Raw genomic sequence first — 72,089 nt, forward strand, 5'->3', positions numbered from 1 at the left:
GGGTAACAGCTTCCTGGCTAATCAGAAGAGTACCACCTTCTAGGCTGCGAGAAAGTGCGTGTCTGTCAAGGTTGTGTCAGGAGTTCTTGGGCAGTCTTGAATCTTTCACTGGACACAATCCTGCTCGTCCAGTCTCTCCAGGATTTGTGACGAGTGGGCCACTGCATTCACCCATTTGTCCACAGTGTTATGTCAAGGAAATGTGAAGTTCTGGGAAGACTGAGTTTGGGAGTCATGTAGACCTTGGTTTAAACCCTAAAGTCACCTCTGACTAGCTATGTATGTGATCTGGGGCAAAGTGTTTTCCAAGCCTGTCTCCTCACTGACAGCATGGGAACAACATCTTTCCTGTAAGGTTGTTGTGAAAATTAAATCTAATCATGTGCTTGTATAGCTCCAGCCATACATAGTAGGGGAGGTGGGTGGGCAGCTCCTATTGGACTGATCACGTGTTCAGTGATATCATGTCGGAAGCTTGAAACTGACCACTATAGTATTTCCTTCATGGAAATCAACAGATGCTACAACGAAGGGCTTTTTCCCTCATTAAAGACTATTTATCAATACATCCCTACTTAGTAGGCACTCAATAAATGTAGCTATTATTAGTAAACTCAGGTAAAACTCACGTTGATTCAAGATGTAGAAATAGAATTACTGGGAACATAAAATCACTACTTGTTTTACAAGAAAAGTGATATTGCATCTGCCCTGAATTGATCCCACAGAAAGATGAATGTGTGGTTCTTTAGATACATGGAGCTTGTCATTTAGATCTATTGCTTTTGCTTATTGAACTTGGGAGCATATTTTGTGTTGCTTCTAGTAACTCAAGTCCTTGTTTGGCTTATAAGAATGCACTGGCTGAAACCCAAAGTGACAGAAAAAAAAAAAAAGAATTTGGGAAATAGTTTTCACTGTTTCAAAGCTGGAGAAACAGCTTGTCAATCAACAAACATCTAACACTGTGACTGATACTACAACTGCAACATGATTCTTGACATCATGAAGCCCACAGTCTGCATGGGTGTTGAGAAAGACAGTGCCTGCATTTGAAGTAATATTAAACATGAAAACCTTTTGAAAACACATTGTATGCATAGGGGAAATTCAGGCACAGGGAAATAAAGTCCAGTTTTTCAGGTTACAGAACTAGTAGGAAACAAAGCTGGAGTTTGAACTCAGATGTAGAGCCAAGCATCTTTCTAGAAGCAGGTTGGGAACAAGTGATAGCATTCTATGCCGAAATAAAAATGGGCCACTTTTGTATGTAGATAATTAGAGAATTTGTTGTTCAGTTGCTAAGTCGTGTCTGACTCTTTGCAACCCGATGGTCACCAGGCTTCCTTGTCCTTCACTATCTCCCAGAGTTTGCTCAAACTCATGTCCGTGGGTCAGTGATGCTATCTAACCATCTCAGCCTCTGCCGCCCCTTTCCTTCTGCCTTCAATATTTCCCAGCATCAGGGTCTTTTCCAATGAGTCAGCTCTTAATAAGAAGCTACTTATGTGGTCATGAACAACAAGCACAAGAAGATCTGAACAATTTAAAGGCAGCAGGAATCACCTGGGCAAATCACTGATGGGGAAAGTCTATGGAAAAATGCAGTTTGCACAGGTTGACATAGTCACACACTTTTGTGATATTTTGCTAAACAATGAACACAACCAAACCTACATATGTTTGCCCTAAAGGCAATAAACCATCTGATGAGACCACCATGACTAAGATGGAAGGGGTGAACCCCACAGGAAAGGGTGCAGAATGGTGATGAAGACCTTTCCTCTCCTTAAAAGAGTCCTAAAATATTAGGGAGAAGTCAGTCCAACTGATACTTTGATATTACAGACCAGACCAAGTCTATTTTTCTTATTGTACAAACCTTTCTTCCTTTTCTCCTTCTTCCTCCCCTTCCTTCTTGGTCTTTAGACAACAACAGCAAACATTGATGGACTTTTCTGACCAGCCCAAACATAACTCCAAATAATAAATATTGAAGCAATGGTGGCAAAGCCATTGCTTGGCTGGAAAAGAGCCATACTTCATCTCATACATCATTTACTAGTGTGCCAGGCAGCAATGCCACAAAGCCAGGAAAGATTTAGAAAGAGAAGAAGAGAGGGGAAAAACTCCAACACCATCACTCCTCCGTTATCTTGCAAAGTTTATTGATGCACAACAAAGAGGCCATTACTAATGCGCCCGTGACTGTTCTGATTTACACAAGTGAGCCAAATGGCGCTCAACAGTGTTTCAGTGGTGCTTTTTTTTTTTCTGCACAGAGTGAAAAGGTTTTTTGTCTTATGTGTGACATAGGCAAAATTATTTCAGTCCATAAATTTTTAAGAATTTCACATGTTTTGATTCTTTCCATGGTCAATCACCTTAGTTCCTCCAAAGTCCTAATCTTCAAGACGAGATGGCTCTTTCAAAGACACGTGTTGCTCAGTCTACGGCTGTCATGTCAGTCAGTCCAGAATTCTTTTAGTAGGACTTCTTTGATCTCCAGTGGAATATGGACACACTTTAAAATTTCTACCCATAATCTCTGGGATCCGATTTCCTCAAGCAATTTACTTTAGGACCATGTTTTGGGTCAGGAGATGGATCTGCCTAGTTTTGAATTTGACACCCTCCAAAAAGGTATTAAGTTCATATCATGCTCACTTCTAAAGCTGTCACACCCTGGAACAGTACAGATCATTGGGGTGTACCAGTACCTTTATTTATTTATTTTTCATCTGGCCTCATGGGGTCTTGGCTGTGGCATGTGGGATCTTTCGTTGTGGCACATGGACCCTCTAGTTGTGGCCTGCAGGCTTAGTTGCTCAGAGGCTCGTGGGATCTTAGTTCCCTGACCAGGGATTGAACCTGTGTCCCCTGCATTGCAAGCTGAACTCTTAACCACCAGGGAAGTCCTGCCAATACCTTTTTAAAATCCAGACACTGTGTTCTTAAGATAAAAGCCTAAAAAAAAGAAGTCATCTTTGTTTTGTGTCAACATTAAAATTAGATTACTAAAACAAATGTTGGTGTTGTTGTTTAGTCCCCAGGTCATGTGCGACTCTTTTGTGACCCCATGGATTGTAGCCCCCAGATTCCCCTGTCTGTGCGATTTTCTAGGCAAGAATAATGCGGCGGCAAGAGTACTGGAGTGGGTTGCCATTTCCCTCTCCAGGGGATCTTCCCGACCCAGTGGTCAAATCCACATCTCCTGCTCGCTTCTCTTGCATTACAAGTGAATTCTTTACTGCTGAGCCACTGGGGAAGCCTAAAACAATACAGCTGATAATTTAAATGCTTAAGATATGGAGGAAATGATCAGCTCTATAGTCCTGGAAGCAATCTTTATGTTTATCAATACACCCTCTCTAATGAGTCTGTTTTAGGTAAATTGTTCCTTTTTATCTGTATCAAAACTCATACTGAACAATGAATTCTGGGCTGCAAAAAATGATTTATTTTTGCACTTATCTGTAAGTCTTTGTCCACAAATTAAAAACAAACACAACTGCTGTCAATGGCATTTAGTATTGGTCGCGGGCTTCTTTGGAAATGTGATGATTTCTTTCTGTGACCCAAATCTGGGTTTTCTAGAGCCCACTTTGGAGTGGAAAGCAAATATCACACACATGGGCTGTGGATATCCGAGGTGGCCCCTGAGACCTGGGGCCTCCTTGGCAGAAAAATCATGGAAACTTACCAGCCAGCCTTGGCAGCCGCTGTCCATCCGAGAGTGATGACCAAGCTAGAGGAGGGAGACGCTGGAGATGCAGATGTGGGCTCATGGCTCCTCCTTCTCACCTGACCAGCAAAGCTCAAGAATTCCCATACATCTTTTTCCTGTGTGTTTCCATCCCTGTGTCTGTCTAAGGACGCTTAGGTTGATTCCACGTCCTGGCTATTGTAAATAGTGCTGGTATGAACACTGGGGTGCATGCATCTTTTCAAATTATGATTTTCTCCAGATACATGCCCAGGAGTGGGGATTGTGGGATCATATGGTAGCTCTGTTTTGAGTTTTTTTTAAAGAATCTCCACACTATTCTCCAGAGGGGCTGCACCACTCCATCACGGCCAGCTTCAGGCTAGTGCCATGACATTGCTGAACGTGGGGAAGGGACGCACACACTGGGCCTTGCTAGCTGACTCCTGTGCAGCCCAGAGCCTGTCCTGTGAGGTCGTTGGATGCTTTAACACAGGGATGCACAGACAGTGTTTAGCGTTGTTTGGTACATGACCTGGCACACAGTAGGTGCACTTAGAGAGCTGTGGCTCACACCAGCCAGAACTCTGGGCTTCCGGCCTCCTGGCCCTGCAGAAGACAGCTAATAGGTCCCATCTTCTGAGGGAAGCAAATTGCTAATGATCTTTCAATAAAATGAGACTCTTTTCCTGGCTTCTGATAAACTGCTCTGAGCAACTTCTTGGAAAGAACCCAGGACCAGTGCGTTTCCCTCAGGGAGGCCCTGGAAAGGAAATCTTTCGAGGCTGTCCCTCCCCACCCCTGGGACAGCCAAATCTCTGCCTCCATAGCCGTGCTCAGCTGCCTTGGCCCTTGTGCCAACACATAACCCACAAAACCCCCTTTTACTTTGAGCAAGTTCCTGATGTGTGTTTGTGTGTGTGTGTTTTCCTTTCCTAAGCAACGGCTCTGCTGCTGGCCACATCCAACAAAGGAACAAAGTCACATTGTTCAAAGCAAACAACTCCAGTATCACTTGGAACAAATATACAATCACACTCGCAGACCTCAATCTCCAAACCCAGCTGGACAAAGCGGAGTGAAAGACTCAAGACCTCAAGGCAGCAAAACACACCTTTATCTGTTTCCAAAAGGCCTTTATCAAGTGTAGTTTTCATGTGGGTTTCTTTCCCCCCCCAACTGCTACTAATATCCTTTTAGAAACTTGAAAATAGCATGTCTTTCCTTACTGATGGGTTCTGTTCCAGGTGACTTTGACTGATTTTTTCCCTCGCCACCCTGTGGGTTTTGAGGAGGACAGAAAGGGTTTCTTTGACTTCTCTGTTGGCTTTTGAAGGTCCTCATAGTGAGATGATCATTTCACTTTTAAGATTCAGTCTCTCCATCTGTCGGACAAGATGATCATTTTAGACACGTGTACCATTAGCTATCCTATGATTCTGGTCTCCTGCCCCTAGGCAGTGGTGCTGATTGACAGGAGAATTTACCACGTGGAAATTCACTGGGTGCAGTCTGCTATTTGCAGACATGCAGGCCAACAGACAGCTCACAGCCCGCTGGGTTCGTGATGCTGGGCACTCAAGGAAACTTCGAGAAAACCACTCCTGCAGGTTACTGGGCTCCCTATGGGCCAGGAATGTACAGGATACAGCCAGCCTGCAAAGGTGGACAGGTGGAGGGGCTGAGTACCCCACCAGGGAGCAGGAGTGGGATTGACAATGAAGCCCTTAGTCAGCCCTGAAGACATGGCGCTGCCTCTTGTGCACATTAAAAAAAAAAAAAAAGACAAGTTTTTTTCCTAACTAGGCAAGCTCCTAGTTAGGAATTATTCACAGACCCATCAGAGACTGCTAGCCAGGGTACAAGGGAAGAGGATCAGAGGAAACAAAGAACTGAATCACCATGAGAGCCTGACCCAGAGGGAGCACCCGCCTGGACCCCTCCTCACAGCAAGAGGAGCTGAGTCTTGGGAAAGGAATAGGATTTCTCTGGAGAAGAATGGGGAGGGAGGGGTGCCAGGCGGCGAGAACAGCTTGGGCAAACAGCTTGGGCACATGAAGTGCCCACAAACCCGTGTGGGCGTGACCTTGGCCTGGCATGTGCCCACATTTCAGGACAGAGGGTGAAAGAACTCATTTTTCTGAGCTCATCTCTTTAGCAAAAAGTGACTTGCTAAGTGCTTTCTGGGGTACTAGGTCTGTGATGAGGGCTGAGGTCAACACAGGAGGAGCATAAGATGCCCCCACCTGGCACACACCCTTCCTCCCCTCGGTCATCCTCAATGTGCTGCGTGAATGCCTGCTTCAAAGGCCACCAAGGGAGGTTTCCGATAGCCCGGTGGTTAAGACTCCATGCTTCCAATGCAGGGGATGTGAGTTTAATACCTAGTCAGGGAACTATTAATAAGATTCCACATGACTCAAGGCATGGCCAAAAAACCTAAAAGAGACCACAGAGAGCTCACCCCCATCTCCCCATCCCAACCCTCAATACAATTGCTGTCTGTATAATTAAGCTTTATTCTTAATCCTGACTTGCTGTATCTCTTCCATTGTTGTCTTGAACAGACTTTTTACATTTCGCTGCTGCTAAGTCGTTTCAGTCATGTCCAACTTTGTGCGACCCCATAGACGGCAGCCCACCAGGCTCCACTGTCCCTGGGATTCTCCAGGCAAGAACACTGGAGTGGGTTGCCATTTCCTTCTCCAGTGCATGAAAGTGAAAAGTGAAAGTGAGGTCTCTCAGTCATGTCCGACTCTTAGCGACCCTATGGACTGCAGCCCACCAGGCTCCTCGGTCCATGGGATTTTCCAGGCAAGAGTACTGGAGTGGGGTGCCATTGCCTTCTCCGTTTACATTTTAAAGTACTGTTTAGTGGCATATACAATGGAATACTACTCAGCCATAAAAAAGAATGAAATAATGCCCTTTGCAGCAACATGGATGGACCCAGAGATTATCACACTAAGTAAAGTAAGTCAGATAAAGACAAATATTATATGATATCACTTATATGTAGAATCTAAAATATGATACAAATGAACTTATTATCAAAACAGAAACAGACTCACAGACATAGAAAACAAACTTATAGTTACTAAAGAGGAAATTTGGGGGAGGGATTAGAAGATACAAACCACTGTATATAAAAAGACAAGGTCCTTCTGTATAGTAGAGGGAACTGTTTTCAATATCCCATGATAAATGATAGTGGAAAAGAATACGTGTATATATGAATCACTTTGTTGTGCAGCAGAAGCTAGTAAAACATTGTAAATCCACTAGACGTCAAGAAAAATAAAAATTAAAAAAAGAACAATTCCAAAAACACTATTTAGTTTTAAGTTGACTTGATTATATAATTTACATACAATGAGATGCATAGAATTGAAGTGTATGCAGTTTCATGATAATGTATACACGTCACCATCACCCCAACAAGATAAAAGGTCCCACAGCTACAGAGCGTACTCATGTGACCCTCTTCCTTCACCACCACCTATCACCCACTCAGACAGCCCCACCAACCACTGATCTGATTTCTAATATCATAGCTTAGTTTTTCTTCCTTTTCTGAATCTGTTTTGAACAGAATCAAACGGTAGATCATTTTTGGAGCTGCTTTCGCTCAACGTAACTTTTCTGATATTCATTAATACTGAGTGTACCAGTAGTTGGTTAATTTCTATGACACACAGATACAATAATTTCTCTTTTTTATCCCTTCCCTTATTGGTGGACCTTTGGGTTGCTTGTTCTGTGCATTTTTTGGTCTTGTCTTTCCAACTAGATTGTGAGTTTAAGGGCAGACATGTGTTTCATATTCTCTGTCCCTACTCTGAAAGCACCTCATCTGGGGCCACGTTAGATTGGCTCCCTCAACATGTTTGTTAATTGAATTATATTTGTGGATAAGATGTGGTCCCTGCCTGTTAAGACCTTGTAACCTAATTATGGAGGCAGCTACAAATAGAAATCAGTTATTCCAAGGCAACACATTAATCCCTTCATTCAGCAAGTATTAATATTTATTTCAGAGAAAGCAGAAGACATACTGTGAAGATCCAAGGCATAGGGCAGAATGTGAAAGGTGATATGAAAGATATTCAGCAGAGTTGTGGAGTCTCTGAGAGCAAAGCACTGCCTTTTGCTGAGAAGCTCAGGGCAACCCTCAAGGAAGAGGAGGAGATGCCCAGGCCCCAGAAGATTGAGCATGTGGAAGCCACGATAGACCAGAAATAGAGGGTCCAACAGAGGCAGATCTGGAAAGGCAGGGGGAGAAAAGGAAAGGCATTTCCAGTGACAGAAGGAACATGTCTAGGGGCTGGGAAGGTGGAACAGATTGGGACCAAAGAGGGTCTCGAATGTCGAACTTGGAAATCCATGAGCAAGTTCAAACACACAACACATGCCCATCAAACACTTTAGTGATGATGCTGATGCTCTGACAACAATTCAGCATCTATACTCTGCTTGGCAAGACCACCACCATCTCTATATGATTACATTAATGTTACAGGGGAACAACAGAAACAAACGGGGGGCAATAAATTGACTAGTTCACAAGAAAGGTGAATATTGGGGTCACAATCCAACCTCTGAAGCAGGTGGTCAACGTCTGGGAGGAGCAAACTGCCCAGAGTGTAAAGGTTTTTTTGGTGAAAGAGAAATAGATGGGCTTCACTGGTAGCTCAGTGGTAAAGACTCTGTCTGCCAAGCGGAAGACGCAGGAGAAATGGATTTGATCCCTGAGTCGGGAAGATCCCCTGGAGAAGGAAATGGCTACCCACTGCAGTATTCTTCCTGGGGAATTCCATGGTCAGGGGAGCCTGGTGGGCTACAGTCCATGGAATTGCAAAGACCCAGAAGAGTTAAGAATGTCTCCACATAGTGGAAAAGGATATGAAAAAAGATATATATATATAAAAATGCTCAGTCAGTCATGGCCGACTCTTTGCAACCCCATGGACTATAGCCTGCCAGGCTCCTCCGTCCATGGAATATCTGTGTGTGTGTGTGTGTGTGAGTTGTTTAGTTGCTAAGTCATGTCCAACTCTTTTGCGATCCCATGGACTGCAGCCCATCAGGTCCTCTGTCCATGGGATTTTCCAGGCAAGAATACTGGAGTAGGTAGCCATTTCCTTCTCCAGGGGTCTTCCTGACCCAGGGATTGAACCCGAGACTCCTGCATTGACAGGTGGATTCTTTATCACTGAGCCACCATGGAAGCCCCAGCAAAGACTGTCAGATTCCAAGGGTTCAAGGCACTTTGCCAGAGCCCAAGCTTGGAACCCACAGCAGAAGGAACCAGATATATATATATATATATATATGTATATGTATTATATATGAATCACTTTGCTGTTTATGGGAAACTAGAACAACATTGTAAATCAACTAAGAAAAAAGGAACTCTAAAAGAACTTTAGCTAAATTAGCCAGAACTCAAATCAGCATCTCTTGAATGAATTTCTACAACCAGTTATTGGACAATGAGGAGGTAGGATTCTCTTGGACAGAACGGTCTTGAAGATCAGTGTATTCAAACCAAATCAGTTGGCCTAAAACTCCCTCCCTCCCCACCCCTAACACACTGTTGGCATGGGTGGTCTGAGAGGGGACTTGGCACAAGTCAGGACAAGTCTGATTCAGACTTTCTATTGTGAACATAAGAGTGTCAGGTGTTTCTTTTGTAACAAGAGGCCGTTGAAGGTGTAGATCACTAATCTTTCTGCCAGTGTAGACATTTCTCTGATCCTTAGGGCCATAGTCAGAAAGTGAGTTGTCTACACTAGAAACTGGGAGGGACTCTAAAATAGTTTCTGCCAGGGTGTGGGGTTTGCAGGTCTGGGTTGCCCACTCACTACCCGCAGCCTAAAGCTTCTCTCTGCTGCCTGATGTTCATAACCTCGGCTAGGTCCTGCAAGGCAGGCCCCAGCAGGCTGTGGATTGTGACCCAGTCCTGGCTGAGAACAAAGAAGAATTCCAGAGGGAATGGATGAGAGGAGTGCACCTGTGTTGTCATTTTGCCTCGGGTAAATCCCAGACAACAAAGAACCGAGAGACAGAGTCAGTGATCGACCGTAAGAAACCATCACCATAAACAGAGTTTGTTGAAGAGGTAAGGGTGGTGTTGGGGATGGCTTTCCCAGACTCCACCGCCTAATTTGGAAACTCCCAAAACAGTTTGTTTGCTTTTGTGTGCCTGTGTGCATGCTCAGTTGTATTTGACTCTCTGTGACCCCATGGACTGTAGACCACCAGGCTCCTCTACCCGTGGGATTTCTCAGGCAAGAGTACTGGAGGGGGTTGCCATTTCCTTCTCCACGGTTTTTGTGCACATGATTGCTAAGGCAGTCTGCTAAGTCACATGAACAAATCATCTCCTTCTCCTTGCATATGTAACTAACTGCTTCCATATTAATCCATGACACCCATCAGGCCAATCAACCCAACCACCCAGGACATGATGCCCCCAGCAGAAACAATCATCTTCCCCACTGGGCATCATCACCCTCCTCTTGAAATGTACACACACTGCAAAGGGACTCTAGAAGTAAATCTTTCATCAGTGATGTCCTCTTCATTAATTTCCCTCCTTCTAAACAGCAGCCCGGCAGCCAGTAAATAGCGACCGCCCTTGGTCACTGCTGGGAAGACAAAGGATTATTAAAAGAAGGACCAGCTGCTTGCCAATTACACCGTTTAGGCAAGGAGGGCAAAGAGGCTGGTCTGACATTGCCCTTTGCCTTGTAGGAAGATGCTAACAACAAACTTCAGCCCTAATTACAGTCTAGTCCATTTTCCCCTGGACCAAGTTTGCATCTAAGTCTGAACGTCAAAGAGAAATGGAATCTTACACGGGTAACGTGACCTTTCAATCACATGAGAAAGGCACCTCTCTCTCTCCCTGGCTTAGAGCACTCGGGAGCTCTGAGCTGTGAAGAGTTGCCGTAGGTAGGAAGGAACGTTAGCTCTGGAATTCAATTAACTGTCAGCAGCATGGTTTGAGAGAGAATGAGTCACTTGTCTTTGGCAAGCGGGCTCGGGGGCTGGGAGCCACTGAGATGAATGGTGATTGAAAATTACTGAAGGACCAGGACTTGTAGACTCCTGGAATCCTTCTCTCACCCACACACGTTTCTACGTGAAAATATAATAAAGAACGGGAGAGGACGTGTGGGTGCATGGGAGATGCTGTCAAGAATTGGCTTATACGTTTTTCTTTTCTGTTTGTAAGCTTCACCGGATTCTAAGCTCTCACTGTGGGGACTGTGTTGCATCTCTCTTTTCTTTCATTTCATGTCCGAATTAATGCTTAAGGGAGGAAAAAAGGATGCTCTCTGGTACCCCATGCACCTCTTATAGCTGACAGGAAGTAGCTTGCTAATGAGAGAAAGGGCCCAGGTTCTGTCTCAGAAAGGCTGCCAAGAAAACCTGCTCTGTCCACTGGCCCACACTGCCTCTTGCAGGGTGGGCACACTGTTCTCTATTTAACATGTGATGTATAACGTGGGCCTGAAAAAGGGGAAGGCACATTTCCCAATCTATGCAATAGTGTGTATGCAATCTACATGCAATATACAATTCATCCAATATACAATAGTTCATATAATATATAGTAGGCAAAATGTGCCTGGCCCTTTTCCTCGGTCACTGGAAAGGCTCCGGCCACGGCAGACAGTCTGGCAGTGGTATTCTTTGTCAGTTTCCCCCAGTTCCACCATTCATCTTCCAGAATCCTCTGCCCCTTGTTTCAGTTTTGTATTTGCAGAGACAATCTACCCAACAGTTCCAAAGGAAAAGGAAGACTTCGGTGAAGGCTAGAAAAATGAATGACACACTGGTTAAACTGAAAACTCCTTTAAGACTTAGTGATGAACATTAAATCATAAGGAAAAAATCGCGGTGCGTCGTCCACCATGCTCAGAAGGAACGGGTCAGGCATGTCACTTGCTTGGGAGAACCAAGCCAGGGTGGCCACGCCAGCAGAAGGACCACATGCAAGGATGAAATAAGAGACTCTGAACATAGGAGAAACACCGGCTAGAAAACACTGGCCCATTTCATCACACATTTTATAAATTTCACATAGATAAGAGACGACAGGGAGAAAGATGACCTCAGCGTGGTACCCTCACACACGTTAGAATTTGGGTACCACTGCTCCGAGTGGCAGAGATTTTAAGCTGGATCCCATTAATATAAGAACTCCCCAGCACATCACTGGATCGCTGGGTTTTGCTTTCTTCGCCTTTGTCTTTGCTGTCTCTCCCTGTTTCCCTACAAAACCAAACATACTTGCTCGCCCAGCTTCACAAACAGAAAAACCAATTCCAAGAGGAAATCACTTCACAGCAAGCAAGCCCTGGGAAGAATTCAAGAGTGAGGAGCTCTTGTAATGAGATTAAGGGAAAAAATGCTTTTGTGCATCCAACTCAGACCCGTCCTCCGTCCACAAAAGGAGCCAAAACAAACACGGGCATTGTTTTGGGAAGGAAAAGGTTAACAAGCTATGAAAACAAAATTAGAGATATTTTCAAAGCATGACCCTCAGCAGGGGAAGTAGAACACAGTCTGCCAGTGTGGCAGCCTCTCCCCTCCTGTCGGACGTTTCTCCTGCAGCTTGGGGAGTGGGGGTGGGGGAACAGCCGTGACTGTGATGCTCTGAACAGACCGCAGGGATGCTGCACTCCCCGGGGTGGATGGACCACATCCACAGGGCAGAGGCATAAACGCCTGGCTCCAGGGGAAAAAGACACACAGCTCCTTGGCCCCTTCTTAGAAATAAGCTTAGAAAAAATTCTCTGTGGATCCTGCAGAGCTTGGAGCTCAAGCTTTCCTCCACCCTTTGGCAAAAGCACTAGTCTGCAAAGGCAAATCCTGAGCTTATATTCAGACTTGGGTCTCAAGACCTGTGCCTCAGTTTCCCCATTCATTTGATCAGTATGTATCAGGCACTCACTGTGAACCGAACTGAGGGCTTCTGACTGTGGACAGAAAGTTGAAAGGCCCCCATCCTTGTCATTAAGGGACACGCAGTCTGGTGAGGAAAGAGATGCACAAATGGATAGTTATCACTGTAGTGATAGTACACAGTACAGTTAATATTTATCACATGGAATGGTTTTGATAGGTTTCCAGATGCAGTAGTAATGCGAGGAATGCCAGTGGACATTTGATACTCAAGTAGAATGGTGTGTGTGTGTGTGTGTGTATGTGTGTGGTCAGAGGCCCATCACTCTCTGTAGATAAAGCCCCTGGTTCTTCAGGAGCCTACAAACCCACTTCCTTGTTCTAAGCAGGCTTCTGGTGATGGAGGCTGTCACCCAGAATCACAGGGAACACCAGGATGATGTGTGAGAGGGCCAGGATGACGTCAGAGAGGCACTTCCTTGCACTCTGCATCCAAGAACTCCAGCCAGTGCCCATGAGGGCCCGGACAGTCTTCGTTTACCTCAATGCACACAGATCCCAGCTCTAATCATAAACTCTGCTGGTGATGATGAAGAGAGGTTTTATGTATAGAATCCAGAGCCCCAGACGGAGAAACAGAGGCGCACCCATCTGCATTGGGTTCCATGGCAAGGCCCCCAGTCTTCGCCAGCCAGACTGAAAAATCAACCTTGTCATGTTAAAGTCTCAGCTCTGCCTCGCCAAGAAGGACTCCTCTGGGCATTTTATATGAACTTCCTGAACTTTGCTCAGACTGCAAGTGAGCAACTTCTTCTCAACGTCTCCATGGTATTTTATACCTGAAACTTCACTGCCCTGGCTGGTGATTTCCCAAGATCTGAATTGATGAGATTTATCTCCGTGCATCAAAAGTAGAAATATCAAAAGCCATACAGAGCAGTTCAGTTTCCAGGAGGAAAGGCATAGGTGCGTATGTGCTGAGTCGCTTCTGTCATGCTTGACTCTTTGTGAGCCCCTGACTGTAGCCCACCAGGCTTCTCTGTCCATGGCATTCTCCAGGCAAGAATACTGGAAAGAATCGTCATGCCCTCCTCCAGGGGATCTTCCTGACCCAGGGATCGAACCCTGCATCTTTTATGTCTCCTGCATTGGCAGATGGGTTCTTTATCATGAGTGTCACCTGGAAAGCACTAGGAGGAAAGGCAGTGACCTAAAAAGGGAGCCCCAACCATTGCCCAACAGCCCTGTCCTTTTTCTGAGACTTGTAGTAAGGAGCCAAGAAATTTGGGAACACTTGAAGGTAAATTTGGCGTGGAGGCAGACAGAAGAACAAGAAGTCTGCTGCTCCTTCCGGCTGAATTCAGGGCAAGAAGGACCATGAATTCACCTCTGGGCCCTCTGGTGAACTTCTGGTTGTTGGTTCCCAAGAGTTTTGCTAACCTGATGTGAAGTTAATCAGGCTTTTTACTTCCAGATCTGTACATAAGATTTGGATTATTCCTTCAGATAAAGAGTTAGTCTCTCAGTCATGTCCAACTCTTTGTGACCCCATGGACTGTATCCCATTAGGCTCCTCTGTCCATGGGATTCTCCAGGCAAGAATACTGGAGTGGGTTGCCATTTCCTATTCCAGGGGATCTTCCCGACCCAGGGATTGAATCCGAGTCTCCCACATTGCAGGCAGATTCTTTGCTGTCTGAGCCACGAGGAAGCCCACTCAGATAAAGTGCTTGTTTTCAGTTCACTGGGTTCCTCAGACATAAGGTTTCTTTGAATGCATTTGGCCAGCTTGCGATTCTCTAGAACAAAAATTACCCCAGACCAGCTTCCTCTCATGCTTCTGGTTTACTTCCCTCCTTTTTCCTTGCCCACCCAGGTCTGTAATTTCTATTGTACCAATTACTATGACATTTCATCCATGAGGAGCCTTCTGGGAAACAAGGAGTTTGATACCTGTTTTCATTCCCCTGATGGTCCCCTAAAATCTTAATTTTTTAAATATAAGATGGTTGGTACACAGAAGAATTTTAAATCTTTATTGAATTTCTTACATTTTTGCTCTCTGTTTTGGTTTTTTGGCTGTGAGGCATGTGGGATTTTAGCTCTTCAACCAGGGATCGAACCTTCACCCCCTTGTGTTGGAACGTGAAGTCTTAACCACTGGACTGCCAGGGAGGTCCTGCATCTAAAATCTTGAAAGTCATACTTTTTCATGGATGTCCTAAAATACTTCCCATGTTCAAAATACATCCAAAGGCCTCCTTGACATCTCTGTGGGGCTAAAAGGTGCCCCAAACTCAATATGCCTGAAGCCGGCTCCTTACCCTCACAGCCAGGCTCCCCTCTGCCCATACCCACACCACCCCACCCATAGCCTCCTTGTCTCAGCTGGGTGGGAGACAGGGGTGGTGGGGGATGAGTGGAGACTATTTCCTTCCCACTGTTCAGGCCCCAAACCTCAGAGCCATCCTTGACTTCCCTCTTTCCCTGATACCCTGCTTTTGAACTGTCAGGAGACCCTTGAAAATGTATTTCCTGAAAATACATCGAGGGTCCAGCCCCTCCCCGTTCCCTCCCCTGCTATCACCTGGCACCACCGCCCTCTTCCCCTCTACACCCACACACTGCCAGAGGGACCCTTGGAAAATAGAAGGTGAGTGGGGTGACACCTGCCCAGAATCTCGCAGAGGTTGCGGCTGATACATGGAGTAGCTGACCTTATCACATCCAGCTCTACTCTGTCCCAAACCATGTCTCTGCTTCACTTGCTCTGCTTTGGCCACCCCAGCCTCCTTGCTGTTCCCGAAACAAGTCAGAAGGGCCCCCCTGGAGGGCCTCTGCCCTCCCTGGTCTTTCTACCCAGAACTCTCGCCCACCTCGTCCCCAGGAGAGCCCTTCTCTGAGCACTGTCTCTGACCTCCCTCCTGGTGGGCCCACGCTGATCTCTACTGAACTCGCCTATATTATCCGCCCCACCCTGCCTTGTCCCAGCATCTCTGGTCCTTCTTTGCCCACTTGGGTTTTCGTTTTTGTTCTTCGAGATTTATTTCCATCGCATTCTCCCTCATCTCCCACGGAGTCCAGGATCTTGGTTTTACTTGCTGATCTCTCCTGAGCACTGGGAGCAGTGCCTGCCATGGTAGGTCCTCAATAAATATTTGTCAACTGAATTGACGACTCGGGGGCTTGGTGAACAGTGTTGAAAAGAGCGCGAGTTTGCGGCCAGGTGAACCAAGACTGACATCCTGCCACTTTCTAGCCAGTTATATAAAATCATAACTATAGAGCATCTCTGATAAGACCTGATGTATATAAACACTCCATAAATGGTAGTTATGGCATTGTTATTGCTGCTGTTCATGCCAGTACCTGCTGTAACACGGCTGTAACCTCAGGGAATAGTCTATGGAAGCTCCCCCATCCCAAGTAGGGTCATAAACTCAGGACTGGGTGAATGCTGTCGGCACCTGCCATGCCTCCCTCTTGCTCAGCCCAGCTGTCGCTCTGTTTAGTAAGAGGGAGGTGGTGAGAAGGAATGTAACTGCCATGGCAATCATTTGCTTGGCTGCATTGAACTCCAACCCCTACCAGTTAGACTGCAGCTCTGAGAGAAAACCAATACTCTGAGCATTTTTCAGAAGAAAACTGCTAAGTAATTGCAGAGGCCTTATCTGGAGGGGGTGAGGTAACTGTCCTAGAGGTGTTCAAGAAGAAGTTGGACCACCACATAATAGATTAGATGACCAGACTGTGACTTAGGCCTCTTCATATCTAAGATCTATGAGGGCAATGAATTTGCTTTCCTCAACCACCACTGCCGCAATAAACTTGACCAGGTTCTTGATATTGCAAAGACAGAGCTTGGCCTTCTCACAATGTCTCCCACCCTGGAACAGTCACCATGGGATGAAGGCGCAGAACAAAGATGATGCTCAAGGTATAATTATGATGGACCTAGTAAGTTCATCTTATAGACGCAAAGTTAAATACAGCAATCTTGTATAGGCAAGTATAATAAAGCGTGTTTGAAAGAGACATCCAACATCCTCCTGCTTTACTTAGAGAAGATAGGCCTAGAGAGACACTCTGAATGATGGAAAGGTGTAAGTGTGGAAAAGAAGACAGGAATATGCCTTCCGTTTTGGAAAGTGTGAGAGTTTTGGACATGCTTCACGACTGCTGAATATGCAGGGGTAAAAGAAAAAAAATGCGTCTATACTAAGAATGATTCCAGAAATACAGAAAGCCTAGGCCCAAACTCACACTGCAGTTTCCACAATGCTTCTCTGCAATTCTTTGCACCCACCCCTCCCCAAAGTGGTCCACAACCAGAGTATGTTGCCATAGCAACAGGCTCAGTAGGGGAGCCACTCAGCAGTACCCAGTAATTCACATCTGTGCTTCTCTCCCTCTCCTCTCTCCCTTCTCTTTTTAATCTGTAAATGGAAAGCAGCTCGTGAGTGATGCCACCTTGAAGCTGACAGTTCTTAGAAAAAGGAAAGAGGAGACTTGCTTTGACTGGAATATTCCTGCCCCCATGCAGAGTTCTTTTTCCCTCTCTGCAGGTGGCATGCCCTCACCTGGGAGTAGAAGGAGCTGCCTGAGAACTGGAAGTATGTGGGAGACCCCAGGGATGGCCGGGAACCAGCCGTTGCGTCTGACCTTTGCTGCAGGAGAGGCTCTTCTTAGAAGGCTCAGGAATTGGCCTGCAGGCTTTTACAAGCTCGCTTTGACTTCAGGTGGGGTCAGGCAGATTGAGGTGAAAGGGAACCCTCCCCACCTCCCACTGCTGTGTCCTCACCCTTTACCAATGTCCTGGATTGCCTGCTCTTGCCTCTCACCTTGATCTTTTTCTTCCCTTCCTTGTTTCTAAATTCTCTTCCTGCCTTCCATACCAAGCCCAAAGCAATGGACTACTGGTCTAAGATGGGACTCTTCAAGGGCGGACTTGGGGATGCCAACTGGGGAGAAATTGTTTGGCCCCTTGCCCCTACTTCCTCTGTTTCCTCTGAATTCTCTTAGGTCACAAGCAACAATTGGGGTCAACCCACCCACCTTTTCTTCACCACTTTTACTTCCTGTAAGATTAACCATCCATCCATTCCTGTCTGTGCCCGATGGAACACGATAAAAGCACCCAGCATGTCTTAAAGAGTTGATCCCTATAGAAAGAGTTATTCAAACATGCTCCCTGACATCTGAGTACGATGGGGTCCTCATTGTGATGGCTTGTTTTCTAGGGAAATTGTTTGTTGGTGTGGTCCAGTGCTTGGTTGATTTCATGTTTCTATCTCTTCGCTTCTCTTGTTTTGCTTTAAAAAATATTGTACCTCTGCTTCTTAAATAAGTTATGTAAGTCATTTAGCAAGATTGAAAATATTCCAGAGCTTTACTGGGAAAAGTCTCCCTCCCACTCCTGTCTCCAGACACACGTTCCTCTTCCAAGATTCAACCAATGTGACCAGTTTGTATCAGAGACACTTACTGTGCTCCTAAGCAAATGTGTTTGTGTATTTTATTTTCTCTTTCCTTTTAATATTCTCTTTCCTTTTAAACCCTGAAAAATAGGGTTTAGGGATTTGAAGTTCCTAAAACTGGACAGAAGGGGACAGGACACAACCTTTAAAAGAATGACATAACCCAAGGGCTCCACACAAACTGATTACAACCAAACAGTCCAAGATGGCAGATGAATCACTAGACCTTGAGCCTCATCCTTTGTTCAATGTAATACATTGTAATACATTAATATAAGCTAAGTGACACACCCACCAGCAACAGACAGTCCCAAGGCTGACCATCAAAGACCAAAAAATGGGTGGTGGCCCAATTACTGGAAATTTCCACCCCTTCCCCAAAATAGTTTGAATACTCCTCCCATTCATTAGCCTATGAAATTACCCATTCCATGAAAACTAACCACCACATATTTCAGGGCCTCTCGCCTTCTGAGATGGCCCATACTCTGTGGAGTATGTTTCTCTCTGAATAAATCCGCTTCTTACCCATTACTCTGTCTCTCACTGAATTCTTTCTGCAATGAGACATCAAGAACCTGAGCTTCATTAAGTCCCAAGATGAGATGTGATCCCAGCTGAAAGCAGGTGGGTTCAAGTTCCAATCTGAGTTACATGGTTTCAGTCTGACCCAGTGAACATACTTAGACCTGTTTTGTCGCCAATTTAATTTCCTGATGAAATCTGTACTTTGTTCAAGCATTCGTTAAAGGACCAAGTGGATAAATTCTTGGGTAATCACAGACTTCTTTTTTTTTTTAATTTTAAGAATCACCTTCCTCCCTGTCACTTCCCAGAAGGACAGGGAAGGGTCACAGAGAGCCAGGTTGCGTCTGTTCCTTTCTGCTGGGCAAGGAGCAGATGTTCAGGGCTATTTGTCAGGTGGAGATGGCGAGAATGGTGGGAAGATGGCCATCACAAGCCTTCAGCCAGGTCACTTCGGAGAATCAGGATCCACTGGACAGGTTCCAGCGGCAGGGAGAGTGCCAGCTGCTTTTCTGGGAGCATCTGGAGTGTTTGCAGCCTTGCCCTCCTTCACAAAGGAGGGATCCGATAGGAGGCGGACCCACATCTCCTGGCTGCACTTGGAGCAGGGGTGGGGAGGGAGGAGGGAATCGGCCAGACTGCTTATTCTGCTTTAACTGACTCTGTTCGGATTTCAGTCAAAGCTGCTCAAAATGGCTCATGTGGGCAGACAGGGCCTGAGTCAGCCTGTCAATAACATCCATTGCGTGGTCCCTGGATACAGAGCACAGAGCCCAGAGCTGGGGAACCGGAAACAAGAAATATATGGTTCAGTCCCTCCCCGGAGGAGCTGAGAATCTGAGGCAAACAGGAAAGATAGATATGCCCGAGAAAAGCCTCAAAAGCCCATGAACACAAACACAGACGCCAGGACAAAGCACCACACGGGGGCTGAAGCTGTCTGTGGTCCGGGCTGCCTGAGACCAGCTTCCTTCCGTGGGTTCTCTTTAGGAAAAGGGTGCAAAGACACTGACACAGTCCCACCTGCCCAAGTCGTTTGATTGAACTTCTGTAAGGAAGAGGACTCGGGCTTTGCAGAAACAGGCCAGGCATGGAGCTGCTCTCTGTGCACCTACACGTGTTATCTTGGTGTGTTTCTAAACCCGTCTGAGGTCAGCCTCCTCACTCGTCATTCAGGGACAATCCCACACCTTACAATTATGGTGAGATCAGAGGATACCCAGTGCCTGCCCAAGGCTAGCACAGGATGGGCACTCAGCAAGGGCAGTAGTCCTCATTATTCTATAGATCGTTCTAGACTCACAGCCTCTGGGTACCAATGTGGAAAAGCATCTCATTTTTCTCTCACCCTTCTCTTAGTGGATGGATCTCTCCCCTCCTTCCCAGTCTCACCTCAACCCTTGTCTCCTGGTTTTCGGTCGGCAGTGTTCCCCACCTGTTGGACCAGGCCTGGTGAGATCTGCCTGCATGGATGGGACCCAGGGCGGGCACCCGGGGGCCAAGTCAAGCAGGAGGCACGTTCTGTCCCTCAAGCCACTGTGCCGAGGAAGAGAGCTGGGATGAGACACCTGGAGGTGGAGCCAGGATCAGCTGGATGGTCCGCTGGTGGATGGGGCCAGGAGAGGAGCAGAGGCAGGAGGACCCTCAAGGATGTCATGTGGAGAGGCTCCGCCCACATCCGGTGATCAGGGTCCCTGGTATACCGCACCCCAAACCCGATGGGGTGTGGCTGAGGCCCTGAGCAGCTGCTACCATGACCCTGCCGGAGCCCTCTGTCTCGCTGGGACCCCAGAAGGCACCTCCCCGCTGGGCTTCCTGCCCACGAGTAGGCCAAAATGACATCTCACCTTGTAAACCACACCCTCTCCTCCCTTCCTAAATGCTGCTAACAATTGGGGTCCCAGCCTGTTTGGAGCCGTTACGGAGAGTCTTACCTGCTCCCACAATGTCCCTCATCCTGTCTCCTTCTCACACACCCTGCTCCCTGAGGCCCTAGACCAGCCACCTTCCCTCTGAAATGCTGCTTTCCAGACCTTGCAGAGCTGGCTTCTTCTCCCTGAGTCTTAAAAGTCACCTCCCCAGAGAAGCCCTCCTTGACTGCCTGGTGCCCTGTCCTCCAGCCCGCTTCTCTGCAGGGCAGTTAGCACTGGGCACTCTTCCCTGGCCCACAGGTGTGTTTCCTGGCTTCTTCTTGATTCTCCAGCCCCTGGAGCTCCTGGGAGCAGGCACTAGGCACTCAGCTGTTTCTCCAAGCCCTGGGGCAGCGGCTACTGATGAAAGGAGGCCTTCAGACTTGAGCGGCTGCAGCCCCGGGTACTCTGGGCACACGGGGAGAGCAGGGCTCCCAGGGAGGTTGTCCTTGGTGGCCTGGAGCAGCAAAAAGCATTGTGTCCACTGTGTCCTGTGAAGTATTCGAGAGCACAGGCCAGGAAACTGGGTTTCCACAAGGAGGCCTGGAAATGGGAGAGAAAGTCTGAGCCATCAGCACCCAGAAAGATGCAGGCACAGAGATGCTGGTCGGAGCCAGGCAGAATGGAGCGGAGAGCAGAGTGGGAGGACCGCCCCCAACGAGGCCCTGGGCCAGGGGGCTTCCTGTCCAGGTCAGGGTCCCTTTCTGTCCCAACACCCTCAACGCACATGTACATTCTGCTGTGTCACAGGCACATAGAGAACATTTCTCCATTGAAAATTTGCAATGACCATCGATAATGCTAATCTAACTTTGTCATGGCTGATTATAAAAATCAATAAAGTATTTAAATATTTTTGTGAGTTCTAATGTGTGTATGCTCAGTCACTTGGTCATGTCCGACTCTTTGGGACCCTTTGGACTGTAGCCTGCCAGTCTCCTCTGTCCATGATGTTTGCAGGCAAGGATACTGGGATGAGTTGCCATTCCCTCCTCCAGGGGATCTCCTTGACCCAGGGATGGAACTAGAGTCTTTTGCATCTCCTGCATTGCAGGCGGATTTCTACCACTCAGCCATCAGGGAAGCCCCAACGAATCCCATAGATGCTTATATATAAAAAAAGATTCATTCTTGCATTTATTCCAAGTGAAGATGCCAGAAAGGACAATGGTGAGATTTTCATCATTTGTTACCAGTTAAGGTCGCAGACCCGGGTCTTTATAAAAGCATGACTCAGCAACGGGGAAACACTGCTAGTCTTTCCTAATCACTCTTGTTCTTTCTATTTTCTCTCCTCCTGCTGGTCTTACTGCATTCCCCTTTGATAGTGAAAGAATCAGATCAATGCAGGCGTCAGAGGATTTGCCTGGCAGGGCCTTCGTCACCACCCATGTCAGAGCCGATGTGGGCTTATGCAAGGAGCTGGATGGTGACCAATGCCGCCTTGTTTCTGGTGATTCCTTTTATCTTCACGTTTCCAGCAGTTTGGTTTTGAACATCAGGAAAGGGTGTGTGGTAAAGATGGATCCTCCCTTGATTGAGATTGCATCTTTGAGCACATTTTGGAAATAGTGACGTGTGCATTGTAAGGAGCTTTGGAGCGGGTGGGTGGGGGGTGGGCTTCCTCCTGGCAGTTTCCTGGCCAGCTTGGCCCATTTCTCCTCCATGCTGTAAAGATCCCAGGCATAACTGACGGTCTGCTCCAGGGCCTGCAGTCTGGGGCTTCGCCTGCCATTTCTGGGAAGGAACCTCTGAGTGCCCGAGGCTTCTTGCAGGGAGGCAGGGGCTCTTGGGGGCCTGTGGTTTGGTGAGCCCTCACCTAAGCAGGGCTGCCCCCCGAGAAAGCAGACATTCCTCAGTTTACGCTGACTCGGCTTAGAAGCCACATTCTCTGGTCTGTAGGAGGCCCCAGCTCCCCACGCTGGATGATCTTCTCTCACTCTAAGATACATCCATGTGTCCTCAGTCCCCCAGTTGAGTCCAACTCTTCGACCCCATGGACTGCAGCCCTCCAGGCTCCTCTGTCCATGGAATTCTCTAGGCAAGAGTACTGGAGTGGGTTGTCATTGCCTACTCCAGGGCATCTTCCTGACCCGGGGATCGAACCTGGGTCTCCTGCATTGCAGGTGGAGTCTTTACGGTGTGAGCTACCAGGAAAGCCCCCAAGTACATCCAGCTAACCCACAGATTTCCATACATAGCCTAAAGTATGTATGGCTTAAAACAGAGCTGCAGGGACTTCCCTGGTGATCTGCTGGTTAAGGCTCTGTGCTTCTACTCTGGGGGCATGTGTTCAGTCCCTGGTGTGGGAACTAAGATCCTGCATGCCTTGCATGGCAGTCAAAAAGTAAAAAAAATAAAATAAATGCACAAAATAAAACAAACAAACATAGTAGCTGCAGTGTGTTCCCTGAGAGTCAGGCCCACTGTCTCTGGCTTTAACTGTGTCATGGACAAGCCCCTCCTCCCCACCCACTGCTGCCACAGGAGGGCGAGGTCTGCCCTGGAGCCAGGCAGGGCTATGTTGTCAGGGACTGTCGTGCAGGGTATGAAATAAACATCTCTGGGGGCACGGTTGACAAGGACCATGGCCCTGCTCTACCATACCTGGAAGATCAGGCAGGAATCACCTGCAGACTGGACACCATTCCCCTTTAACACAGGTCACACTTACAGATCAGAATTCTCCCAAAGAATCAAGGCGTGTTGCTCTAGCACTTCTCTTAAAGAAAATGAAAATGAAGGTGCTCAGTCATGTCCGACTCTTTGCAACCCCATGGACTGTAGCCTACCAAGCTTCTCCGTCCATGGAGTTTTCCAGGCAAGAATACTGGAGTGGGTGGCCATTTCCTTCTCCAGGGGATCTTCCCAATCCAGGGATCGAACCCAGGTCTTCAGCATTGTAGGCAGATGCTTTACACTCTGAGCCACCAGGGAAGCCCATCACTTTTTCTTAGCCCCTATTCAACACAGAAAGAATCTGGTAGAAAATGTTGCTTTAGACATTTTTCACGTATATGCAAGGATCTGTTTTTTGACTTGTGGTCACAGATTTTTAAAATATTTTTGTAATAGAATCGATAGGAGAGTAAAGTTAATATTTGATTGATTAAGAGAAAATAATAAATATTACTATAAATTAATAAATACCTGAATTACTATGTATATGAATGATAGAAAGTATGGATTAATGGTTAGAATGTCTCAGTCTTTTTTATCACCTTCTATGGAGAATGAAACGGCAACCCACTCCAGTATTCTTGCCTGGAGAATCCCAGGGACAGGGGAGCCTGGTGGACTGTCATCTATGGGGTCGCACAGGGTCGGATATGACTGAAGCGACTTAGCAGCAGCAGCAGTATTCAATTTCTGAGTGACGGTGGTAAAGAATCCGCTGCCAATGCAGGAGCTGCAGGAGACATGGTACTTTTCCTGAGTCGGGAAGATTCCCTGAGGAGGAAATGGTAATCCACTCCAGTATTCTTGCCTGGAAAATCCCCTGGACAGAGGAGCCTGGCAGGCTACAGTCCATGGGGTCACAAAGAGTCAGACACGACTGAGCGACTGAGCATGCACACACACACTCAATCTCGTCCTCCCTTAGGTCACATTGCCTTCCCTGTGGCCTTGCATATAGGTGATGCGTCATAAAGGCACACAAATTGGGCAAAATCCTGGTGGCCAAAGCCAGCCTGCGACTTTTGCTGTAGCCACTTCACTCGCCTGATGTAAACTAAAGTAGATCTGACACAAAGACGAAGGTGCTTTGTGACTTGGGAAACAGAACAGTGGCCCAGCATATGACAAGGTGCAGAGCTGGGTGTGTGTTTCCTTGTCTGTCCACCCTTATCAGCCAAAGGGTGTTTCTAGAACTGACAGGGGAGGACATGCCAGGGGTTGAACAGACCGCTTTTATTCTTTTCGCTTGATACTTCCGGCAGTTTTACGTTATCTCACGCAGTTAGAAGGGGATGTAGATAACGTACATGTTTGTCTTTTCCTGATTACATACAGTTTCACTTGGCTAAAAGTCTACACCAGCCACAAGGACACATTCTCACTGAAATAGTAGAGACTTTTCTCACCATCTTTAAAAACAAAAAAACCAAACTCTCCAGCCTCTCGATTACTCTTGCACAGAAAGTGATGTAAATGTGCTCACCGCTGCCATAAAAGCAACCGTGTGCAGAATTCAATGCTCTGGATTTGGGCCGTAAGCAAACAGTGTCTATCTCAGGTGGTGCTGTAGGCTTTATTCTAGCTGGAATGGGGGATGGCTGAGTAAGCCTGTGGATTGCAATTGTTCGCTGGGTAGATGTTGCCCTGAGGCCACATGCATTTGAGGCCTTCTGTAAGGCTAAGCTTGATTTTTCTGAAGAACTGGAGTTTGGAGCCCATTGCAAGGACCTCTCCGAATCCACACCATGTGGCAAAGATCTCATCCCTTCTCTCAATGTTCAATCCATCAAGAAGAGATTTCTGATGCTTCTGGCCAGGATTTGTGTCCTGCCAGGTTCCAGGGAGGACCCAGGGGAAAGGTGGAAGGCAGCTTTGGCCCCCAGGGAGCTCACACACTGACTGGAAAGCAACCCATCTTGGTTACACAGACGTTAGCAAACCAGCACTTAGATAACTAGAAAGGTGCCCTTTCCAGGTATCCGCTTAGATAACATTCCACTTCCACGGGATGGTGCGCTTCTGGAGCCTGGTCCTGTCTGCGCGTGTTGAATGTAGGGAAACCAGCCCTCGGTCCAGCAGTACAGACTTTGAGAAGTCAGCCCCATCACTGGCAGAGCTAGGAGGTGCTGTCCCTCCTTGGAATGTGGGTGGCATCTGCCATCCCTGTTAGACGGCGGGGCCACGCGTCACCATGTGCTATTGGTTATTCGTTAGGTGTCTTCACCACAGATCTCCCTGGATGATGGAAACTTCAGGGGCTTTGGAGATGTCATCTACCCCAGTGAGGAAAAAAGTCTGTGACTCACCCAAGACCCCCAGGTTCCCTGTTCACTCAGGGGCTGGAGAAGCCAGCCCTGGGCTAGAAGAAGTGCAACAAGACCCCGGCGCCACACCAGGGACCCCAGCACCCCAGGAAGGAGACTGAGAAACCCCTTCAGCTGAGCCTCCATAGCCCCATGGCCCCTTTATGCAGACAAGTGACAAAAATATTCCTTCCCCTTCAGATCCTGTCCCAGCTTTATCACAAACAGGCCAATGCAAGTGCCGTGGGTGACCTCAGCACAGATTTATGCCCCAGAACTCGCTCTGTGGCAAGAAAGAACATTCCTGGTTTTCACAGATGCCTTCTTGAGTAAATAGAAGAGGACCAGGAAACAGACTAAAAATCGGCGCCCAGCTGGCAGTCCCAGGGTAGTTCTGCCAGGCTTCTGGGTTGGGGTTTTGGGGGAAAGGAGCCAGGGCCCAGAACGGTTTTGTGTGTCCCCGTGGGGTCACTCAAGGCCCACCTTGGAGGTGGCCCCAGAGCCTGCAGAAGACCCTAGAGACTAAGGTCGCAGGCGTTGCTGCTACTCATTAGACCTTCCCTGCCCTGGCCAGTCAACCTGAACGGCCAGTCGGATGACAGCGGACATCCCTGTGGCTGCTGGGATGGTGGGAGGGTCACACACGCAGGACGAGTGGGGCTCACACACCAGGCTGGTGGGGCTCCTCCTCCCTACACCTTGTAGGAGGCCTCGCTGCGCAGGTAGGACAAGCTCTAGAGATAGAAACGATGAACCTGTTGACTAATCCTAGAGGTGTCTGTGTGGCAAGAACTTAAGCGTGACGGCCCAGATACGCACATACGCGGGCGTCTCCTGATCCATCTTCCGATGGCGGGGACCAGGAACGAGCAAGTTTTATGCACATCCAAACATGAGTGCAAACCCCCGAGTCTAAAACTCCTCAACATTGGTTTTCCAAATGGCAATTTTTCTAACTCCTCCTGCTGGAAATAGCTTCACCTGAATCAGCCTTCAAACTCTCCAAGCCCGTCTGAAAGTGTTAGCCACTCAGTCGTGTCTGACTCTTTGTGACCCCGTGAACTGTAGCCTGCCAAGCTCCTCTGTCCATGGGATTCTCCAGGCAAGTACTGGAGTGGGTTGCCTTTCTCTTCTCCAGGAGATCTTCCTGACCCAGGGATCAAACCTGGGTCTCCCGCATTTCTTTACCATATGAGCTACCAGGGAAGTCCTCCAAACCCAACTGGGTGGAGCTAAAAGGACATTTATGAAGGTGGCCCATTAAAGCAGCACTTTGGAGCCAGCATCTCAAGTTCAACCATTGTGTTCTGATGACCATCCTAGCCATCTTTCGCTTAACAAGCCAACAGGCCCTGGACTCCATATCAGAGCTTTATCTGAATTTCTGGTCCTTGACTTTCCCTAACACACAAAGGCTTCTCTCCAGCTAGAAAGCTGGTGATGAGTTTCACTTGTCTATCTACAAAGAGAAATATTTTAAATGCTTTCTATTTATAGCTGTGAAGTCTTGATACGACCAAAGGCAAAGGCGGAATCTCTCTGTACATTGATTTTTCTAGTGCAGGCTTAATGTCTGTATGTGATTATGTTTACCATGCAGGTGAAGCAAAAAATTAAATTGGGCTTCTTTAATGAGGGGGAAGACTAGCAGCAGAACTGAAAGATCACAGGAGAACTTGAGCAGGTAACCTGGTTGCAGATACTGCCCTGGCTTTAGACCTCTGCGGCTGATAAAAATGCATTCATCCCCACCTCCACACCCTCCCCACCATGCAGATCTGCTTTTGCTTTCTCCTGGTTTCTCAGGGAAAAAAAAATCCCCTAGGATTGTCTGTCTCTGTCTGCCTGACAAACCCAATAGGAAACCTGTGTTAATCTGTAAGTGAGGGTAATGGTTTTTCTGCTGTTTCATACATGCTAGGTCAAATCCATGGACCTTGAGACAAGAGAAGGCCCCCAGGGGAAATGAATTCCCTTCCCTCTGCAGGGCCTGGTACCCATCGGCCGCTGGAGGTGCTGGAGGGGTGTCCAGGAGCCCTCCGCTTTCCCCAGAAGATACTCTGTTCCTCCTAACACTTGTCCTTCTCTACTTTCAGACTGTAGGCAAGAAGGCCAGACCTCCAAAAACTAGGCCCAGGGAATCAGGTTTCTACTGTCGTCTGGCGTGGTAAGGGCAGGTTCAGACATCCCTGCTAGAGGCTGGCTTTCCAGGCAGCACCTGGGGAGGCAGGCTTGAGTCCTTGGGGTCAGAGGTCATGGGGTTTCACTCGCTCAGACATGCTGTGACACTAGGTCTGTCTTGGACCAAAATGGACACGGAGCACTGTGACTCAGGGTGGCTTCTAGAAACTCACTGGGGAGTGTTTTCCCTCCTTCACAACGTCTCAGAGCACAGGGACATGGCCCGGCCAGGCCCTGCACTGGTATCAGCTGCAAACACCATGGCCTTTCCTCCCATCAGGGCAGCGGCCCTAGTTCTGAGTCACCAGGTAAGGACAGGGGACAGCACAGAATTTGAGATTCAGCTCTCAAGTCCAAGTGGCCCCTTCCTTTCCTAATTCAGAAGAAACTGGCCCCCAATCAGCTTTCCTTAGCTCTGTCCCCAACCGGAAGTGAAAATGTATCTCTTGCAGGCCTCCAGCTCCCGTGCTCCTGGGTTCTGCTGTCCTCTTGAAGCCCGAGCCCACGGGGGCTGTTTGCACAGGAGCCCCCCCGCCCCAGCTCTCCCGTGGCCGTGTCCTCCTGGGGGGACAGACAGGGTGTGTGGGGGCTGGGGGCCAGGGTGGCAGCCAGGTGTGGGATCTGCCCACAGGGATGGGTGAGGGTCAGTGCCCTCTGAGGGAGCCCGAGTCACCCTCTCTTGGGAACTTCCCGCCAGAAGACAAAGCTCCCAACCTCCCAGGGAGCCTCACGTGGCTGCCAGAGAAAGACAGCCTGGCCTTGATAAAAGTAGGAGGCGAGGAGTAGGGACTGTGGGACCCTCCTGGAGCTTCTCCCCACCCAACCTTGGGCTGTGTCCTCCCAGACACCTTTGCCGCCAGCCCTGGACCGAGGAAGTGGTCACGCATGCTCCTGAGAGCCCAACGCCTCTTTCAGAGGGCCTGGGGGTAGGGTGGGGCGGGCATCGGGAAGGAAACGGTCAGCTGTTTCATAGTAAGGCCGCCGCAGGCCCGTGAGAGCAGCCCCTGCTGTGGCCTTGCCTTCTTCCAACTAAAGGAGCCAGGAAACGGCCAAGTTGGTCCTTGTGGCAGAAACTTCTAGAACCAGAAGTGGCCCTTCCCAGCATCCTGGGGGTGGGGATGTCAGATTTTGCTCTGGGTGGGGCGGGGGGGTGGTGGTGGCTGGCAACCAAGTCCCTTGTATGTAACCTGGCAGCTCTCTGCCTGGAGACTTGCCGATGGTCACGATGTGTCACCTCCCAGGAGATGTTCCACTTTCCAAGCAGGTGGGAAATGAACCCAGTTAAAAATAGCGACACCGGACTCATCACAGAGTCCCCTTGTAAAGCAAAACCGTGGGTCTCCTCCAAGTGGCACAAAGGACCGGCCGTGGCTTTCGGGTTCCCTCTGGGACTCTGGGGGCTGGGGTCCCAACTGCACCAAATCCCCCAGTGCCCTCCCCTGCAACACCCCGGCTCCCAGCACAGCCACCAGCAGAGCCCCTCAGCCATGGCCGCTGGCCACCTCCCCACACTGGGTTCGCCTCGGTGACTGGGGGCCACTGTGACTGTCCACACCCTCTCCCCGCCCTCCTGCTCCCTTCAGGGCCTGGTGGACCGGGGTTTCTGGAGCTTTCTCAGAACCGTGGACACATTCCCAGTGGAAATCATGACATTTTCCGTTTCACATGACGCACTCCACAATGCCTCAGGAAAGAGAGAGAGAGAAGGCAAGCAGGGCCTGGGAGCCAGCCCCGCTCTGTCAACAGCGAGGCCAGGTCCCCTCTGTTTATCCTGGAGTCACCTCCCCGGGGCTTGACAGTCAGCCTCCGTGTCTGTCCTGCAGCCAGAGGCCCGACGACTAGGTTAACCGCCTTTTCTCTCTGCTCCTTGGCACATCTGGGTGAAGGCGTGCCTCCCTACTTTGTTGTGTTTTTTTTTAAACTTTACTTTCGACTGCCATGGTAACTGCTGCATGTTTGGCAAAGGGAAAGAGGAAAAAAAAAAAAAAAAAGCTCGGAGAGAAGAAAAGGAGCTCTCAGCGCAGGGCTGGCGGCCGTCCAGGGTAATCATGCTGCAGAGCTGAAATGAGGCCTCTGGCGGGCAGCCAAGTTACAAAGAACAAAGCTGTCAGTTCCTAATGTTGGCGGCAAAGCCTGTTTGGCACCCTTATATGGTTTCCCAGAACTCCCTGCCTTGGCTGCCTTCCATTCCCTTCAGGGCAGCAAACAGGATTAGCCCAGCTCTGAGTTGTTTTTCTTCCCTCTCCTCCAACTGTTTCCAATGACATCATCCTCGCTGCACTCATTTGCCAGCAGGGTGGTTTTTCTCTCTCTCTCTCCTCCCACCCCCCTCTCTCCCTCCATCTCTCTCACACACACACACCTCCACTCCCACTTCCTTCCTGTAGCCGCCCCCCCAACCTCCTCTGACTTGCTCGAAGCGCACTGTTTGAGGTCATGCTTCTTGTCCGGCATCTCTGTGAAATACACACACGCCCCGGCGCTTGCTTGTCCATTTCGCTGAATCAAGCCAGACGTTGTATTTTATTTTTATAACTGAATTCCTGTGAGATAAAAATCTCATTTTCCTTCGCAGGCTGTAATCAGCACTCGCAGGGCTGTGGTTTCCAACTGCCCCATCTCGTGCTTCCTTACGAAGCACCGCTGAGAAATGAACTTGGCTGCCATTCAGGTTTAAAGGGCCCGCGGCTAGTCATACGTTGCTGGTTCACACACACACACACACAAACACACGATGTGCACACAAAGACTATTGCACGCACACACCCACAGGCACACATACCCACACCCACAGCTACACAGACAAAGGGTATGGAGATACCCCCCGAGACAGACAGACACACGAGCAGCACCTAGGGTCATTCTTTCCCTTTCAAGAAAGAGAAGAGGTGAACAAGTAGAAGCCAAAAGCTGCTTCCGAAAAGGCTGGTTTCAACCAGCAGGCAGGCAAGCGTTATGCAACTAATGTCTGGGTTCATGAAAGGAATCGAGGTTCGCTGACTGCACGAATGTCCCCCCCCCCCGCCCTGCCCCCCCCCCCAACTCGATTCATGAACTAGTTTTCAGATTCATGAATCACTCGGGAGCCAGCAAGAAAAAAATGAGTAGTATTGATCTCATTTCAATTGAAATGGGCTCATTATGGCCACGCAGGGGCAGGGTGCAGACAGCTTCCTACCGCCAGGTACTTGCCAGCATCCTAGGTCTGCAGGGAGGCTTCCCCACCTGTGGGTGGGGCAGGAATACCTTGGGGACAGGCTGGCTTTTGCAGAGGAGAGGGTTTGCCCTCTTCTGATAGTTAAATAGGCAGAATCAGATTTCTTGGTATGAGGAGCTGGGGCTGGACTCCTCTGTCCTCCTTCGGCAGGTCTGCAGGCTTCCTTGGGTGTTCTCCATCTTTTTTTTTTTTCACTTTTAATGAAATCTTTTAAGAGAAATCTCAGTGCAAATTCATTTCTGGATTGTTGGTGGCGTCTCAAGGACTACCTGAAATAGCAATTCACCTTCTACTAGGTGAATTCAAGTTCAGCTCCAACTAGGATGTCTTGGGGTTTCCTTCTTTGTCTGTTTCAAGGCCAACATGTAGCTTTTGCCTTTTTTAGCCCCTTGCATTTGATTCATCAAAGAAAGCCTGGGGAATATGGACCCTCTAGATTTGGGCCAATCACATTTCTGTAAGGAAAAACAATCCTCCAGCTGGGTGACTGTCATCACAGGGACAGGGGGCCCTGGGATTTCAGAAAGTCATCCTTTTCCTTCCCAAATGAAGCAAGGGTTCTCTCACTGACTGTCAAGGAGGTGGGCACTGAGCTGGGGTCCAGTGGCATTGCAGACAGGGAAACTTCGGTCCCTGGGTAGGTTTATCGAGGGGTGTCCTCCAAGGAACTATGCCTCTCCAACTGCCTTTCCTCGTTCCCCTTGAATTCCAACTCAACCATCTTCCCTCTTGACATATGCCCCCCCTGCCCAGTGCAGCAGGTCACACTCATCCTCATGGCTGGGGAATCTTTCTCTTTCTTTCTAGAACACTGCAGTTTGGGCTGTCATATGTAAGCAGACCATGATCAGTGTGATTAGCTTTGATTTGCAGCTTTGCATTGGGATTTTGTGTGGTTTCAGCTCCCAGATCTCCCCCAAGCACCCCTAAATCTCCCAGGGAGATTTAAAACAATTGATGAGACATTCACTTTTCAGAAACCTCACAGAAGTGGGCACCCCTCAGCAGAAAAGGATTCTACCCAATGCTGCATCACTTTGGATCCAGGAGTTCGGAAATGAGACTCTCACCCATTGACTTCAGATGCGCCATTAGGCACATTTAGCTTGGCAGAGATTCATGCTGTGACTTTGCCTCCTTTTATTTCTGCAGTGCCCAGAGAAATTGGGAGCAGCCCCAAGAAGGGCAGAGAAGATGCGCTTCTGTGAATTTCAATAAGCAATCAGGCTTCCCTGGTGGCTCAGATGGTAAAGAATCTGTCTGCAATACAAGAGACCGGGGTTTGATCCTAGGGTTGGGAAGATCCCCTGAAGAAGGGAATGGCTACCCCCTCCAGTATTCTTGCCTGGAGAATTCCATGGACAGAGGAGCATAGTGAGCTAAAAGTCCACGGGGTCGCAAAGAGTCAGACACAGTTGAGCGACTAACACACACTATAAGCCCTTGGTTCAGAGGTGAAAAGAGCTGCTTTGCATTTCGTGAGGCCCTTTTGAAGGTGCCTTTCAGCTCTGAGCTTGTATTCTTGGGCTGAACCTTGGAGCCAGCTTGGAGTCCTGGGGTGTCATGGGTTAAAATCACTTCCACAAATGGGCCGGCTGGCCTCAGAGCAAACTGGGATAGTGGGTTGGCTCATGTTTTGCATTAACTCATTTATTTTTTTTTTTTCCACTGCAGCCTCACATTCTCTGATAAACCTGAGTTGCTAGGAAAGCTTTATGTAACACCACCAGCCTCAGCTTCTTAGAGCAGCAAGTGCTCTGTTTCTAGAGTTCCCCATAAACCTGGCAGCACATCAAAACCTCTGTTTCATAACAGACCAGAAATAGGATTTTCTAATAACATCCCGAGGACTGGACTGAGTGTGCAGGGGTCTGGATTTTTATGAATTGCTAATGGTTAACTAAACAGAGACCCCCATGACACCCAACCTACTATCTCTGGGGTTGAGGAGGGTGGGGATGTGGGAGGAGTGTGGTTTCTACATCCATGATATGTTGGTTCCTGACCCACGGCCCCTTTCAGAGAATTTGCTAAATAATCCCAAACATATTGAGGATCTTACTCATGTTTTAAAAAAAGAAAAGGGATGGGGGAGTGGGACTACCTTCCTCCTGCTCCTTCCTTCATTCATGGAGAATGTGGTTTCCTTTTATTTTGTTGCCAGACTTGCTGAGGGTTATAGATTTAACCCCTGGTTTTCCTCAGGGAGAGGTCAGTTCTCTTCAATGGACACACCTAGTGTGAGGGATCCAAGTATCATCCTGCAATAGACAAAGCACACGTGTGAACGTCAGCCCTGTGACTCGTGGGCTGATAAGATGATCAGTGAGGGAGAGAAGAGAGCGGGGAGGCAGCCTTGCCTTCCTCCCTCCCGCCCGTGGGTTACCTCCCCAGCAGGCCACCCCGCCTAGTCCGGTCCTGGTGTAGATTATGACAGCGAGGGGAGTTCCCTCCGAAAGGCCATTTGCAGCCTATTTAGATGTCACTTAGGCTTCCAGCCACTATCCCTTTGTTCCATTTCATCAGCTGCGCCTTCCTTCCGGTTCTGTCTGGACCATCCTTATCCTGTCCTGTGTGAGCTGCTAGCCCAGGGGCATCACTTCAAAACAGAAGAGGCCCCTGGTATGGCAGGATACTGGGATCGGGGTCAGCCAGACTCAGGTTTGGGGAGAACCCGGGGTGACTCATGGCACGACTGCCCCCAGCGAAAAGGAGCTGCCGTAAAAAGATACTGCCCTGTGGGTCCTCCACACCCCCTCCTGCATGCCTGCCCCCCTGCATCCCACCATTGCCCTCTGTTCCCCCCCAGGTCAGCTCTCTGCACTCACCTGACCACCCTAGTGGAACCTCAGCTGCGTGGCCCCTTCCCCTGGAGCCCTTCACTCCCCTCCTATGTGGTTTCCCTGTTTTAAGCTTAGGTATATGTGCTCAATCTTGCATTGATGTCTAACTCTATGACCCTGTTGACTGTAGCCCATCAGGCTCCTCTGTCCCTGGGATTTCCCAGGCAGGAATACTGGAATAGGTTGCCATTTCCTCCTCCAGGGGATCTTCCTGACCCAGGGAAGTTGCCATCATTCTCTCCCAGACCTCCTCAAACAATCCCCCTATTGTTCACCTCCCTTACCTTCTCATTTTGGAATACTAACACGAAGATGTACCAACTCTGGGCTCACCAGGACCGTCCTCACTTGGTTATTGCCTCCTCTGCCATTGAGATAATTTCTCTGGTGTTTGCAACTCTTTTCCATTTAGTTTCATCAGCGTTGAATCAACCTGATATTTACCCTTTCTTCTGGGTCGTTAGTAAAAATAATCCAGAAAAGTCTCCTCTCCCAGCAGGGCCCTAGGGAAACCCACACATGTCCCCAGAGCCCACCCACCAGCCTTCATCCCCAAATGGCTCCACAGAAACTGCAGTCAAGAGGGGGTTCCCTCCAGGCTGAGATTTAATAACCCTGAGATCCGCTGAATGTCTGGACACCTGGTTGCTATGGAGACAGTTGTCATTAAAACACACCGATCTGCGGAGAGATATAAAACTGAGGCTGAGGTACACGATCGGACACATTAGTGCAGAGAGATGGCAAGCTGCTTATCTCCTCCCTCTGTTGACACAGGGCCTTTGCCTTTTAAACGCATCCTGAGTGACCTTCTCAGAACCAAGCCAACGCAAATCCATTTCAGTTAATATTTCGCAAGGGACGATCAAGGGCTTTGCCAAATGCCAGACGCCTGGTCTTCCCGTCCCCAGCTGAGTCAGCCCAGAGGGAGAGGACACTCCTCTCTGTGGCACCGCTTGTTCCCTGCCGACTGTCACTGATCCATCAGCGCAGCCGGCAGCGTGAAAACACTGACCCTGACACTGTTCCAGATCAGATGGCTGGGGACGAGCAACCAGTGTGGGCAGGGAGGCCCTGGGTGCGTGGCCCAGTCTGGAGGGGCAGAAACTGGAGGGGCCCCCAGAGACCCACCCAGGAGGTAATGAAGGCCCGTGTCTGTTGCCTGCCAGTTCAGGATGGGGTAATTCAGCAAGAGACAGTTACACGGTGTGTAGGTGTGTCTGCTCACCACCTTCAACCCCTTGTCATTTGAACTCTCAAAGCCCTCATGACAAGATCAGCAGCTGAAGATCCATGTCTCCCTTGGTCTTGTCTCTGTGCAGGAGCCAGTAAGGCCTTTCCCTCCTCTCCCTTGACTGGGCTGTTCTGGCATAAAGCGTGTTAGAGTTAGTTGCTCAGTCATATTCTTTGTGACCCCATGAGCTGTAGCCCGCCAGGCTCCTCTGTCCATGGAATTCTCCAGGCAAGGATACTGGAGTAGGTTGCCATTTCCTTCTCCAGGGGATCTTCCTGACCCAGGGAGTGAACCTGGGTCTCCCGCATTGCAGGCAGATTCTTCTAATTTAGATAAACCACCAGGGAAGCCCCAGTTGGCATCATAAAGGGGCAGGTGCAATTCACAATGTGTAGCTGGAGTCCTTCTGAAATGTGTTTGGGGAGGGGGCTTGAAAGAATGATGTTCACTTATTTAGCTCTGCCATCCTGGAGGAGGGAAATGACTAGGAAAAAAATAAATAACCAGCTCTGACTGTGGCCACATTGTGAATGCAGACCAGGCCTGCTTCTGTGCTGACTCCCAGCAGCAAGCCTGCATGAACACCTGAGATCCAGGTTACCTTTCTCCTCTTGGAAGATATTTGAACTCTAGAACATAGATCATAATTTAGTCATTGGCATGGTCTTGGATCTTCAACAATCCCCTGATTACCTAGTGCCTGAATTTCCTTTTCTCTGGGGGGATGTATTTCTGTTTCTGTTTAATACCAATGGCATTTTAGTTTATCTTCTTATTGACATATAATTGCTCCTGAGTGTTGTTTTAGTTTCTGCTGTATGACAAAATGAATCAGCTATCTTCCTGTTGTTCAGTCACTAAGTCACATCCAACTCTGCAGCCTCCATGAACTGTAGCACTCCAGGCTTCCTTGTCTCTCGCTGTCTCCCAGAGTTTGCCCAACATCATGTCCATTGAGTCAGTTATGCTATCCAACCATCTCTAAAATCAACTATATGTATACACATATCTCCTCCCTCTTGGACCTTCCTCTTATGGCCACCACCATCCCACTCCTCTAGGTTATCACAGAGCACCCAGCTTAGCTCCCAACCAAACAGCATTTTAAACTTCTCTTGCTTGAGTCAATTCTCGCATATTGCCACGGAAGAAGGAGGTAAACATGAGATCCAGACTAATATGTAAGACCTTGAGAACAATGAATTCATTTATCATGTGCGACATTAGTACGAGACGCAATGTAATGTTAAGACACCTCTTCTTAGTACCCCCTATATACAGGATGGCAGTAAAAATAATTGCCTCTGGAAAACAATCACCAAAATGAGAAGGGGGGTGTGAAATTAGAAATGTGTGATTAGCAGATACACACTACTGTATGTAAAATAGATCAACAACAAGGACTTACTGTATAACGCAGGGAACTATATTCGAAAGAATCTGAAAAAGAATATATGTGTGTGTGTGTATATATATATAGATAGATAGATGTATATACATGTGTGTGTGTATGTATATATATAGATAGATAGATGTATATATATGTGTGTGTGTGTATGTATATATATATACAGATATATGTATATATATGCATGTATACATATACATGGGCTTCCCTGGAGGCTCAGACGGTAAAGAATCTGCCTGCAGTGCATAAGACCTGGGTTCGATCCCTGGGTTGGGAAGATCCCTTGGAGAAGGGAATGGTAACCTACTCCAGTATTCTTGCCTGGAGAATTCCATGCACAAAAGAGCCTGGCAGGCTACAGTCCATGGAGTCACAAAGTCGGACATGACTAAGCGACAAATACTAACTATATACACACACGTGTATGTATTCATCCACTAAATACCCTGGCATGCGTGTTATTGCAGTCTCTTATTTGCATATCTTCAATTTTTCTAAATACTCCCTTCTTAACCCCTGTTTATCAATAGTTTATTGACAGCATCTTCATTATTTTCCAATGGTCTTTACCCCTTGTCTTTATTTTCCTTGTTTAAGATACTTTTTTAAAGAGCTATTTAAAAGCTCAGAGAATGTAGAGCCGTCTGGTTTTCAACTCTCTCCTCATTCATGAAATGGGCCAACTTTTTCTTTTTCCACACTCCTCCCCCTGAACAAAGGGAAAAAAAAGGAAAAGAAAAAAGCAAACATGTTTTTAAAAACACACTCTATTCCCCTTAGCTCCTTTGGCTGTCATTAAATTGTTCTGCCTTTTTCTTTCTTTCTTCCTTTCTCTCTCCCACCCTCATGTTTTTCCTGAAAACTTTAACCTAATCCTGGTGTTCTTTCTCATTTCCCCTCCCCTGCATCTCCATTATTTTGAACAAGTTCAAGAGGGAGTTGCTCCTTTGATTTTTTTTTTTCCCCTGGCCCGGCTGAAAACACACGGAACATTTCTTTTCTTTTCTTTTTTTTTTTTTTTTGCTATTTTTTTTGTTCTGTTTCACGGGGCTTGCAGTCTTGGCCCTGCAATTATGGCATCTTTCGTGTTATCTTTCTCCCAAGGCAACGGCTCACGTCCTGGCCAAGGAGACAATGCCAGTGTGTGTCTTTACTTAGCTTTTATACCTTTTGTTTCAGAATGCAGGATTTCCTTATGGTTTGTTTGGGCTTTTCAAAAAGCTTATTTACTGATCCAGAGAGGTGCCAGACTCACGGCCTGAAGAATGCAGGCCAAGTTTATATGCGCCTGAAAACACACCATCATGTCCAGGCCCATTGGGTGTTTGGAGCCAATGTCGAGGCTGATTTGATTGCTGTGTGTTCTGTCCTGTTCTTTGCCAAATAAGTGGCTGTTAACACAGGCCAAAACCTCAGCTCACTTGAGCCTCTTGTTTGGAGAAAACAGAGCTAGAAATTCAGACCAGGATAATGGCTGAACTCTGAAGAATGATGACCACCTTTTAAATTATGATCCTGTTTATGTGCTAGTAGGTGCCTCTAATCATTTGCTTGTTTAAATTAAGCTCCCTTCCCTTCATGAAAAGTTGGGATTTAAAAAGTTTATCCAAATATATTTAAACCTCACATTCCTATATTCTGTCCCCAGGCCCTATCTCTGTATTTTAGATAAGATACCATACTTTCAAAAACAAACTGGAGACTTGAGGTCTTTGGGGGGAAAGAGAATATGTGATCTTCCTGATGGAACCACAGAAAGGACCCTGGGGCGTGAGCATGTTGCAGGTTACTCAGTTCTCTCTCGTGAATGTAGGCCGCCATGTTTATTTTCCTTGAGATCAGCGTGATGTCATTGTCCAAGGAGCACTGTTTATTGGTTGAGAATACACACACACATGTGCACTCACAACAAAGGCAGGATTGTTCCCCTGCCTTCCTCACAGAGCCATGGTGTGGACCCAGCCTTTGGTCCCAGAGTAGTTAGGGAGCCTGCATCTTGATGAATCAAGAGGACATAAAAAGCTAGATCCAAGTAACTTTTGCCAGAAACTAGACTCTGTGTACTAGATTCGTACCTGATTCTTACTTCTTAAGAATGTATTAAGACACATTGTGTTAAGACAATGCTTCCAGAGGTTTCTCCTAAACTTCTCCTTAAAACATCACATCCTCTGCCTGACAAGACCATCTAATGGTCAAAGGCTCATGGACCATCCCATTAGCCTTTATACCCATTGTTCAAAGCTTGAAGCAATGTCACCTTCTCAGGGAGACTTTCCCTAATATTCACTTAAAATATATTTGATTTTTCTTTCTGGGTGCCCAAAGTACGAGGCTTCTCTTCTAAAGCAATACTCCTGTTATGTTATAACTCTCCATGGACATAAATGGTAGTAAGCTCCTTGAGAGCAAAGATCATGTCTTTTTCCTAGTGATCATGATGTGTGCTAAACACTACTCTGCCCAGGATTTATGGTTTTGCATTTTGACATGTCTGTCCATATGTCTCTCTGGAACCACAGATGGAAAGCTCTTTGGGCATGTGGACTTTTGTTATATCACCACGGTGGGAGAGATTGTCATGTTGAATGTGCCCTAACACCTGTGGAAGCTGTCTGACCTGCAGACAGGAATGCAGAAAGTTCACACAGCCTTCTCAACATTTTCTCTTATACATACCTTCCTTGCTATCTTGTGGGTTTCCCAGGTAGCACAGTGGTAAAGAAACCACCTGCCAATGTAGGAGATGCAAGAGACCTGGGTTTGATCCCTGGGTTGGGAAGATCCCCTGGAGAAGGAAATGACAACTCACTTCAGTTTCTTGCCTGGAAATCCCATGAGCAGAGGAGCCTGGCAGGTTACAGTCCATAGGGTTGCAAAGACTTAGACACCACTGAGTTATCTAAGACCCTTGCTGTCTCCACTATGCCTTTCTTCTTCTTCTTCTTCTTTTTTGACTGAGATGCACAGCTTGTGAGATCTTATTTCTCGGAGCAAGGATCGAACCCAGGTCCTCAGGAGTAAAAGTGCAGAGCCTAACTAGTGGACCACCAGGGAATTCCCCTTACTTCTCTTTAGTCTACTTAAATCTGTAAAAAAAAAGTGACTGTTCCTGACACTTTTTCATTGTAATTGTTATTACTTTAAATATATGGACTTCCTAAATGCCTGTACTCCAAAGGGCATTTTCCGTGAGACACCTTCTTCTGTCCTCCTGGAATATTTGGCACTGGTGATGGCGCATCACCTTGAAGCCCCCTCCTTCCCTTCACATTCATGGTGTAACGCTCTTCTGCTTTTCTTCCGTTCATAGAACCCTTGTGTATTCAGTTGCTATTGGTGCCCCAGCTTCCTGAGTCCCTTCTCTTCTTCAGCTGTACTTGCTCCCCCAATAAACCTAACCCAGGGCATTTTGGTGGCCCAGTGGTTAAAGCTCTGAACTTCCACTGCTGGGTGGATGATTTAGAACCCTGGTTGGGGAACTAGGATCCTCCATGTGACATAGCCAAAAAGATCCCCCCAAACCCAACCAAACAACAACAACAAAAACCAACCCTAGCCCAACTGTGCTTCCCACAGACATGCCACTCACAGCTGTTTAAATCATACCCCCCCGACCCCCGCCTGAGATTCACCTGCATCAGGGACCTCTTCATGGTGCTTTGGATATTCATTTCCCAAAGTACGTGTGACATCTCCTTATGGAAATGCACGTGTGAGTGCTAAGTCATGTCTGACTCTTTGCAATCCCATGGATTATAGCACTCCAAGCTTCTCTGTCCATGAGATTTTCAAGGCATGATTATTGGAGTGGGTTGCCATTTCCTCCTCCAAAGGATCTTTCTGACCCAGGGATCAAACCCTCATCTCCTGTGTCTCCTGCATTGCAGGTGGATTCTTTACCACTGAGCCATCAGAGGCATCCCGCTCAGCACATATCTTCCCATCCAAATCTGTCTCTACCCTCAGCTCCTTTTCATCCAAGTATCCTGAGAGGGTACCTAACAGCTTTATTCACCCCTTTGCTTCCCATTCACTTCCCCATTGCCACTGGGCACATTTTTCTAAAATACACAATCTAAGAGATGCAATCATGTCATCTCATCCAAGTCTCCATATGCACACAGGCTGAACCCAGCACCAGACACACAAAGCCTTCTTGACACTATCAAAGGTATACATTCTCCCTGGTTTTCAAAGATTCACAGTGAATTTATATTTTCTTCTTGATTCGTCATTTTCAAATGCTGATAAGAAAGAAGGGGGAGGGGAGGGAAGAATGCTCCAGATGTGTGGCACTGCTGTAAATCCTGAAATAAAATGATCTTTGTGAACTAAATGGTACCTGGGTTTTATTCAAGTGAAGAGCTAAGCAATTGACTGTGATTTTAAACTATCACAGTTCTATACGTTAAATGCACTGTTCTGTACTTTAAATGCACTGATACAGATTGTTTTCAATGACCTAGGGAACATATGCAAATTGAAGTTATATTGTTTAGTCTTAAGCAGTCAGGGCTGACTGAATAATTGATCTACAAGTACACATAAAGTGTCCTGCTGGGGTTATATACTATGATTTACCACTAAATAGTATACACAATTAACATGGACTTGAGGTGTGCAAGAACTATGTAGATTAGTTAATAAAAGACCAAAAATCCTAAAATTGCTAATGCTTAGTGGATTTTCAGAGGTTTTGTTTTGCTTTGTTTGGAAGTATAAGATATGAGGGAAAATTAAAAAATTGGAAGCTTCCTTGTGGCTTGTCCATTTATAGTGTAGGGTCTATTGTTTAGTCGCTAAGTTGTGTCTAACTCATTTGTGACCCCCATGGACTACAACACACCAGGCTCATCTGCCCATGGGATTCTCCAGGCAAGAATACTGGAATGGGTTACCATTCCCTTCTCCAGGGGATCTTCTTGACCTAAGGATGGAACCCACATCTCCTGCATTGGGAGGTGGATTCTTTACCACTGAGTGACCTGGGTCTGTATCATGGAGCAGATGTTCTCAGACTCTGGTCTGGGGAAATTTTTTATTATTTGCTTCTTTTCAGATGCCGCCATGCCCTACCCATGGCTGCGGAGTCTGATGTGGGTTCTTGATCTTCTCAAAAGGCCTACAGTCAAAGTCCTGGTGTCCACCCTGCCGAAACCAGTAGAAATTAAGCAGTTAATTATTATCTTGCCGACAGAACACCTTTCCTAGAGAAGATGATGCTGGCTGGGGCCCTGAGGTATTGAAAATACATATTTTGCCTCTGTTTATTCCTTTCCTTTAAAGGACCTGACTTATGTAGCCACATTACAGCTGTATTTGAGGAGCAGGGAGAAGCAGAACAGATGGAGTGGAGGCTGTCACCCTGCACGAATCACCCTCTTCCTCCACACCCTTCCCTGAGGGGATTCAGGAGTGGGGGTTACTCTGCTCTGAGATGGGCAAGAATATGTCTTGGAAGGTTCTAGAAGTGTCCTTTGAGCTGACACATGTGGGGACAACCTCAAGGCCAAGAAGGACTCCGTCTTTGCTGCAAAGCACCAATCCCTGCGACCTGGAATGGACCAGCCTCTGCATCCCCAAACCTGTGTTGCTGGGGCCCCTATCTGGATCCCTGCTAGTCTTGGTCCAGACAGAAGACAGGACCCAGAGTGACGCGCAGCAGTGGGTTACGGCGAACCACAGTGAGGTATTATGAGACTCTGTGCTGTCCTGGTGACCTAGTTCATGCCCTCAATACGCGTGTGAACGGGAAGCAGCCATCTGAAGGGCCAGATCACTTGGTCTTTGTATTTGTGTAAGTTGTTCTCAACTCTGGGATCACTTAGGGAGTTTTGAAATACTCACTACCTATGCCCCGGCATGTTCTCCCCGACCAATGAAATCAAATTCTCGGGGGAGGAGAGATGGCCATGGTGCTTCTTAAAAAGCTCCCCAGATGATTTTAACATGCGTCCTGGGTTGAGAAGTTCCCTGGTGGCTCAGACGGTAAAGAATCCACCTGCAGCGCAGGAGACCTGGGTTCGATCCCTGGATCAAGAAGATCCCCTGGAGGAGGGAATGGCAACACACTTCAGTGTTCTTGTCTGGAGAATCCCATGGACAGAGGAGCCTGGTGGGATATAATCCATGGGGTGGCAAAGGGTTGGACATGACTGAGCTACCAGCACTTTCTGTGTTGAGAACCGCAGGACCAGTGGTCATATTTCTGACAGAGTCATAACCCCGAGTCAAGGTTTGGGCAACTTAAGGAGCCGTGCCCTGTGCAGGCCCTGTGTCTGGGCGCTGGCAATGCCTGAATGCACCCAACACAGGCACCTTCGTACTGTAATGAGGGTGCAGGTGGACAAAAGATGTTCCTGTACCAGGCGGGAATGCTCTGAGGCACGCACGGGAAGCACGGTTCAGGGACTCTGTGATCTGGGAGAGCTGTGAAAAGTTTCCTGCAAAGGTGGGAGCCTGAGTAGATCAGATGATGGGGGGTTTGGGGAGTGGGACATTTCAGCAGGAAGGACAGTGTGCAGATGTGAAGCAGCCTGAGATGCCAGGGGACTAGAATGTCAACTCCAGGAGATCTGGGTGTCTGGGTTTTCTCTGTTCTTTCCTGGGAGCCTTGACCTGAGCTGGACACCATCTGGTGCATAATAAATATTAGAAGAATGAATGAATGAATGAACATATGATCATTACCTTCTCAGGGGTGTGGGGCTATCAAGAGATGAGGTTGGAAGGGCAGCAGGAGCGCCATCACAGACAGAACTCTGAACCATATTCATCAGACTTTATCCATAAGGCAGTCATTCTCAGTAAGTTCAAAAATGAGGACCCACATTGAGTGAGGAGGCAAAAGTCTTCTCAGACACTCCCATAGTCACAGCAGTGCTTTTAGTATCATAGATGGAGAACATAGACTTTAAAAAAACAAATTTTGCAATCTTTAAAATGAATTCTGTGATCACAGTAGAAACATACAAGTAATATATTTCTCCTCCACATTGAAGGGTATGAAATGTTTACCTACCTTTATTTTTCTAAAGTGAATCATGACCATTTGAGCTCTTTCTAGCAAAGATAGAGGGGAAAGTCTTTTTCAGTCCATTGTCTGGCTGAGAACCTGTGAAGAACTCCAGATCTTGTGTGGTCGGGTCTGTGCTGGTCCCATCTCCCGAAGGTCTACAGAGATGTGTGTCCCTGCTGGTGATCTTCTACCCTCTCTGCAAATCTTCCCAAGGTACCCCAAGATTGGGGTTTTGAGGGTCCAGCCTTCCCAGAATCACATCATCATGGCCTACCAGGGCTTGCTTCCCAGGTGGCACTAGTGGTAAAGAACCTGCCTGCCAATGCAGGAGACATAAGAGATGCAGGGTTCGATCCCTGGGTTGGGAAGAGCCCCTGGAAGAGGGCATGTCAACTCATTCCAGTATTCTTGTCTAGAGAATCTCACGGACAGAGGAGCCTGTGCTATGGTGTATAAGATCACAAAGAGTCAGACCTGATTGAAGCAACTTGGGATGCACGCACACATTCACATCTCCACCCAGTGAGATAGGTGCTGTTACCTTCTCAGTCTTACAGAAGGGAGGAGAGAGGTCAGGGAAATAGGTGGCAAATTTTGATGAAAAACTAGATGGAGGAAGGAGGAAGTGGATGGTTCAGGATGACTCATAGATTCTGCTTCAGTCTATAAGGAAATATTAAGGGAGCTGGGGACACAGGGAAAAGCTTAAAGCCTTATTAGTAACTTTATGGTCTTTAACCTTCCATATTTATTCTTACTATTCATATTTCTCTTGTACTACATTTCCTACAACAACTTCTAAATCATTCATCAGTAATTAACCAAACTACTAACTATCGATTAAATCAGACTCAGCCAAAGAGATAAAACTTGGACACTGACTGTGAAAAATGGATTCTCTTAACTATATGCTTTTCCAAGTCCTTCACCATGACCCTGACTCATTAGAGTCAGTCTTTAAATCAGCCTTGGAAACGCAAGGAGAAAAATCTTATGAAATTGGGCATGTGCTATATGCAGGCCTAGTGTACTGGGTGTGCTGCATCCTGGCTCCGGGGACCAGCGCCCGAGACAGCTCTGTGGTCACTAAGTTTCCAGGTCAGCAACAGTATCTCTCTCATCCTTTATCAGGTTCTGCTGTCACCCCGCAGCTGACCTGAGGCCATGGTATGACTGTGAACCTAATGCAACCAAAAGTTACTTTTAAAATAAAAGCCTCTAAAGTAAAACAGGACTTCTCTGGTGGTATAGTAGATGGGAATTTGCCTGCCAGTGCAGGGAACATGGTTTTGAACCCTGGTCCAGGAAGATTTCGTGTGCTAAGGAGCAACTAAGCCTGAATGCCACAGCTACTGAACCCGCCTGCTACAAGTCACTGACCCAGCGCTCCTAGGGCCCGTGTGCCACAAGAGAAGCCACCACAAGGAGAAGCCCATGCACATGATGGAGAGGAGCCCCCGCTCGCTCCCTGTGACTAAAGTAAGCCTTCTCGAGGCAGCAAAGACCCAGTGCAACCAAACCCGAAAATAAAGAAATAATAAAAAAAATAAAGCAAAATAAAAAAACAAAAAAAAAGTGAAAGCAAAATAAAATACAACAAAAGGCTTCAAATGTTCATCTCAAAGTTATTTCTATAATTCACTTAATCAACCACTCAGGAGATCATTATTTACCTCTTCTGTGCAAGACACTCCACTATAAGTGACCATAAAAGAAAGAGAAGAGGGTATGGCAAACATCTTTGAGGATAAAGAAGCCCTGTTTCAGCCCCGCAGGCTGCCCTGGCCACGGAGAAGAAGCATCAGAGACAGGGAACCCTGCAGGTGAGGCAGGACCTGTCCTGGGGCCCAGTCTGTTCTTTCCAACTCAGCTTGGGGCAGTTACAGTTGCCTTAAGTCACTTGTAACATCAAAGAAATATCTCTGAATCTTGGCCTAGGGCTTGCTTAGGGTCCACTCCAGAGGTTCAGTTTGAAGTGTTCAAATTAAGGGCTTCCTCTTTGCAGTGAATTCCAACATGGAGTCGAGTTTTCTTCAATTTGGCAAATATGAGGACTTGAGGCCAGGCCATGATATGTCTGTACAACGAAGTCACAAAAACTCCTAACACAGAGTCCCAGGTTCAATGGATTGGAGTGCCATTGGACAAACTGGTCCCTGCACGTCCTTACCCCCTGGGGAGACTTCCTGGGGCCAATGGTGATCAGCACACAATCATCTGATGCAAAGAAGCTCTGATGTGCCAGCTAAGGCTCAGGTTGGCCCCGCTGCAGGAGGACAATGTGTGCTGGAGGGTGGTGATGACAGCAAGAAGGAGCTATTGTGACCGTGACCCTGGGTCCAGATGCACAGTCATGCTTCAGAGGAGAGGTGGGTGGAAACCCCTTGATCCCTGCAGCCTGAGCGCAGAGCCTTTCACCCCTCCTGACTCTCCTCGGATGAGTGCTCTCCTGGCCACAGTGCAGGGAGCCTGGGACACTTCAGGGCTCAAGTGGCAAAAGGCACTGGTGTCAGCCCCTTCTGTGCAGTGTTTGTTGCCCTTCAGGTGATCCTACCCAGCAGCCCTGTGCCCTCAGGCCCCAGGACACCAACCTCAGCAGAGCTAGCCCCCGTGGATGAGAAGGAGGCCAGTCGGGAGTGGCTGGACAGTGCCCCCATGGTTCTCACCACCCACAGAATCAGCCCCCGCTCCTCGGCTCGCCCCGTGGGGCAGCCCTCCAAGCCTCCACTTGGCCCCCTGCCTTGGCATCCGTGCTCTTCCCCCAACCGCTCATCTTCCATCTAACTTTGTGCAGCTGTAGTCTTTTTGTTTCTGTAAGATGTGTTCCCTCTCCACATGGCAGCTCCTACCTATCCATTGCACTGAGAGCTGTCTTCTGGCTTGTGAACTTTCTTGACGCACACCCCATCTGTTAAGCTGCTTCTGTAGGGATGCCTCCAGTCCATGCTCCACACAAGACCAGAAAGATCAGAAATCATGCTCAGGTGTGTCACCTGACTTCACTTCCTGGTGAATTTAAATGAAGCCTGCATACACCCCGGGCCACAGCCCTGCACCCCATCCAACCAACCAGCTCCCTCCCTCCCAGCACCAACCTTCTCTTCCTTCTAGTGCCATTGCTGGCTGTCGTTCCTGGACTTGCCTGGGGTCTTCCCTGGTACCCTGAGTACTTTGCACACACTACCTTCTCACTTCCCTGGGGTGCTCACTCCTGGTTTCCAGATCTCAGCTTCCTTCTGTACCTCTCTGTCTACAGGAGATTCCCACTGTTGTTTCACCACTAGTCACGTTTTATTTCCTGTTTTGTTTACTTCAGTCCTCCCCACCCCCTTACTGAATTGTGGGCACAATGAGGACAAGATCACATATGTAATAGCAGAATGTATGTGGGCTAAACATGTGAAGCATTAGTTATATACTTATCTTTGTCATAAGGAATATGTTTCTCCAACTGCACCCCAATCCACTGAACCTGGGACTCTGCTAGGAGTCTTTGTGACTTTATATATATAAATATATATATAATGGTTTGGCCTCAAGTCCTAATATTTGCCAGATTGAAGAAAACCTGACTGCTTGTTGGAATTAACTGCAAAGAGGTAGACTTTAATTTGAATACTTCAAACTGAACCTCTGGAGTGAACTCTAAACAAGCCCTAGGCCAAGATTCAAAAGCACTTCTTTGATGTTACTAGTGACTTAAAGCAACTATAACTGCCCCAAGCTGAGTTGGAAAGAACAAACTGGGCCCCAGGACAGGTCCTGCCTCACCTGCAGGGTTCCCTGTCTCTGATGCTTCTTCTCCGTGGCCAGGGCAGCCTGTGAGGCTGGAACAGGGCTTCTCCACCTTCTTGAACCTGCAGCCTGACTTGGTGGAAAGTCATGGTCCCCTGGAGTCTGCTCTCTCCTCCTGCCTTGCTTCCAGTGAATCCTCCCCAGCAAAGGGAGGGTAGCTGGGAATGAGACGGACACTCCAGGTGGGTCATTAAAACAGTCAAGCAAACAAAACCACACAAGTAGAAATGCTCCCCCAAACTGAGATGGTGTGCTGGAGGTTGGGGTCATGGGCTCAGCTCAGCCTCTGTGGTCTTGTGGTACTCCTGGCAGCTGGCCCCTGGCCCCCTTTCACTTGACCAGGCATAACAAGCACAACATTTAAGCTCTGCAAAACCTGGAGAACAGCCTCGTGCATTTTGCACACAGTCTCCAAGATTTAGAGATGTTGAAATGTGTACCTGCTGATTGTAAAGAGCTAAAGCCCCCAGAAGAAGGTCTTCCTGGGAACTGAAAGCCCCCTGGCCTCTTATACACCCTCACAGGGCCTCCTCTTGGAGGTTTCAACAGTTCAGTCTTATTCCAAAGCCCCAGAGGAGACTGGGTACTATATTATGCTGTCACACTGTCAGGGAAGGGGGTGTTCTGTGTGTCTCAGGACCCAGAAGCCATGGGACCAGCGATGGCATTACACTGCCCCAAAATGATTTCCTGGGGGTTCACTCAAGTCCAACTTGGGAGGAGCATGTGGGAGGAAGGAGAGAGATGGCTCTGATTGTGTTAGTGGACAGAGATGGAACCACCTTCCCTGCCCCAGGATATCCATCTCATTAACCAGTGGCATAGGAAATACTTACACACTGTGACAGGCTCACTAGCCCCCTCCTGGGCCCCACATCCTAAAATGAGTCCCCTGTTCTGTTCCAGCCATGCTGATGCTCTTTTTAGTGGGGCTAGTGAGTCCTAGACACAGGTGTACAACGAATGATGCTGGCCTTCTGTAGCATCCTCTTCCCTTCTCTCCCTGCCCCTGATTCTGTGTGTCCCCTTCCTCAAGATCCTAGTATTCTTGTACAGTTCAGGCTCTTCAAGCCCCGCCTCACTGAAACCCAACTGTGTGCCCACACCTTTCCCCATCCAACCCTTCTACATTCCCCCATCATGACATAACAGTCCGCTCACTGCTGAGAAAGAAGTTTGATCATCTACTCTCTATTCTCTTTTCCACAATATAATCAGTGAAGGTCCAACACAACTGAAAGTGCCATCCTGTCCAGGGTGTTCTGAGTGATAACAGAGAATCCCTAAAGTGACACTGGCCATGTCTGGGCCTCTGGCATTGATGTTTTGTTTGTCTTTTCATCTCTAGGGTTTGGCACACAATTCAGACTTCAGCATAAGCAGCTTGTCATATTTTGGACTGTTTTCATATGTGTTATTTCTGTCTCTTCATCTAGATTTTAAATTCTAAATCTGCTATGTCCTAGCACAGGATTAAAACATTGGTTCACTCACAGAAATAACTCTCTAATGTACATGAAGTCAGAAAGAAAAATAGACTCATAAGTTGCCTCATCCTATAGTTGAGAAATCTGAGTTCAGAAAAGCATGAACAATTAAGACAGTGAATCATTTATTCATCCAAGAACAAATATTTATTCAATGTCTAATCCAGTTGCTGTAGTAGAAATATAAAGATGATTCAGTCATGGACCTTGTTCTCTAGGAACTTCATGTTTGATGTGTGAAGGAGATAAGATATGAATGAACATCAATAACTATTCTATGTGAAAGGAGGCTGTAAGTACTATTAAGGTGCTAAATGGACTGTAACCAGGTGCTAAAAATGAATAGAGTTGATCCAGCAATCCCATTGCTAGGCATATATCCAAACAAAACTCTAATTCAGAAAGATATATGCACCCGCATGTTCACAGCAGCGCTATTCACAATAGCCAAGACATGGCAGAAACCTGTATATCCATTGGCAGATGGATAAAGATGATGTGGTACATATACACAATGGAATACTATGCAGCCATAAAAAAGAATGCAATCATGCGATTTGCAACAACATTGACGGGCCTAAAGATTATCATGACAAATGAAGTGAGCCAGACAGATAAAGACAAATATCATATGATATTACTTATATGTGGGGATCTAAAATATGACACAAATGAACTTACAAAACAGAAATAGACTCACAGACATAGACAACACACTATTATATATAGAATGGATAAACAACAAGGTCCTACTTTATAACACAGGGAACTATGTTCAATATCCTGTGATAAACCATAAAGGAAAATAATTTTAAAAGGAATGTATATATACATATAACTGAATCACTTTGCTGCACAGCAGCAACTGACATATTGTAAGTCAACTACACATCAAAACCATGAATAAGATGCACTTCAAATGCTGTGAGTGACCAGGAAGGGAAGAGCTGAGGCCAGGTGGCACTACAGAGGAAATTTCCTAGTAGATCTGTGTCAAACATGTGGCCAAAGCTGGAGGATGAAATCAAACAATGCCCTGCTCGTTGCTTGGTTGGTGAAGATGTGATTTAGCCCCATGTTTAAGAGGAATGTATTGTGTGCCCTGACACGGCTACTAAAGAGACAAGGAGGGAAGCTGAAAGAGCAGAGCAAATGTACCAAGTCACCACCCTGGAACCATCCAGCTTAGCCTGACTTTTAAACAACACAGTGCCTTAAAAAAGAGGAAGAGAAACTGTCTTTGTTTCTTTTAATATCCTCTCTTTCCACCAAGTAATTCTTATTTTCAGCTGTAAGTTGAGTTTCCCCCTCATCTTATTCCAACTAAATCCACGCTTGCCAAGTGTACTAGGTCAATACAAATAATCTTTAAATGCACAGCCCAGCTCTCAAGAGGTGAAGGGTGCCTGGCACTTGGTACTTCGTAAAGACTTGCCTGGATAATCTGAAGGAAGACCATCAGCAGTGAGCAAGACCAGGTTCATTCACAACTCACACAATTCTTGTCCTTGATGTTGTTGGGATGGCAAAAGTAGTGGAAGCCACAGTCCTTACCTTTAAAGAGATTACTAAGGGAGAGAAGATACCCATGCTTGAAACACTCAGAGAAAACTGACTCCTACATGCAAGACAGCATGGTTTGCATCACACACACACACACACACACGCACAGAGTTCTGGGAACAGGGGTATGTTTTGTGGCCTTACAACTTCACTCAGCTTCTCATCCATCCTGAAAGCTTTTCCTCTGCCTCAGAAAATGAAGGATCATTGCTCTTTAAAGGCTGCCCTGTCACTTAACCCCTCCCCGTACCACCCCTGAAACCTCCATCTGCCATCACTTCTCTATTTTGAATCTTCAATCCTGTCTTCTCCTTGGCTTCTTTTCCATGTCCTTCAAATATGCCAGTGATACCCTGCTCCAAAAATCCTGCTCAAACGACTGCTCTATGTCATGCCTTCCCTTCACCATAAAAATTTCATTTTTTTTTTCCTTTTGGTCTCACTGTGTGGCATGTGGGATCTTAGTTCCTGGACCAGGGGTCGAACCCACCTCTCCCCCTGCATGGGAAGTGCAGAGTCTTAACCAGTGGACCACCAGGAAATTCTTCATTTTTCAATCAGGCCGCCCATGCCGCCCCCACGGCCCCAGCTTCTCCCTGCTCCTCGCTTGTTTGTAGCTGAGCTTAGCTACGGCCACCCCACCGAATGGCTCTCTCGTTCCTGTGACTGCTCTTGAGATGTCAGTGACCCCCCTTTCGGGTCTTGGGGCCTGCTGCCCCAAGATGCACTTTCCACTCCTGATCTCAATTCTGAGATACAGAGACAGTATTTCCAGTGACCCACTAATTTCCAGTGACCCACTAAGCATCTGGTCTACTTGGCCATCCTTGAAAACTGTGAAACTCTACATGCCCCAAATGGACCCAACCCTTTCTTCCTCAAGCTGGTGTGCACACGTGTGTGCCAAGTCACTTCAGTGGTGTCCGACTCTGTGCGCCCCCCTGGACTGGAGCCCACCAGGCTTCTCTGTCCATGGGAATCTCCAGGCAAGGATACTAGAGTGGGTTGCCATGCCCTCCTCCAAGGGATCTTCTGAACCCAGGGATCAAACCCATGTCTCTTACATCTCCTGCATTGGCAGGCAAGTTCTTTACCACTAACACCACCTGGGAAGCCCTCCTTAAGCCTGCTCCTCCTCTAATTGGAACAATATTTTATATCATCCTCAAACATCTACCAGGCAGCCCCAAGCTAGAACTTCAGGGTTATTTTAGAGGCCTCCTTCTTCTTCATCTGCTTCCTAACTGTCTCTTAAATTTGTTCCCACTTGACATTCTATCCCGGTCACCTCAGTCCAACTGACTCATCTACATATTTTCTCCTGGATTCCCCTCCCTACAAAATCAGAGATAAATAGATATTTTAGGTAAGAGCCCCAGACCCCTCCTCATTGTTCTCAGCTCTCTGCTTCTTGACTTCTATTTTGTACTCCCAAACCTGATTTTCCATTTCTGGTCACTCTGGCTTCATTGATTATAGATTTCCGTGTGATTTTCCACAGTGGATCTCCACCTGTCTTGTACTTCTGCTTTCAGATATAAAATCACACCCATTGTCTCTTGGAGAAACATCATGGTCCATTCCTACTCCTGTGAGCCCTACTGGCCAAGCCAGCCTCAAGGTTCTTACCTCGGTGTTTCCACAGTCATCTTTTTCTTTGCATGCCTGTTCCTTTCACTGAACTTGAAGTTCCTTGAGGATAAGAACCGGCCTTTATTAACTTGCCTTTGAATTTCATTATAGGCACAGTATGGCTTCCCAGGCGGCTCAGCACTAGAGAATCTGCCTGCCAATGCAGGCAATCCCTGGGGCGGAAAGACCCCTGGAGGAGGAAATGGCAGCCCACTCCAGTATTCTTGCCTCGAAAATCCCATGGGCAGAAGACCCTGGTGGGCTACAGTCCATGGGGTCACAAAAGAGTCAGATACGACTGGGCATGCACACATGCATGCAAAGGATTATTATCGGGTTAGCCAAAATTTTGTTTGTGTTTTTCCATAACATATTAACGGATAAACCCGAACAAACTAATTGGCCAGCCCAGTAAAATGGAAAGAGTGTGGTGCATACAGGAAACATTTAAGAATGATTCAAGGCAATACATGTCCTGTAGAAATACAGAGAGAGGGAGGGGGCTGCTGTGAACTGAGTCAGTACAGGAAGCTGGATCCCAAGCTGAATACCGACATTGTAATTATGATATGCTCTAAAAACAGGAAAGTGCTGGTTACTCTGATGAAGTCTATCTTTTAACTCCTCCCAGTGCCCAGAATTCTCCTCTTACTCTATTACCTTTTCTTAACCCAGCTGGGATGACTACTGCCGGTAACACCAAGAAGAGCTGCCCATGGTGTCATTAGAGGCATGGTCTAGCCAACAAGAAGCCATGGGCCAACAGCCTCCCTGATGTGTTAGGGCCAGGAGTTTGGGAGGCCCTTGTCTCTGTTTACTTGGACCAAAGGGACAAAGTACTCTTTGCTTGGCTCTGGAGGAGCTTCAGAATCAAAAATGTTCATCATTCCAGATGAACATCCAGAGAGTTTTTGATCATGAGCCCTCCCTAGTTGACTCTCCAGCCAAACATGACAGCCCTTGGATAATCCTGGCAGATGCTCATGGCCTTAGATTTTTTCAAAGAAGTATCCTGGCCTTCCTGTTGGTTTCTCCATTTATTCTTTCCTGTCAAGCTCTCATATGATTGGAACACTGCTGTACTTAAGGCTGTGTCCCTTTGGTACCATGAGCTCAAGTTCTGCTCCCCGTCCTCCCGGCCTCACCCGCTGGCCAACCCCCTTGGCTGAGAGACTTCTGGACTGCACTGCAGCATCAGCCTGGACTGTGTTTTTTCCTAAGATCCTCCTCTAGACTGTTCGTCACAGTTCTGTGAAGGGCACTGCTTGGATCTGAGACAGTGAAGGAAACATCAGTCCATAAGAAGCATTTGGATCAAACCACCTTCCCAGTTGAGTTTTGGCAGCCAGGCCCTTCTTATTCTTCCCTCTCTGGTCCCTTCCTTTTGGCCACTCACCCTAACCTCATTGTCCTCCTGGCTGTAGCAGGCCCCAGATTTTCCAGAGAAGTTGCTAGAGATGGCTTGCTGCTCATGGTGAGGTTGTGTGGGTGGACACTTGGCCAACCACAGCACGAGCGGCCTAACAAAATGGTGTCTGAGGGCAGATAAGCCTTGACTCCTAGGCCTATTCTGCATGGATTTGTCCCTTCTAAGATGCGTGTGTCCCCTGGATTTTGCTGACTTCTTAAGCTTGTCGCAGAGGTATTTATAGCCCAAGCAAGTTGCTCAATGGTGTTATTCATGGTCCACATGTAAGTCATCACACAATCTCTCTTCCAGTTTCCTTGGTTCCTGAAAAGCATGGATGAACTCTGTGCAACAGAAATCTGATCATTTTGTAGCATATGAACGCACATGTTCAGAATCCTACATCCAAGTCATAATAGATTCACTCACCCTTTTGGGTTTCTAAACCTAAAAGAAGACCCTTCCAAAAGAAAGAAAGAAAACAATGAAATGAATACATAAATAAAGGAAAACACCCTAAGATTCTCAAAAACTTCTAAGTCACTCTCTCGATGCACATCCATGTATTAATAAATGCCTTCTCTTCTTGCCTGATCCAACCTTGTCTCTGGCTGGAGACAGATGATAGGTAAAGAGAGAGATCCAAGGGGAAAAAATGTCTAGTATCATTCTCTTTAGAGAAGTTCATCATGTTGTGGAGAAGAGCCTAGCTTTTCCACACATGTTGAACTTGCTAAGCAAAGCCTTGGACTTTGTACCATCTCTGTCGATACAATCACCTTGTGTCAATCATGGGCTACACAATCCCCTGGCAAATGTTTCCAGGTATAATGTAATTAATGTGGCACTAGCCTTGCTGATTTTTTTTTCTGCACCGCACAGTTTGCAGGACCTTATTTCCCTGACCAGAAATCAAAACTGGGTCCACTGCAGTGGAAGTGTGGGGTCCTAACCACTGCACCACCAGCAACTTCCCATCTGATATATTTTTAAACTCAGTCCAGGCTGGATCACCTTGCAGACTGCTTGCTCCTTTTCAGTAGTCAGGCCATAGCGATGATCTTAACCACCCTCTACAGGCCCTGGACTTTGAGCTGCCCACCTCATCTGGAGGGGCCAGAGTATCATTCCTCCTCCTGGTTCTGTGCTGCTCAGCCCACCTTTCACTCCCTCTCACTTCCTTGCTGCCTTCTAGCTGCGTCAGAGAGGGGTTCCCCTGAGAACCATTAGGTCGTTCGCACATGGCTGGGCCCAGCAATCTTGACAAAGCATTTTCTATAAGCCACGTGAGGGAGGGCAAACATAACAATAATAAATAATGCCTCTGAGTCATCCAGTAACTTCTGTCACCACCGCCGCCATGTCAGCCGTCACATGTGAATGGTGTCACCTAGAATTCCCGACGGGGCCATGCCAGCTTTCCCACGTTCCCTCCCCCATAGCAGTGCTGATGACCACCCCTTCCTTCTGGCCCAGCTCTCAGGTTCCGTGAAGCCAGGCCTGCTTCTCTCAGATCTCACTCTGAGCCCTGTTGAGCTTATTCTCATGACCGTGGCTGTGGAAGTTTCGATGTCCTCTGCTTCCCTCTGATCTTTGCTGCAAATCAGGGCGATGTAGGCTGTCTGGCGATGCACCACGTTGCTAACTTGCCTTCAGGTCAGAAATCAGTACTCGGATTTCTAAAAGCTCTGGGTTGGGTTTGTCTTGGGAAACCTCCGCCTGCCAGGGCCCCGGGGCTCAGTCCACCCTGGGAGTGTCTGCAGAGTTGAATGGGCCTCTCTCTTCCAATCTGCCCCTGTTCTTGCTTAGCTCAACTCTCAGGGCTTTTGGTGACATCCTCCTTGCTCCATGGCTTTGCCCTGAACAGCCAGGGCCAAAAACGCACCACCCCAGCAGCTCATCTCGAAATGGTGGCCAAATCTTCCCCTCCATGAGACCTGTCATCTCAGTGAGCTGAGCACCAGCCAAGCCAAACCTAGACCTCGTCTGCAGGGAGGTCAGAACCACCACCCCACTCCAGAGTGTAATTTCATGACACAGCTTCTGCACTTGCTGTTGATCTCATATCCTTCTTAAAACATAAATGGGGCAGGGGTTGCATCTGCCTTTCTGGAAGGCTGCTTGCATCTCACATGGTTCCTCAGCCTCTGGGTTCAGAGGTCTCCAGAGTGTTTCTTCTCTCATTTTATTCCTTGTGCATCATACAGTGTTTGGTCTCCCAGCGTAAGGCTGGCCCAGGCCAGATGCTGAGGCTCCCACCATGGCTAAGACTGCTGCCTGCTGTACCAGGGGGAAGCTCTGGGGTCTGGGTGAAGTGCAGGGAGGGCCTGCAGAGGAGACTCGTAGGCGTTTGAGGTGGGCCTTAAAGCAGGACTTCCCTGGTGGCTCAGATGGCAAAGCATCTGCCTATAAGGCGGGAAACCCGGGTTCGGTTCCTGGGTCAGGAGGATCCCCTGGAGAAGGAAATGGCAACCCACTCCAGTACTCTTGCCTGGAAAATCCCGTGGATGAAGGATCCTGGTAGGCTACAGTCCGTGGGGTCACAAATAGTCAGACAAAACTGAGCGACTTCACTTTCGCTTTCACTTAAAGCAGGATGAGGAGTCTAACACTGAAAGGGCAGCAGCAGTCCAGCCAGAAGGAAGCGTGCAGGAGCCCCTGAGGGGGCCTGGGGGCTCTGGCATTGGTGAGGCGTGGGGTGGGTGAGCCCTTTGTGAGGTCTGTGGAGGAGGAGGAGGAGGGAGACACTGGCAGGGCTGGGGACTTCTCTAAAGCGGGGAAAAGACCACATTTGTGAGGAGAGGGGAAGACACAGTAGCGAAAGAGTCACCCCTTACTTGCTGGGAGGGTGGGGAGCATTGCTATGAGCAAGCCTGCCCCACACAATGAAGACAGCTAGTGCGTTTCCAATCTCATGAGGTAGGAGTAATTATACCCATTTTCCAGATGAAGAATCAGCCCAACTATTGGTGCAGCCACTATGAAAAACAGTATGAAGGTTCCTCAGAAAATTAAAAATAGAGCTGCCATGTAGCCAACAATCCTACTCCTGGGCATATATGCAGAAAAACTCTAATTCAAAAAGATATATGCACCCTTATGTTCAAAGTAGAAGTGTTCACAATAGCCAAGACATGGAAACAACCTAAATTTTCATTGATAGATGAGTGGATAAAGCAGATGTGGTACATATATACAATGGAATATTATTCAGCATAAAAAATGAATGCCATTTGCAGCAACATGGATGCAACTAGAGATGATCATGCTAAGTGAGGTAAGTTAGAAAGAGAAAGACAAATGCCACATGATATCACTAATATGTGAAATCTAAAATATGGTACAAATGAACCTATCTACAAAACAGAAATAGACTCACAGACTTAGGGAACAGACTTGTGATTGCCAATGGGGAGAGCGAGGGGAGAGGTGGATTGGGAGTTTGGGGTTAGCAGATGCACTTTTAGTGTATGTGCTGCCGAAGCGAGCACTAGCAGATGCAGACTATGATCTACAGAATGAATAAACAACAAGGTCCTACTGTATAGATCGTGCTTCTGCTCTGTCGCTCAGTTGTATCCGACTCTTTGTGGCCCCGTGGACTGATAGCCTGTTATGCTCCTCTCTCCATGGGATTCTCCAGGCAAAAACACTGGAGTGGGCAGCCATTTCCTCCTCCAGGGGATCTTCCTGACCCAAGGATCAAACCCATGTCTCCTACATTGGCAGGCAGGTTCTGTATAGCACAGGGAACTATGTTCAATATCCTGTGATCAACCATAATGGAAAAGAATATTTTTTAAAAAGAATGTGTATATGTGTATAACTGAATCACTTTGCTGTGTAGCAGAGATTGCCACAACATTGTAGATCAAGTATACTTCAACTTAAATTTAAGAAAAAAATACAAAAAAAAAAAAGAAAGGAAACAGAACCCAACTAATTGATTCTACCAGAAATGGGGGTTCACTGAGCAGCTGATGCAGAAGAATGAAATGGTTGGGATGGGAATAAAATGAGATAAAAGGGAGGTAATCGGATGGGGGTGGGGAGGCTCTTGAGGCACTGAGGAAGGCCTACATTTTAAACTTGGGATTTGGAGCAGTTCTGGCTGAAGACAAAGACCAGACACAAGGACCAGGGGCTCAATGGTTTACAGAAAGCGTGATGGTTCCCCGAGATGAGCCAGCTGCAAGCAGCCTTCGGAGGGGGCGGTGGCCGAGGCGACAGGGAGGCAGGTGTCTGCCCCTTCTGTCTCCGCTCTGCCTCTTCTCATCACATATTCAGAGGTGTGTATGTTCCTGCCCATCCCACTGTGGTTGAAAGTCAGTCTTGCTTTCTGCCAGCCTGTCCTTTTGAAGCCTCTACGAACCACAAATAGATGCAGCCCACATTTTGCCTCAAAGATTTATTCTTTGTTTGCTCTCAGTTACCAAGTTGAACTCCAAGCTGCTGTTGAATTTATCTGAGGTACCGAGGGATGGGGGACAGCCTTGTATAACTGGAATCTGAAGATAAGCCAAAAGCTCACTGTAGCCAAAATTCCTATATCTTTTCCTACCAAATCTTTATGCCAGTGTTGCCAGCAAATAGCAAATTGACTAGTCTGAGTCTGACTTGTTCTTTATGCAATGTGTCTGACCTTGCATAACTGGTGGTGACTGGGCGTTCCACTTGGTCCAATGCACCAAAGCCCAGTTGTAGGGTCCTTCGAGATATAGACATTTCCTGCTTGGGTGGTCATCCTAACAGATCCCAGTAAATCAAAGCTTTGCCTCTACCTCTCATATATCTTTCTGCCGATTTTGGAAAACACAGCCTCAGTCAACAATGAACTTCTGGTGAAAATACTGAATAGATAAACAGATTAATGAATGAATGAATTTCAAAGCACATAAATTAAATTTCTGGACAGTTCAACCATGTTAGAGACAACAATTATACAGATTTCTGTGAAGAAGTATGCTCTTGTTACTCTCAAGTTTTTTTCCTATTTGCTGTTTGATCATCACAGACGCAAACATATTCCAACATGTGAGATGTTTTGGAAGATTAACCGAAACCAAGATGAAATTTACCAGGGAGCATATATAAAGTTAGACACCTTGGTTTTTATTTTTAACACTCTCCTGAGTACAGAAGTATAAAATGGAAATAATAAGATGTAGAATCAGAGTGAAAACAGACTCTCAGACAATCATGCAATCTATCCATAAGGAAAATTAAGCACTGTGTGATTTCAAGACTTGCCTAAAGTCTTGGCAAAGATTGTTCAGAACCAAAATCCATTTGAAGAATCTTACATTTAAATGTATTTAACCTGAAGCTTCCCTGGCAGTCCAATGGTTGGGACTTCATCTTCTAACGTCAGGGGTATGGGCTCAATCTCTGGTGGGGGAACAAAGATTCTACATACCTCGAGGCCAAAGAACCAAAACATAAAACACAAGTAATATTGTAACAAATAAACTAAAGACTTAAAAATTATTTTTCAAAAGTTGAATTTAACCTCACAAACAGAGAAACCTCATGGAAACTAGCCGGAAGAGGTTCAGTGGGAACTTGTGAAAAATGATGTCATTGGTTTAGTTTCTCAGTCTCTGTTTCCATGGGGCCTTTATGGACTCCTTTCTGGACTTCCCAAGTGGCGCAGCTGATAAAAAAATCTTCCTACCAATGCAGGAAACACAAGAGATGCGAGCTCAGTCCCTGGATGGGGAAGATCCTCTGGAGGAGAAAATGGCAACCAGCTCCAGTATTCTCGCTCGGGAAATCCCATGCACAGAGGAGCCTGATGGGCTATTGTCCGTGGGGTTGCAAAGAGTTTGACATGACTGAGCGCTCATATACACCCTGCTTCTAGAACCTCCTTTATGCCCTCTGCAGCCTGGTTTCCCTGCTTGCTCATAGCCATCTGAAAAGACAGAGTCACTTTCAAGTTCCCATGACCTTTTAAGGGCTCCTCACAGCTAAGTGACCTGGGTAGGATCTCCTAGGTCTAGTTTAGACCAGGGCCCACTTGCAGCCCGCTCCTGGGGCAGGGAGTAGGACTCTCCTTTGTGGACCTGACAGAGGCTGATTCTCTAAGAGGAAGGTAATGTTGAGAGGCTGAGACCAGCCACTCTAGTGACCCCCGGATGGCACAAGCAGGTCAGAACCTGACTGACTGACTCCAGGCCAACCTTCCATAGAAGACTGAAAGGCTTGGGTGAACTCAAACACAACTGCAGGGAAAAGTGAGGCGTCTTCTGAGGGTGAAGGCAATCGTAAGCCAAAATAGAGGTGAGAGCCTTGCTCTGTTCTTCCCCGGCCAGGTAACACCCAAAGGTGCATGGCTGATGCATTTTAAGAATAATCCAGAGACAGTTTAGATCACTGCCAGACAAGGGTGACACTGATGATAAAAAGATTCAATATTATGTTGTCAAAGACATGATTGGAGGGTTCAGCATATTAGCCTGGAGAAAAAGGCTTAAAGGAGGTGTGATTCTTTTTGTCCAAATATTTGAAGGTCTGGTTTTGTTCTGTGAAGAATTCTATGTTTGCGTACATCTGCAGAGGTTCAGAAGTAGTACCAAAGGGAAAAAGCTAAAAGGAGGTAGTGTGTGTATGTGCTCAGTCACTCAGCCAGACTTTGGCTTAAAATTGGGGCCAACATTCTTTCTAATAGAATTATCTAAAAATAGATTGTCCTGTCATGTTCAAGAAGTGATGGTATGATCACTTGTAAGGAGAAGCACGTTTATTTTTGTTTTTTAAGAACTGATTATTTAGAGTCTAGGTCTTCCCAGGTGGCTCAGTGGTAAAGAATCTGCTTGCCAATGTAGGAAACATGTGTTTGATCCCTGGGACAGGAATATCCTCTGGAGGAGGAAATGGCAACCCACTCTAGTATTCTTGCCTTCAAAATCCCATGGACAGTGGAGCCTGGTGGGCTACAGTCCATGGGGTCACAAAGAGTCAAACATGACTTATTAAACAACAAACAAGCAAAAAAGGAAAGCTGTAGAAGTAATATATGAGTTATGAGAGTTCTAAAGTCTATTCCAATCATGGAATTCCATAACCCTGTTGTAGGTACATCTGGTTGGCTAGATTGACTGCTGTCACAAGAATGAAGGCCACTGTGTGTGGTCAATTGGATTAAAGATATCAGCAGATGCTGTGTGGCTCCCTTTGAAACATCAGCAGGCTGCCCTGATCTCACACTGGATTTCTTCTATCCTGGACCTTCCTAGGTCTGGTTGTGACAAGGCTCCTTCAGCTAAGATGCTCTGGATCATTCAAACCTCCATACCATCTGCAGGAGTGGCCAGCAGGATGGGGTTGAATACCCAAGATATGAAATCCACCTTGATAAGGTTCTTCAGACATAGCTTATTTGGTTGTAAGCTTATTCACTGAAAGGACTGATGCTGAAGCTGAAACTCCAATACTTTGGCCAGCTGATGTGAAGAGCTGACTCATTTGAAAAGACCCTGATGCTGGGAAAGATCGAAGATAGGAGGAGAAGGGGACGACAGAGGATGAGATGGTTGGATGGCATCACTGACTCAATGGACATGAGTTTGAGTAAGCTCCGGGAGTTGATGATGGACAGGGAAGCCTGGCGTTCTGCAGTCCATGGGGTCTCAAAGAGTCAGACACAACTGAGTGACTGAACTGAACTGAACTATTTGGTTGCAAAGATCAGTAGCCCTTTCAAGGTAGCTCAGATTTAACAAAGAATAAGATAAATGTATCAAGGGATGCATTTTAAAGATATGAGGAGGTTTTGAAGAAACTCAGGGAAAGCTGAACAGCACAAGCAAGGAGGGGCAGGACTTACAGACCATGGGGCAATCTGTCCCCGGTGATTCTTCACTCAAGATGCTTCAAAGGCCTCTGACTGCTGACCAGCTGATATATTATCTGGTTGAATCTCCTATCCATCATCAGACTAGTAAAGTGCAGTTGGTAGGGCCTGATTATCTAGGAGCTCTACTAAGAGCAAGTCAAGCTGGAAAGAGAAAATGGGCTTGGGAAAGTGGACCAAGTCATCCAATACAGAGGTGGCCAAGGGTCCTAAGGATCCCAGTACAATGTGCATTCAACCAGTTCTCATGAATTTTGGGTTGCTGATACTTTTATAGGGGCTTCCCAGGTGACACCATGGTAAAGAATCTGCCTGCAATGCAGAAGACCTGCAGGAGACACGGTTTTGATCCCTGGGTCAGGGAGATCCCCTGGAGGAGGAATTGGCAACCCACTCTGGTATTCTTGCCTGGAAGATTCCATGGGCTGCAAAGAGTCAGACATGATTGAGCACATACACATTGGTTTATAGTTTTAATCTTTTCTTCTTTCTTCACTGTTATTTTCTCTGCATCTCTACACATTTTAGTGCTCTCCAATGAATCAACAATCCCCCGCAAACAAGATCAGTAAGCCTGGTAGGACAGGTGCCTGTTGCAAAAATTTAGAGAAGGATACTGAATATCTGGGCTTCCCTGGTGGCTCAGTTGGTAAAGAATAAAGAATCCACCTGCAAAGTGGGAGACCTGGGTTCAATCCCTGGGTTGGGAAGAGCCCTGGAGAAGGGACTGGCTACCCAGTCAATATTCTGGACTGAAGAATTCCGTGGACAGAGGAGCCTGGCAGGCTACAGTCCACGTAGCCAGTTGCAAAGAATTGAACACGACTCTGTTTTGGGCTTCCCCAGTGGCTCAGACAGTAAACAGTCTGCCTGCGGTGTGGGAGACCCAAGTTCTATCCCTGGGTCAGGAAGAACCCCTGGAGAAGGAGATGGTAACCCACTCACGTATTCGTGCCTGGAAAATCCCATGGTTGGAAGAGCCAGGCAGGCTACAGTCCATGGGGTCTCAGAGTCAGACATGACTGAATGACTTCACTTTCTTTCTTTCACTGAATATCCAGCTTTGATTTATGTGCTTGCTCAGTCGTGCCTGACTCTTTGTGACCCCATGGATTTTAGCCCACCAGTCTCCTCTGTCTGTGTAATTTTCCAGGCAAGCATACAGGAGTGGGTTGCCATTTTCTCCTCCAGGGGATCTTCCTGGCCTAGGAAAGATAAAACCTACATCTCTTGCATCTCCTGCATTGCGGGCAGATTCTTTGCCACTGAGCCACCAGGGAACTCTTTCTAACTAACTCACTCATTAGTACAGGTAACAAATAATTATTGAGAGCTTAATTGTGAGCATAGCTGTCCACTAGAAACAAGGAGATACGATCTATGTTTTATACCCTCAGGCAGTTTGCAGTCTATCAAGGAAACCAAGACACACACCCTTAAGCAAATAAATACAGTTTTAGGTAATTCCTATTATCTCAGAGCTATATGGATTTTAACCAATCTCAGACTAAAAGGAACCAGATCCAACTCATTCAATGTGGTGCTAAGAAAATCCAGCATCTCCATGCAGCACTGAGAATCCCTATCTCTCTGAATCACTGAACTGCAGAACTTGATGTCTTCTGCAATTTATTATGCTGAGTCCAGGTAACATGCAGAATAAAGATGGAGCTCCATGGATAAACAACAAGGTCCTACTGTAGAGCACAGGGAACTACGTTCAATATTCTATGATAAACCATAGTGAAAAAGAATATGAAAAGAATATATATGTATAATTGTGTATCATTATATATATATATGAATCACTTTGCAGTATAGCAGAAATTAATATAACGTAAATCAACTATACTTCAATAAATTTTTTAAAGTATGTTTTTTATTTTTAGCCATTGTTTAATGATTGAAATTCTAACATCAGAAAAATAATATGTATTTCACTTCTGGAATGCTCTTACCAAAGGAAATAGCTCTAATTGAACATATGGTTTATTTTTCCACAAAGAATGTGTAATTTTCTGTGAACTATTACTTAGAATCAGCTATAGCTATTAAGACTCGTTACTTGTGTCGGACAGAAATAAGAGAACTCAATTTTTCATAGTATTACAAAAGTTCTCTCCTTATTAGAAATTTTTCCTATCGGATTATTTTATCACAGATGAAGATGTAAATTAGTATCAGAAGGAACACAATCTGCAGTACTTTATGAGAGATCAAGTTTAGGAAAATAATATGAAAATCCCACAGATTTCCGTTCCTTTAAATAAATTAAGAGACATACCTATGTGTGGAAAGGAATGTCACACACATTTTATAGAAAATAAAGATGGCCAAATCTTTCCCTGGGAAAAGCTGTTTTTGAAAAAGGTATTTAAAGATAAAGGGCTTCCCTGGTGGCTCAGAAGTAAAGAATCTGCCTGCAATGCAGGAGATCTCTGCAGGAGACGTGGGTTCACTCCCTGGGTTAGGAGGATCCCCTGTCGAAGGAAATGGCAACCCATTCCAGTATTCTTGCCTGGAAAATTCCATGGCCAGTGGATCCTGGCGGGCTATGGTCCATGGAGTCACAAAAGAGTTGAACATGACTTAGTGACTAAACAACGACAAAAACAAAACAAAAAAGATCAAGACCACTGCTCAACTCCAAAATAAAGTCCTCTGCTTTCTTCTCTGAATCTTCCACTTTTTAAATAATAAAATCTTATGGACTTTCTTGGTGATCTAATGGCTAAGACTCTGAGCTCCCAGTGCAGGGGGCCCCGGTTGCATCCCTTGTCGGAGAAGATCCCGCATGCCTCTATGAAGGACTATCTCACATGCCACACCCAAGACTCAGTGCAGCAAAAGAAACAAATAAATAATAAAATCTTCCTTTGAGTTTAAAAAAAAAAAAGGAAAATAAGTGTAATGTTGCAAAATCTTGATTGAACCTGTTGAATTTGGGCAATAGGCATATGCATGAGTATATGTTAAGTCACTTCAGTAGTGTCCGACTCTTTGCAACCCTATGGAATGTAGCCTGCCAGGCTCCTCTGTCCATGGGATTCTCCTGGCGAGAATACTGGAGTGGTTGCCATGCCCTCCTCCAGGGGATCTTCCTGACTCAGTGATCCAACCCACATCTCTTATGTATTCTGCATTGGCAGGCTGGTTCTTTACCACTAGTGCCACGTGGGAAGCCCCATAGGTATATGGGGCACACTCAGTATGCCACATGAGTGTGTGTGAAATTTTGAGAGAGAGAGAAATTCCTTTTACCTAATAAGATTGGCACCTTCCCATTCTCTAACTGCTCTTTCTTTATCCAGGCAGTTGCTAACAGTAGCAATGCTTACCACTTTGCTATTCACATTCATCTTCATTTTTTTCATATATTGTTTATTAATCCTTCACTAGTTGGTGTATTTCTTAGTGGTGAATAGTTTATTTTATTCATTTATTTGGCCACACTGTGTGACTTGTGGGATCCTAGTTTCCTGAGCAGAGAAGCCTTCCCCCAACCCCTGCAGGGGAAGTTCAGCCTGAACCACTGGATCTCCAGGGAAGTCCATCACCTTCATTTTTCACCCCAGGGATTTCTCTTACATTCTTGGGATTCAAATGATAACTTTTAAAAGCGTTATACATTTTCAATATTTCTAGGTGTTTCTTAGGAAGAGAGATTTCAGGAAATCCAATCCACCCTACTTTGGAAATGGAGGTTTTCAGCTGTGCTTTTGAAATAGTTTTAATTGAATTTTAATATACAGGGCTATATTTAATATACAGGACTATGGGGCTTTCCTGGTGGCTCAGACGGTAAAGTGTCTGCCTGCAATGCGGGAGACCCAGGTTCAATCCCCGGGTTGGGAAGATCCCCTGGTGAAGGAAATGGCAACCCACTCCAGTACTCTTGCCTGGAAAATTCCATGGACTGAGGAGTCTAGTAGGCTACAGTCCCATGGGGTCGCAAAGAGTCGGACACGACTGAGCAACTTCACTTTCACTATAGACTAATATACAGTCTATAAAGTGACTATCTCCTTATCAAATTTTAGCTTACACGTGATTGGTGCTCAAACTATATAAATGAATGATAGCAACCCCTATCCTCACTCTTACAAAAAAAAAAAGATAATTCAAAGTACATTTCCTGTTTTAATAATTTTTGCATAAACAAACTAACAGTGGGTTTTGTTTTAGTTTTTTCTTTGGTATTACAAAATACTTTGCTCCAATTTTACCTCAAGAGCCATGAGTGAATAGCACTTAGCTAAGTCAGGAGGATAGTGTCATCTTAAAGTATAGAGTATAAGAGGTTACAAAGCATTACCACATGGAACCCTCATAGCAACCTCACAGCAAAGCAGGTATTGCCATCCTGCATTTACAGATGGCAAGACTGATGCCCAAGAGGGTGAAGGAATGTAGTAAGCCTCACACACCAAGTGCCAGGACCAGAATTTGGACCCTGGGGGTTATACCACCCCATAGCATTTGTCCTCCAAAAGGTGAGGCTGTCTTCTCCTAATGGTCATCAGTGTATTCACTTTCAAGGTATAAAGCAGCTAAGCCTTCAAAGAAAAAAAAAAAAAAAAAAAGATATCAATAGCTTCAAAATCCAAAGAAGGGAGTGGACTCTGTTTTAAACAAAACAAAAAAAAAGTGGTAGTTGGTGGAAAGATTAAATCTGAAAAGGGAAAAAGTCATCTTCTCTAGGTTTAGGGAGGTAGTCAGATATCTATCATCTCCTGTGCTCTCAGGACGCATCCTTCAGACAAATAGGAACACTCCTAATGGGAGCTCCTCTGTGGCTGGCTGGCCTGTCATTTGTTCTATTACTTTCATCCAAACAGTTAAATCTGGGGCTGGGTAGATACTAGTGGCTGGGTCAAAAAGACAGTTTTGGTATGAACTATTTATACTTAATTGGCCTCTGTGTCTGTCTGTGTAGTTTTGCCAAGCATTTTAATAGTTTTCATTGAGTATTCTTTATTCTTTTTTTTTTTTTTGGGAAAAAAGTTATTTAGGGTGGGGAAGGGGAGAGGACAAGACATGAAACGCTGTCTTCCCTAAAGACTTTGGGCACTCTTCCCAAATCAGAGGGCAGAAGGGAACACTGACCTCTGACTTGCAAATAATTTGAGATATTTTTCTTGTAGTTCACCACTGTTATTCTTTGCTTTTAGACTCTCTGATTTAAATTCCAGTGTAGTCTTAATATAGTAGAATAATTGTGTGATTTTTTTATTTGCAATTTAACTTTTTAGCACACTTATTTGAATAATTCTCAGCCAAAATTTCAAAAAGTCTTTAGTTTTATCTTTAGAAAGTAAAACGTAGCTATTGTCAAACATATAAAGAAACAAAACCACTCATATCACATGACACCAAAAAAAATCAGTTTATTAAATTTAAGGTGTCTCATCTCTGTTCAAAACCCTTAAATGAATTTTCATTCAGAGAAAAAGCCAAAGTTTATTGATTTCTCTTTAATTAACAGACTTAATTTCTTTGTCCATGGTCACATAGCTGGCAAGTGGCAGAGTCAGACTTCAAATGGCGGCCCTGAGTTTATGCACTTGGTTATCAAGTTTTGTTGTTGTTGTTCAGTCACTAAGTCATGTCTGACTCATTGCAAGCCCATGGACTAGAGCACATCAGGCTCCTCTGTTCTCCACTGTCTCCCAGAGTCTGCTCAAATTCACGTCAATTAAGCCAGTGATGGTATCTAACCATCTCATCCTCTGCCACCCCCTTCTCCTTTTGCCTTCAATCTTTTTCACCATCAGGGTCTTTTCTAATGAGTTGGCTCTTAGCATCAGTTGGCCAAAATACTGGAGCTTCAGCTTCAGCAAAGCTCTTCCAATGAAATTTCAGGGTTGGTTTCCTTTAGGATTGATTAGTTTGATCCCTTGCAGTCCAAGGGACTCTCGAGTCCTCTCCAGCACCACAATTTAAAAGCCTCAATTCTTCGGTGCTCGACCTTCTTTATGGTCCAACTCTCACATCCATACACGACCACTGGAAAAGCCATAGCTTTGGTTGTATGGACCTTTGTCAGCAAATGACGTCTCTCCTTTTTAATAGGCTGTCTAGGTTTGTCATAGCTTTCCTTCCAAGGAGCAAACATTTTTTAATTTTAAGACTGCAGTCAAGCTTTACTGCTTCTCAGATATATATTTGATAGATAATTTCTTTTGTAGTTTATACTCAAGTCATTCTAGATAATCACATAATTTGCAATATTTTTCCTCTTTTTCAAATATTTTATTTTATCTTATTATTTTTTCTGTATGCCTTCTAATGGAAACTTCAAGGAAAATGTTTAATAGCAGTTATAGTAATAAACATCCTTACTCATTTTTTAACAGTAACATCTTTATTATTTTATTCTTAACTGTGATATTAGGTATATGTTTATTAATTGCTTTTACTGGGAATAAATGTTGAATTTTAACAAATGCCTTTTTGGTATCTGTTGAGATTTTTTTCCTCAAACCTTTTTGTGTGATAAATTGTATTATTATTTTCTTCACATTGAAGCATTCCTGGAATAAAATCTCCTTGGTATGATATATTATTCTTCTAATATATTTCTGGATTTGATTTGCTAAAACTTTTTAAAGTTTTTTGTCTGTATTTATAAATGAGGTTGGTGTGTAGCTGCTTTTTTTGTTCTGGGTTCCCCAGGTTTGGTGACAAGATTACACAAATTTATAAATTAACTTGGAAAGCTTTATCTATTTTGCTATATTCTGCAATGATTTATTTAGTATGGGAATTATTTCTTTTTGTAAGTTTGAAAAAGGCCACCCATAAGCTATATACCCATTTGAGCCTTTTGATTTTGTTGAAGGTTGTTCATCAACAACATGTTTCATACCTTCTATAGCTACTGGTTTACTAGGATATTTTCTTTTTATTGATTTAATTCATATTTTCTTAAAAATTCATCTACATGCTGCCTATAAGAGGCACACTAACTCATAAAAACTAAAAGATTGGTCAAGTCACCAGGTCAACACAAAAGAAAAGGAAAACAAATATCACAAAATTAATATCAAATTAAAATTCAAAGGTGGGAGAATTCATGTGCCATAGGAGGTAATATTTTGTTGATGAAGAACGTCACCTTCTGGAATGAAATGGCTAACAGGCATACATTCTAAGTCCTAAGTAACATAGCCATGACATATGGAATACAGAACTTATTCAAAGTCTAAGTATTAATTGACAGAAAAAAGTGATAGGAAATTTTAAGACATCTTGCTGTTAGTTCAGCCGCTAAATCATGTCTGACTCTTTGCAACCCCCTGGATCACAGTTTGCCAGGCTTCCTTCCTTGTCGTTCACTATCTCCTGGAGTTTGCTCAGATTCATGTTTAATGAGTCGGTGATGCAATCCAACCATTTCATCCTCTGTCAGCCTCTTCTTTTCCCGTCAGTCTTTCCTAGCATGAGAGGCTTTTCCACTGAGTTGGCTCTTTGCACCAAGAGGCCAAAATATTAGAGCTTCAGTTTCAGCCTCACACATTTTACTCATTTCTTAAAATATCAAATGGCAAAACATAAATGAGGGTAAGGGGGCTGAATATGTTTCCCATGTCTTCGATTAGGGTTAGGGTTAGCCTTAGGTTTAGGGAGTAGACTGACTGAGCTGCCCTGTCTCCCAGGGCCCAGCAAGCATGCACCTCACACACCTCACATGTATCCACCTGGGCTCCTCTGTCGGCTTCCCTAACTTGTTGGCCCCATGGAGTACGTGAGGACTTCATCCCCAGTCCTGCTAACAGATGGTTTCCTCCTTGAGCCCCACCCAGAGTCCTTCATCACCATCAACCTCCCCTCTTCCCGAAGCAATTTCCAGCCTTTTCTCTGGGAAAGGAAATCTCTCAACATTATGGGGAGAGAGTTAGGAAGGCAAGAGTTGGAAGGGCAGTTTGCAGACTTCCTGAAAGAAGCAAAACCCACTCATAGGAGACCAGAGGCTCCTTTTTCCGACTAGTAGGGTTTGGGGGTTACTGACCCAGAGTGTGAAGTGGGAGCATGAGACAAAGTAACCATCATCCTACCTTGTCTGGAAGTCACTGGACTCAGTGTCAGAAAATGAGAGAGGGTAGGCTCTTCTTTTTAAATCAATTTTATCTCATTCTCAATAGAAATCCCTCCTAATTTCCCCAACAGAAGATGAAGATGGTGACTGAACTCACAAGATAGTTTCCCCTCCAACTAAGTTAATGAGGGCTTGGGAAAAGCAGGAGAAAGACTGGAAGGGTGGTTAAGAACCTTTTTCCTTCCCACTCTCAAGGCCTCTTGAAAGTGAAAGTGTTAGTTGCTCAGTCATGTCTGACTCTTTATGACACCATGGATTATAGCCTAGCAGCCTCCTCTGTCCGTGGGATTCTTCCGGCAAGAATATTGGAATGGATTGTCATTCCCTTCACCAAGGGATCTTCTCGACCTAGGGAGTGAAGCTAGGTCTCCTGCATCACAGGCAGATTCTTTACCATCTGAGCCTCTAGGTAAGCCCTCAAGGCCTCCTACTGGATTCGCAAAAGCTTCAGCAGTGGCCAAGGCTGACAATACTGGAATAGCCTAGCATTCTGTTATGGAGGATTATGCTGAGAACAAAATCTCTACTCCCTTCCAAGATGAGGAGTTCAAGGTGAAGTAAGAAGGGAATGAACAGAAAGGGAGAAAGCATATGAGTACAGTAATTAATGCAGGATGGTATCATCCTTCCAGGTGACTATTTCAAGGCTGTGGTCCAAACTGCAGGAAAAGTAGGGAATAATTTCAATCCAGTAGAAGATCTTTCTTGGATTTTCTTATTTACAGTAAATGGGTGTGTTACGTAAGTGAAGTGAAGTGAAAGTTGTTCAGTCATGTCCACTTTTTGCGACCCCATGGACTGTAGCCCACCAGGCTTCTCTGTCCGTGGGATTCTCCAGGCGAGAATACTGGAGTGGGTTGTTATTTCCATTTCCAGGTATTATATAAGGGCCTGGCTTAATACATCTCCTTTAGGAATTGGGCTTTCTGAATCCTTTCATTAAAGTACCACTATTACAATGAAAGACTTAGCAGATACGTGTGCCATGCCCAGCACTGCTGGTGGTCTGCCTAGAACTAGTGAAGGTTTGGGAGAATCCCGCCCCAGCTTGCATGGAGGTCTGGCTCTAACATCTGCTTGGGAGTTTGGGGGACAATGTTAGTTGAGCTGGAAAGACTAAACTCCTGGAGACTGAACCCCATGTCCTTGACATGTGGCTATATTTGGTGCCCGTGAAACTACCCTGGATGCCTAGGCAACATGGGAGCTTCCTGGGATCAGTGATTCGCCACACAAGCCAAAGTGGCTGTGCCACCTCCTCCTCCCACCTGTCTCAGCCTCCAGGTGGATTGGCTTTCCCAGGACCCTCGCCACTCCCAGGACTTACTAGGTGAGCTTTCATTTCTCTGAGTCTGCTAGGTACAGGTTTCTGTTCTCAGAGCTCCTGTAATTTGGGTCATATCTATGATCCTGGAATTGATGGCCCTAAGATATCTTTTATAAGAGAAATATGTATATATATTTCTATATTCCTATAGCATGTGATTGTGTGTGTTCCCAAGCATGAATGTGAAACTACCTCCTTCCTGAAGGCCAGCTGGTGGTAGAGTATTCACCACACCTGTTTTCACAGACCACCCCACTCATTGGGTGTTGTTCTTATAAAGCCTAGGCTCCAGTGATTGGTGGATACTAATGAGTCCCAGATGGTAATGAATCTACCTGCAATGTGGGAGACCCAGGTTCAACCCCTAGGTGGGGAAGATCCCCTGGAGAAGGGAGTGGAATAATGAATAATAGAGTATTTCTTGCCTGGAGAATCCCATGGACAGAGGAGCCTGGCAGGATACAGTCCGTGGGGTCACAAAGAGTTGGACACAACTGAGCGACTAACACTTTTCACACATTATGAGTCCCTTTAACAGTAACGACCAGATTTCACAGGCTCTGATTCCCCCCAACATACTGAGCACAGGATCTCAGCCTCCTGCTCCTGTTTCGAAGGATCTGTGTCTTACAGGTGCTAACAGTCTCGTCTTTGTTCCGCTGACTCCCCCACTCTGCTGATGGCCATGGTCTGCATCTCCAACAAAGAATATCCAGGTCCTCCCTCAAGCACCCAGACCCCCTGGAAGTGGAGGTAGCAGCTCTCTCCTCCACCCTGAGCAAACCATTTCCCAAAGGGATCATCGTCTAGCAGTCCAGAAACAGTCTCTCTGCCGTGGGTGGCCTCACGGAAGGGGAGGATCCCTCTACGCAAGAGAACTATCTATCAGAGTCAGCAAAGGAAGGCGGCAGATGAACTTTCATGTTGATGAAACCCAGCCACCTGGCAGAGAGTTCCCACATGAGGATAGTGGGTCTGTTTGACCAGGGAAGACCAGCTACAACTCATAGCAAGAGTGGATAAGACTGGCCTCCCATCCACGCATTCCATCAGCAATCCATGAGCAACCCTGTCAGTGGCCAAAGTCCCATCACATCTCCATTTAGCAGGGCTCTTGCAGGACACACAGACCGAGAGGGACAGCCGCTCAGGCCCCCCGGAAGGGTGGACCACGCAATGGCAGCCGGGTGGCATGGACTCGGGGTGACAGGTGGTGGGGTGATGAGCCCTGTGGGCAGACAGGAGGGAGTCTTCTGGAGCAAAGGCCAGGAAGGAAGATAGGAAAGGCTGGTGGGCTGAACCCAGCATCTTCTCATCACCATCTCTTCCTTGGGAAACCTGCCAAAGAAAGCAGAAAGAGAAATGCATTTCCTTTGAGTTCTCTAAAGCAAACGTTCTTCAGAAAAAGAGATAGCTGAGACTGGTTAAAATGGATTAACTGTCTGATGTCTATCCAGAGAGGTGTCTATTAATGGATATAAAATGGAAAGTTGAAACCATGGGG

The 72,089-nt window shown here is 46.5% G+C and overlaps 1 long non-coding RNA gene and 1 other non-coding gene across 2 annotated transcripts; both read right to left on the reverse strand.

Moving 5' to 3' along the window:
- Positions 1–3,393: 3,393 nt before the first annotated feature.
- LOC122709766 lies at positions 3,394–3,516 on the reverse strand. The gene has a single exon (XR_006345728.1). It is a non-coding gene; the product is annotated as a small nucleolar RNA SNORA40 (small nucleolar RNA).
- A 27,323-nt stretch (positions 3,517–30,839) lies between these two features.
- LOC122709276 lies at positions 30,840–34,509 on the reverse strand. The gene is made up of 3 exons (XR_006345459.1): positions 34,042–34,509; positions 33,019–33,175; positions 30,840–32,174 (listed from the first exon to the last, which is right to left on the reverse strand). It is a non-coding gene; the product is annotated as an uncharacterized LOC122709276 (long non-coding RNA).
- Positions 34,510–72,089: the final 37,580 nt, after the last annotated feature.

The sequence above is a fragment of the Cervus elaphus genome, chromosome 15 (assembly GCF_910594005.1).
Source record: "Cervus elaphus chromosome 15, mCerEla1.1, whole genome shotgun sequence".
NCBI lineage: Eukaryota > Metazoa > Chordata > Mammalia > Artiodactyla > Cervidae > Cervus > Cervus elaphus.